A 69827-nucleotide genomic window follows, 5' to 3' on the forward strand; every position below is an offset into this window, starting at 1 on the left:
GTTGGTGAAGAACCTAAGGGTAGGACAACACTGTGAATATAATTAATGCCTCTGAACTGTACACTTAAAAGTGGCAAATATGCAAATTTTATGCTTATATATTTTAGCATAATTCGATTTTAAAAATGAAACACTAATCAGTTGTAAAGGGTTTATTAGTATTATTATAAATGTCTGTTCTCAACTAAGAGTCTTTGTTTTTGAAGTACGTGAACTACCATGAAAAGTCTTATGTTAAAAGGCAAGAAACTGAAAAGACAAGACCTCTTTCAGCCTTTCTTGTTTACAGATTTTTCAACTGTTCCCTACTTGCTTTAGAAATCCTTCTAACCTTCTTTCACTTGAAATTAACTCATCCACTGCGCCCCAGACCTTTTATTACTGTCCTACACAGGCTCCTGAGCCCTGGGACTCAAAGCACACAGTTGTCCTTGCCTTCTCTTGGCGTTTTTCCAGCGTGGTTTGCCCAGTGCCACTTCATCCTGAGCAGCCAAGCAAGGGACTATATATGCTTAGAAAATGTACCTAAGAGGAAAGGAAAGAACAGCTGCAAAGGAGCTTTTCAGCAGATTAATCTAAAATATTCTGGGCCCAACACACAACTTTCACCAAAAGAATTCAGTTAATACACCCTAGTACTTCTATTAATTGGAGAGAAGCTATTTCTGAAAGCACACTGTACTAGTGAAATTGTATGCTGCAACAAGATTAGTCAATAGGCAGGTTTATCTGCCTGTCACTATGTTTACAAAGCAAACGCCTACAGGAGATTGAATCTCAAATTATTGGATTTGCACTGAATTATATATTTGAATGTGGTAAGAAAGGAAAATTCAGGTTGCATCAGATCTCATTTTTTCATATGCGAAATAAGGAATTGAACTCTGCATGTTTCTGCTTTTCTCCCAACTGAAATCAGTTCATAGAAATGATCTCACAGATTCTTATAATCTTGCAAGAGCTGTAAGGAAGGAAACAGGAGCTAGTGAAACTGGAGAAGTAACTCAAGGTGAAAGAGGCAGGAACCCGAGGTTATCAGATTAAGTTGGTCTGTCTGGTTTCATGTGGGACACATGCAGACTGACATCCTGAAGCCTCAGGCTGGTCTAATGTAAATTCAGAAGAAAAACATCCCTGTATATCCCTTCCCTTCTGCATGGGAACCTCTAGAGTAAATGCTCAGGAGACACTGCCCTGCAGATCTTACCCTGTCCTTCCACCACCACTCCCATCTTCCACAAACTTGGACTGTGCAGGAAGGAGTTCACTGGTAGGACGAGCAGAGCTGGAGGTCTGCAGAGCAAGGGAAGGGGGTGCAAAGGCAAAAAAGGTAGGCACCATGACTCTTCACACTGGCTTGACTATCTTAAGATGAGGGTTTATTCAAGACATACATTCCATGTATGGTGGATTGCTAAGATCTGGGTTCTCTCTTCAGAAGTCCCCAAGAAATATTAAAATACCAACGGTAATGACATGTAGTAAATACAGACACTGTTATGTTCTAGGTATGCCAGCAGTTTGGGGGACCAGTAGGGAGGCCAATTGCTGATAACATTTCTGAAAGCTCCTATATGCCCTTGGAAAAGTAGTGAACTGGGGTAGAATTTAAATTGGTGACACTGGCTATAAACTTTTGAAGAAAAAGTGTCCTAAAATCAATGAAACAAGCCTTTGCTGTTATGAAATTCAGCAGATGTAATTATGACATTATTAATTATGGAGCTCCCAGATGTGGAGCTTTCAAAACAAAATAAAGTCCTGCCCCTAATTTCTCAAAGGTCACTTACCTTGCCTCCACTACCTGCTTCATCACACATTTTAAGAAATATGTGAGATATGAAAAATCTTAGAAGTAATATAGGTTTCAAATGTTGATTTGTGAATGACTACTTTGTAATTCTATACAGACTTTAAATCTTCCAGTGGATGGAGATGGCCCCTGAGCTTGGCACAATGAATCCTCTCCAAACACCCAGCCCCTGGCCTCCCTTGTAGCTGATGTTCAATAAATAACAGCTGAATTACTTTTTTTAAATGCTAGAAAGGATATACACAGCCACAAAGTAACAAAGAAAGTGCCCTGCCCATCAGCCTAATAAGTAGGTAAAGGACAATACTGTCCATACGAGCAATTTTAAACTGAAAGGAAAGAAAAAATCAAGTAACAGGGTTTTTTTTGCATCTTAAACTTTGGCACTTAAAGCACCATTAAGGTCTCTACCATGATCACACACAAGATCATTGTGTTCACTCTGGGTTGCCACATTTAGGAAGGACATCTATACTAATCAAATATTTGTTGAACGTCCACTGTGTATACAAAGTACAAAAAGTAAAAATAAAACAAATAGTTCAGCGTCACGCCTAAGAAATATGTGAGAGAAGAAAAATCGTAGAAGTAATTTAGGAGGTCAGCAGTTTTGCCCCTGACCGCCAGGTGGCACCCTAGGCAAGGACATCCTACCTGCTGAAAGGGGAAGACCCCGAAAGGGAGCGTTGCCGCCTGATCCCCCAACCCTGCCTCTCCAACACCCATCTGCGACCACCTCCTAAATCAGAGACCAACAGTGAGGCCGCGGCGCCCTTCACTGCCTACTTCTCTTTGCCATCAAAGTTAACAGAATGTGGAAACGTGACATCAATTAAGAATTCCCTTCTAATCATTCCGGCATATGAGTATATGCAGATATATGTATATTTTCCCGGGAATTATCCGAAGCGCAATTTTTCTTGAAACCAAGTAAGAAGCAAACAAACTTTATAACTAAATGGGATTAATATCTTAGTTGTCTATCTAGAAAATATGAAATACATGATATGCCAGGAGATAGCATTTTTTAAAAATTCTGCTAGTCTTTATGCAATATTATTGCGTACCTATTGTGGGTTTTTGCTCGTTTTTAAGAGGCACCGGAGATTGAACCCCAGACCTTGTACATGGCAAGCAGGCACTCAACCACTGCGCTACACCTGCTCCCCTGAACCTGAGAGTTTTAATGAACAGTTTTAAAGCATTACAATGTCGTGTTTCCATTTAACCCTTTGGGCAAGAGATTGCTAATCCTTAGAGACTAAACTCTAATAAAGGCAACCCGTGGAAGCTGCTCGGCGGAGATTTTAAAACAAGACTCTTGAACTTTGGCACACTCCCGCAATAAATCCATCGCTCCTGCCAGAAATTTTGCCATCCTCTTCAGTTTTTACCATGGTCCACGAAATTCAGAAACGAATATTAACCAGCCTCAACCCGCCATGCATCGTGCTAGGCACTGAAGATGCAAAAGCAAACCAGCGTCGTCCTCGTCGTTCCCACCCGCACACGCACTTCAAGGGGACACGAGGGGCCCCCGCGCCCCGCCTGGTGGAGGCGGTTCCTAGCAGGACGGAACGCCTCCCTCAGTTGTCCCTTCGGAGTAGACTTCCTTTTCCAGTGTGGGGGCTCTACCAACCCTGAGGAAACACATTTTTTAAAATGTGTTTAAAAGCTAACCGCGTGCTCCGCTCCCCGGGAAGGAGGTCAGCCGCGCCCCGCATCCCCGCACCGGGATCAAGGGGACGCGTGGCCCGCGGGGACACCATCCCCGTCGCCGCACGCCGGCCGGGTGTCCTAGGCGTCCCGACGAGTTGTGTGTGTGCGAGTGTGTTTAAAATAAAGCCCCTTTGGCGAAAAAGATAACTCAGCAAAGAGGCAGAGGGGAAAGGGCAGTGACGTCAGACGAATAACCAACAAACAAAAAAGAAGAGGTAGTGAATGAGAAACTAACTGATTTCAAGGAGGTGAGAATGACTGTCAAATGCCGCTGATGGAGTAAATTAGAAGAGGAATATTGGGGGGTTATGGAAATGTCCTAAACTTAGATCATGGTAAGGGTTGCATAACTTTCCATTTACAAAAATTGTATATTTAATTTTATGAATTTTACATCATGTCAATAATACCTCAATACCACACTAATGAAAGAAGTTGTTAATGTGGGACAGGGTGGGAGGTGTGGGGAGTGGGGCATATGGGAATCCCTTATTATTTTTATGTGTAACATATTGTGTAATCTCAGTATCTTTTTAAAAAATGAAAATATATATTTTTAAATTTTTAAATAAAATAAATAAAGCCCCAATGACGGACTCCCCGCTCAGTTGAGGGTGCTTGACAGAAGCCAGCCTCGGGCCGCTCTTGACAGCCGCTCGCGGCCCAACCCCCGAGAGGGCGCCCCCGCGGCGCGGGCCACAGGCCTCGCTGCGTGCTGGGCGAGGCGCCCCGGGCCTCCCCTCGCAGTGTGCGAGCGTCCCCGAGGGCACCGCCGTCAGGTCACTGCGGGGCCAGTCGGGGGGGACGTGTCCTGGCAGCAGGGCCGCGACCGGGGTCCAGGGAGGAGGCCGAAAGGAGACTGGGCCGCGACCGTGGGGCGCGCCGCGGGCAGTGTGGCCGCCAAGCGGGCGTTTCCCGCGGGGCGCAAGGGCGTTCGCACGCCGAGCGCTCGGGGCAGGCTAGAGGCCGGGGCGAGGCGGCGCGGCCGAGCCCCGCCACCACGGAGCGCCCCGCCAAAGCCCGCGCGGGGGCTGGCGGAGAGCCCTGCGCCGCGACACCCCCTCGGGCCGAGCACAGCGGGGCTCGGGGTCCTGGCGAGGCCGGCCGGCGCGGGGTGCGGGGCGCGGCGGCCGCAGCGCAGATGCGGGCGGCCGGGGCCCTCGAGCGGCCCCGCAGCCCTGGTGAAATATCCGTCCTGCCGGCGGCCGCCGCTCCTTCTCTTCCCGGGATGAGGCAGCGCCCGCGCTGAGGAGGAGCGCGCCTCGGGGGCCGGCGCGGGCGGGAGCGGGGCTCCTGGGCGGCCGGGGGAGCCGCGGCGGGGGGTACCTCGGCGGCGGGGTGGGGCCCTCGGCTCCAGGCCTGAGAGGGCGCCCGCGGCAGGGCGGGGCCGAGGCCGGCGCGTCCTTCCGCCCCAGGCGGTCCCCGCCGCGGCGAGAGCGAGCTGGCATGTGGCGGACCCCCGCCCGCCCAGAATTCTTCGGGGTTCTTCGGAAAAGTTGTGGGGTGCCTCGGGGCTAGAGAGCTAGGCCCTCGGAAACTCTGAGAAACTCTGGGAGCCCTGGCCCTCCCCGGCTACGGGAGGGCTCGGCCGCGCGCCGGTGCCGGCTTCCCTGGAGGGACGCCTGAAGGCTGGGCTGGAACTTTGTCGGGGTGTTTGCCCACGAGGGAGAAGGAGGGGTTGCTCCGGAGCTTCAGGTTCCAGGCCCCTCGCGGCTTAAATACTGGAATACTCTCCGCCTCCGTCCCCGCCGCCCGCAGCGGAGCACCGCGGTCTGCAGGCATTTCGTCAGCATCCCGTGCGCTTTAAAGGCTTGAGGTTGTTTCCAAACGATTGGGGCTCGCCTGCATTCTTTTAGGACGCGTTTTAGATGCCAGCACTTTAACTGATTGACCGATGTGCTTGTAATTGTGCGTTTAAGTTATTAAAAAAAAAAAGTTACAGAAGAGTGGAAAACTACTTGCCTACATTCTACGGTAATCCCTGCTTTTTAGGAGCCGGTCCTGACAGATTGCAGCGACAGCGATGCATTTGCTTTGCCGCCAGCGTCGCACTCTAGTGATCGTGGTTCCTCCTCCGAGGCACAGCACTTGAGTCGTGAATATTGGTGGCGGGGACTTTAGAGACAAGTGGAGTTTTCTAATTTTCCTTTTATCAAGATGTCGCCAAACGGTGCCGTTTAAAAATGGCCCTATAGGGACAGCTGGGGAGTGAGTTATGCGTTGTTGTCATTACCTGAGAATACAAAAGGATGGTGATTTATGAGCATCACTCCCCGGGCAGTCAGTCCATCGTGCTATGAAATGTATTGCAAAACAAACACTAAAAGAGGAAAGAGGAAAAGGGGAGGGGGGGTATTTTCCAAACGGCAGTGTGTTCCAAGAAAGCACCAGCTGATCTGGCACTTATTCCACTGGTTCAGCGGTTTGGTTCATGCTGAGCTAAGCATCTGATTTAGACAGCGCTGGTGTGCGTGTGTAAACTATTTCACAAAAACTTCACTATTAAGTTAGACAATGCTATGTTTATGTTAACCAGAAAATGTTAACTGGCTTAAAGCCATTTTATTTTATTTTGAGATTTATTTTTTATTTATTTCTCTCCCCTTCCCCCCTCCCAATAATCCTCCCAACCCCCCCCCCCCTCTGCTCTCTGTGTCCATTTGCTGTATGTTCTGTGACCGCTTCTATCCTTATCAGCGGCACCAGGAATCTGTGTTTCTTAAAGCCATTTTAAAATAATGACATGTAATGCAACAAAATTTCATTGTTTGCCAATAAGAAAATGAACTTTTGAGTTTCCCTGATTGTTGCCTACACTTTAGTTTATTGTATTTTCTTAACTAAAATAACTTTTATGCTCTGCATTTGAAACTTAAAATTAATTATATGAGTTTATCATAGCCATTCTATAAAGCTTCTTGCTTGTAAAGAATTTAAATTATTAGTTTTCAGGTTTGCCCCGACTTGAACATTAACACAGAAATATAGAAGATATATATATATATTTAGAATTTTACTTCAGTGTCACACATAATGAGGCAAACACATTAATAAGTGCATAGCTCTTGTAATGTCATAAAATATTATCAGAATGTTCCAGAACACAGAAAGGGCTTTGAGAAGCATTTTACCCTATATGCAAAACATGGTTCCCAGAATCTCTGTGTGAAGAAACTTAGCCTTCTTGGTTAAAATACAGTCTCCTCCTAGTGTATGTTAATTGGCCCCTTTCCTCTGTAGTCTTGTCCCAATTACCAATACTGTGTATTGCTTGTTGTGTTGTATTTTGACTAGTTTTTATAAGTCTGCCTATCCCATAGGTTGTGAATGAACCTCCGGAGGGCCAGGATCACCTCTTATTAATTATTCTGGTATCCTCCATGCATGGCACAGGGCCACACACAGAACAGGTGTTTGATAAGTGTTTTCTGTATTGAAGAGGGGAAAAAAAATCCAATATATGTGACCATAAACAGCATACATATGTCTGTAAAAACAGTAATTTTTGCAATTTCAATATAATGCTTAAAGGCAATAAAATAGTTTGAAAGTTTAGTCTTAATGTTTATTCTTACAGTGGTGGAAAATTTTTTATCATAATTAAGTCAGTACTCTACTATTGCATTAAAAAAAAATCCTCCATCTTTCCGAAGTATGACTTTATAGTGGTTGACATGAACAATTTCTTCACTCTTACATTTTTTTTCTTTAATTTGAATAATTGGTGGGTTGTTTTAAATTTACTGTTAATAGACCAAAGATACTAGAAATTTTTAAAAATCACTTTTTAAAATCAGAACCCTGGTCATCTCCATAAAGTATTGCTCATTTATTCATTAAATTTCTTTTCTTATTAGCTTTAAAATCAATCTTTTATTATAGAACTTTAGAGAGATTTCTGGTAATATACTAATAGAAGAAGAGTTGAGTGGAGAAGTGAAATTATATTTATAATACACAATGTATTGTTTCTGCAAAAAATAGGAAACATTTTGGCAGATGTGATTTGTGCCAGTAATGTAAACAGAATAGTATTAATAAAATAACTTAATTACAAGGTGTGGGGTTTTGTTCCCTGAGCAAAAATAAGAGTGATATTTGAATTTACTTTAAAATGATTATTCCAAGATGAAGCACTTGGACTGTTCTTAGCATATCTGTAATGCTTGGAAATTTTTATGAAAGGTAAACATGCCTCCTTTAGAAACTCCAAACTGGAAAAAAGAGTAAAAACTTAAAATGTACTCATGTTTCTGAACATATATTTTTAAGTGTTGGAGTACATTATAACTGTAAGGCAAGTTTATATTGCCAGTAGAACTATATTATAACTAAAAAGCCAACCATATAGAATGTATAACTATATTCTAGTTAAAAAGGTAAACAGAGCAAACTACCTTTGCCTAACCCCATGACATACTGTGTAAGAGGGAAGTTATGTTGGACTTGGTGCCAGACGTTGTGGCTTTCTGTGGCCATGTAACCCTCACAGTGCCCTCTCTGGACCTCCCATCTCCTGCTCCATAAAATGAGGACAAACTAGACCACTTCTATGGCTCTTCCAGCTCTAAAATCTAAATATAAAATGATTCCCTCTTTCTCTCATGGATAAGGGTGGGATTCCTAAATCCCACTTTGGGTTTATATAAAGAAATTACCTTTTAACTGACTACTGTATTGATGAGGTTGTGTTTTAGACAGACGAGAGCCTATTCTATGCTAAACCTGTGATTTTTCACTACTGTTGTTTACCCTTGCTCTGAGCCAAGCCTCACACAGTAAGATGCTAGTAGGTTCAATTTTACTTGAAGAGAAATGACAAAAATTTTTTTCCTTATTCAGTTATTAATACTTTCAGGACTAATGCTGAAGTGAGTCGATTAAAAGTAACCCATCCCTAAACTTTCTAATGGTATTCTTAGGTCTTCCCCAGAAATCAGTTAAAAATTGGTAAGGTCATATAATAATTGGCTGAAGAAGTAGAGGACTTTACCAGGGTAATGGACCAGGGAAGGTCTCTGGAGATTTAAGAGGGAACCCCAGAGTAACACGAATAGTCTTGGAAGAGAGTTAGGTTTCTAATTACGCTCAAGTCTATCTCCATTTTTCTGTCAATTGAACTGAAGCTAGACCAGCTGTTGATTTTCCACTTTTACCTTAGACCTCTAGTTGTGGAAACAGTGGTTTAACAGTGATTTCTGGTGGGAAATTTTATTTTAGTGAATTATTTCAAGAAGACTTACTGTGGATAAAAGGTGTATTTTTAATTTTGCCATTCTTAAACATAAAACACTGAAGACATTTGTTTTTAAATTAACATAGGTGTTTAAATTACTACTTAAAATTAATTTCACTAAGCTTTTAAGTTATAAAAGGTCAAAAACAAAGAAAACACTGGCTGGGTCTTCTCTCTGACTAGAGAGGAAAATGTGATCAAGTAAAGACTAATGAGCATACGACTTCAGATATTTATAAATGATTAAATCCCCACATAAAGAGAAAATATTAGCTGGCAAACACTGTTACAGGTGCTTACTATGCATTCTTATTTAACAAGTAAAATGCGTAGATTAAAAATATGATTTAAAAACGTATAATCCCAACAGGGCTTCGGAACTATGAATGAAGAAGCTGGAGGTTGCTGCTGCCTGGAGGGGGTCGTGCCGCCGGGTCCCGGGGCGTCCTCGGAGCCCCCGCGGGCCCCGCGCGCCTCGATGGTAAGCGCGCGGCCGCCTGGAGGCGGCGGGGAGGGCTCCGCGGGGGCCCGGGCCTCGCGGCCATCGCCCCGCGGCGCAGACGCCCTCCCCGCCGAGCCGGCCGAGCCGGCCGAGGTGGCTGCTCACAGGAACCCTAGCGGCGGAATTCTCCACTGGTTCATAAAGGTAGCGCGCCTGGGAATCTTCTCAGACGTAGGAAACCAAGTATTCAATGGGAGGAGAGTGAACACTGAGCCCTGCTCCCGGGCACGGTCCTTTTCCTAAATAAATCGGCCCTTTTCATCCTCACAATGGTCCTGTTAAGAATTAGCGCCATTTTACGGCGGCTTGCCCAAGTCTCCATTTATACACACGACTGGTATGGGAAGGAGAGAGAATTTCTGCACTTGGCCTTCTTTTAAATGACGTGGCCTTATATAGTTGTTACAAAAGTGTTTTTAAAATTCGCAGGTGACATCGAAGTAGTTGTGCATCTCCTTTTCCCGCTGAACACCTCCTCCAGTCCTAAGTGCTTAAAAATAGCAATTTTCCTCCCAATGACTTCATGGTCGTTTAGGATCCTGTCATGTAACTATTCCATAATTGAACTGTTTTGCTAATGATGAATATTTAGATTGTAAATTTTTAAAAGTATGTAATGTTTTTAATGCTAGACTAAATATCTTCACACATAAATCTTTGGGTCGCATTACTGTCTTAAGGTTGACTCTTAGAAGTGAATCATGGAATATAAATGATTTTAATGCTCCTGTTAATTTACCTTCCCCACCAAGACTCACCGAAAGAGTGACTTCCCTCATTTTACCCTCAGCACGGGTACTTTCAAACCTCTGATGGCAGAGTGGCATTTCCTTGTTTGAGTCACAGTTGTGTGATTACAAGTGAAATATAACAATATTAAAAGTTATAGATATTATATGATTCCATTTATAGAAAATGTAAATATAAATCAATTTATATAGAGAAAAATTGTGCAAGAATAGCCAGAAAAGGATTTTTTGTCCATTCCTGGATCAATACAAGTAAAACCTGGGCATTTATAATGGGGAATTACAATGGGAATTGTAATCTGTAAATCAGCCCACTTTATCACTTTTCAGCCCCTTCCTCTCCCTGGGACCCATAATGTTATTTTCTCCCATTTCTCTTCCCTCCCTACCTTAATAAATTACTGGCCTAACTGAGAAAAAATAAGCTGGGGGAAGCGGACTTGGCCCAGTGGTTAGGGCGTCCGTCTACCACATGGGAGGTCCGCGGTTCAAACCCAGGGCCTCCTTGACCAGTGTGGAGCTGGCCCATGCGCAGTGCTGATGCACGCAAGGAGTGCCCTGCCACATAGGGGTGTCCCCCGCGTAGGGGAGCCCCACGGGCAAGGAGTGCGCCCTGTAAGGAGAGCTGCCCAGCGCGAAAGAAAGTGCAGTCTGCCCAGGAATGGTACCGCCCACACAGAGAGCTGACATAAGATGACACAACAGAAAGAAACACAGATTCCCGGTGCCACTGATAAGAATAGAAGCGGTCACAGAAGAACACACAGCGAATGGACGCAGAGAGCAGATGAGGGGGAGGGGGAATAAAAAAAAAGAAGCTGGAAATTAGTGTTTTAAAATTTCATTAAATAAATTGGTTCTAGATGAGTGCGGTGTTTCCTGCCAGGGTATTAGATTTTTGAAAAGTTAAGTGAATTTTTTCCATTTAAAATTAAGGAAGGAAACCCCTGGAACTATACAATGATAAATTTTATATGAAAACAAGAGTTGCCCTTAGACTGTGTATCAGTCAGCCAAAAGAGTGGTGATGCAAAATACCAGAAATCTGTTGGCTTTTATAAAAGGTATTTATATAGGGTAGAAATTACAGTTAATAGGCGGTAAAGCGCAAGTTACCTCCCTCAACACAGTCTATTGCCATATGTTGGAACAAAATGGCTGCCAATGTCTATAAGGGTTCAGGCTTCCTGGGTTCCTCTCTTCCCAGGGTTTGCCTCTCTCTGGGATCAGCTGTTCTGTTAGCCCCACAAGGCCAGCTGTAGAATCTTAGGTGAATGGCTTGTTTCTCTTGGCAGGGTTCTTTCTTTCCTCATGACCAAGCTCCTCTGTGTGCTTACTTCCCCGGCCTCCAGCTCAAAACTCTACCTGTCTTCTCTGCGGTGTGGTTTTCTCTATAGTCCCCACCCTCTTGGGGGGACTACTGCCGTCCTACTGACATAGCCCAAGCAAAGCCTTAATCATTATTTAATGAAGTAAAAGCAAAACCTCTGAATCCAGTATACTCTAATCTGCCTCGAGGGACAGACCAGTTTACAAACATAATCCAGTAACTATTTTTGGAATTAATAAATCATATCAAACTGCTACAGATTGTATATTTATGTTTTATAGTAATACTAGCAAATACTAAAATCTACATTGTCTTCCTAATAGTCCACAGGAATTTTTTTTTGTAGATTTATTCTGTATGCTTTCTATGTAACATACACGATAAGACATTGGAAAACTAATTTCCCATTCTTTTTCAAGCATATCAAAATTGATTCTTTAAGAAAGGAAAAACTTTAAGTAAGAATGATTTTTAAAAGGTTCAGATAAACATTATTTGAAACTCAAAAAAGGAATCTAACTATAAATATCAGAAAGATTTGCAAAATCCTAAGAAATGTGGTGAATAATTGTGTGTGTGTGTGTGTGCGCACGTGTGTGTGTATGTGGTACCAGGACCAGGACTGAACCCTAGACATTGTATGTGGGAAGCTGGCACTCAACCACTGAATCACATAGGGTCCCCTGATTTGGCTGTTTCATTTGTTTGCTTGTTTTTTTGTTTTGCTTTGTTTTGTTTTTAGGAAGCACCAGGAACCGAACCTGAGACCTCCCATGTGTGAAGCAGGAACTCAACTGTTGAGCCACATCCTCTCCCTGTGGTGAATAATTTTATGCCAGTAAATTTGAAACTTAAATAGAACAATTTCTAAGAGATATAAATGACCAAAATTGACTAAGGAAATATAAAACCTAAATAAATCAATAACAATTCATGAAATTGAATTTGTAAGCAAGTCTTCCTTCCTACCCTCCCCTCGCAAAAAGAGATATTAGTCCCAAATTCTGTTATAGGGGATTTGTATACTAACTGATTCAGAGAATTTTTAATTTTTCAGGTTAAAATAACTTTCAAACCAAAATCCAAAGAGAGTACAAAAAAATTGAAACCTATCTCACTGAGACCCATCTGAGGTATGAAGAAAGATAAAAGAATCCAAAATAAAACAGAAGCAAACTGAGTGTGATGCTATATTAAAACTAAAGTCACGACCAATAGGACTTATCCCAGGGATACTAGAGTGATTTGATATCTAAAAATCATATTAACCAGTTAAGAATAAAACCCCTGTGATCATCGTAATAGATGCAGGTAAAAAGAAGTCCATTAAATCCAGTACTCGTTCATGGTTTAAAAGTCAAAAATAGAAAGCAAAACAGACAAACTCTTAGCGAAGACTAGCAAATAAAACAGACTAACAAATGAAGGCTGAAAAAAATTAAGATATCTTGTTTAATGATAAAACTTATATGTTCACATTTAAGTAAGAAACAAGAAAAGATGCCACTGTTACCACATTGTGCTACAGGTCCTGGCCAATGTAAGGAAGACAAGAAAGCGAAACAATAGGAATTAGAATTTGGAAAGGAAGAGGCAACTTTATCCTTAATAGCAGATAATATGACTGTGGGTCTACATAGAAAATCCAAAGAATTGCCAAACTATTAGAACTAACAAAAGCTTCCTACAGGTTTCTGTTAGGATATAAGATCAATATATAAAAATGTTCCTGGGGAGCAGATGTGGCTAAAGCAGTTGGGCACCCACCTTCCACATAGGAGGTCCCAGGTTCAGTTCCTGGTGCCTCCTAAAGAAGACAAGCAGACCCACTGAGTAGGGAGCAGATGTGGCTCAAGTGGTTGGGTACCTACCTCCTACATGGGAGGTCCTGGGTTCTGTTCCTGGTGCCTCCTAAAGGAGATGAGCAGACAGCAAAATGAGCAGACACAGCTAGAAGACAATGAGAGGAAACAACATGCAGACAGATGAGGGAGCCATGGGGGTTGGGGGGGGGAAATAAAGATGTTCCTGAGTACCAATAATAAATCAATCAGAAACTGTATGAAAAAATTCTATTTAGAACAGCAACAAAAGAAAAAAGTGTCTAAGAATAAATCAAACAAAAGTTGTGCATTACTTTTATGGACAACATAAAATACTATTGAAGGGCATAAAAGAAGCTCTGAATAAATGGAGCCTAGATTATAAAGATACACATTTGATTCATCTATAAACTTAATGCAATTCTAGTCAACATCCTATCTTGGATTTTTTTATTTTGGACTTCAACAGGCTGTACCTAAATTTGATATAGAAGAAATAAAAGGCCAAGAATAGTGAAAACAAGTTTGAAGAAGATATTGGAGACCTGTCCTGCGGTATCAAGTGATGTCTACACTGTTGCCATTTGGGTATCCTGTTTGTGTGAGTAACACAGGCACCTTTCAGCTGGTTATTAACTTTTTTTCTGGAGATGGAAAATAAATGTCATGTTACTCAGTCTAAAATTTCAGAGGTAAAATTTTTTACTCTTAAAAAAGAAAGGTCCTTTGTTTTTGTAATTTTAAGAAATTTAGTTTGAATTCTATTTCCTTTTTTAAAAAGTCAGACTAGAACTACGAGGAAGTTATGATAAGTATGTAACAGCATGGGCTAGATCTCATGGCATCTAGAAATTACTGTCTTAAGTATGAAAGCTTAAAATAAGTAAGGGATGAAAGAAGCTAATGGAAAATAGTCTTTCCACTGGCTAAAAAGAGAACTAGGTAAGCTTTTTTTTCACATTTTCATATTTGTGACTAGTACAGTCTACTGTGTCCTTTTAGATATATGCCAAATCAGGGATGGCAAAAACTGACATTTGGAGCTGCAGTACCCCATATCAAGCCCTCATGGGCATTACTGACTGAACGTAGAACTCTTTCTGGCTAAGCCTCCATGTGATCCTCAGAATCCTACTTGACACAGTGTTCTAGGCAATCACCACCAGTTAATGGAATAGTAACTTGCTTTGTCCTTCTCTTCATTATACGACCTCTAATTTACAAGCCAAGTAACAGAGAAAGAGTTTTTTTAATTTAATATATTGTTAGAAAAACAAATAAAGTATAATGCAAATTGAACCTTTTGGCTCTAATTCCAGCCCTAAGTCTTAACTAAAAATTGCATTTCCTAATAAGCAATTCCTTTGCAAATCCCTCCTTCTGTACTGAGCCTGTACTGAGCCTCCAGACACTGGAATGCCCCAAGCTCCATCCTTAGCCCACAGATGATCTCAATACAGCCTAAGGGTCTTATATACCATCTATAGGATGACAACTCCCAAATGTATGTCTCCTGGCTTGACACTGGGCTAATAGTTATTTCAAACTTAACATGTGCAAAATAGAACTCATGACCTCCATATCCTTCCCCAAATCTGTATCTTACTCTACTCTCCCCGCCTTGGTAAAGAGCAATTCCATTCCTTCTTGAGGTGAACCTTCACGCCTCTTCTTTCCTCCCCCATGTCCAGTCCATAAGCCCCTCAGGTTGGCGCTGCCTTCAGAAGATGCCCAGAATCCCACCATTTCTCACTGCTCCCACTACTGCCATCATCTCCTTTCTGGATTGCAGCACAGCCTCCTACCTGCTCTGCTTTCACCCTCACCGCCTAGACTTTTCAGTGCACGGCCACCAGAGTGATCCTGTTAAAATGGAGTGCGGATTATGTCACTCTTCTGTTCAAAACCCCTTGGGAGCTGCCCATCTCACTTAAAGCTCTCATTGCCTGTAGGCCTTATACAGTACGCCCACCTCCCTGCGGACTTCTCAGACCTGATAGTCTACCTCTCTCCTCCTCGCTTACCTTGCTCAAGCCCACCAGCTATGCCTCTCTTCAGTGCTCTGCTCTGCCGGGAACACCCCTCCCTCCAATATCCATGGCACCTGCCTTGCTTCCTTCAGTCTTCACTCAGATGCCACCTCGCAGTGAATCTTCCCACTTCCTGTCTAACCCAGGCACTTCCTGTTCTCCTTCCCTGCTTTATTGCCCTTACGGCATGCATCACTGTCTGATATATTTCCTTTATGTTTTGTTGTGTGTCTTCCCCCACTGGCGCCTATGTTCCACCAGAGCAGGAATTTCCTGTTTATTCAGCAGTAAGTCCTCATTGTCTTCAAGAGAACCTCACCCAGAGTCCAGCGTCCCTCCCGCTCTTGAAGGAATGTGTCTTGTGTATAGAGACCTTGCCTGGCTGTGGAGGGAACACAGGTTGAACCCAAGCTTGCTCTCCTCTTCCTTCCTTTCCTCTCAAGGGCCCAAGTCCTGCCCTTGCCCAGGAAGATGACCTCCTTGTGACCCCTCTGCAAAGGGGCTTGTCAGCACTTCAGAGACCCTTTAGTCCTGCACCTTTGCTCTCCCCTCCCCACTGCCCTTCCCTTCACGAGAGCCGTCATCCCATCCGGTGTCCTCTCAAGACTCCATCCTCTCTGAATTCAGATGCCCACAGCCTCCCCTATCTCCGAAAAGCCTCCCTTGGACCCTGTGCCCTACTCCTCCCCCACCCACCCCCGCATGTGTCTCCTTCCTTTAAATTCCAGATCTGCTGAGCAGTGCCTGCACCACAGCCTCCTTTCACTCCCACGTGCTGCCTCTTCGGCCCTCCCCTGGAGTTGCGTTTTGTCCCCACCCTCCACTAGACAGTTCACTTGAAGACCTTCGGTGGCCTCCTTACTGGGAGATCAAAGAGTCTTCCTGCTATTTCCACTTCTCTTGAACTCTCTAAAGAATGCTGACACTGAGTCACCTCCCCTTACTTCACAGTCCCCTGTCAGCTCTAACACTGTCCTACCCTCGACTCCAGTCTCCCCAGAACTCGCAGGGGATTGCGTCTTACGCAGCCTGGTTGCGTCCGCAGTTGTGCAAGGCCCTCCGGTCCCCCAGCTCCTCCCGGGGCCGTGCATCTGCTGGCCCCAGGTTGTCTGGTCTTTAGAAGCAAGCAGGAGTTTCTAAGTTTATAATTTTCTCAAGTAACTGCTGTAAGACTTAAGGGAAAGCAACAATAGCAAAAATAAAGTATGAAAGGATAGGGGAAACGGACTTTGGCCCAGTGGTTAGGGCGTCCGTCTACCATATGGGAGGTCTGCGGTTCAGGCCCCGGGCCTCCTTGACCCGTGTGGAGCTGGCCCATGCGCAGTGCTGATGCGCGCAAGGAGTGCCGTGCCACGCAAGGGTGTCCCCCGCGTGGGGGAGCCCCACGCGCAAGGAGTGCGCCCGTGAGGAAAGCCGCCCAGCGTGAAAAGAAAGAGCAGCCTGCCCAGGAATGGCGCCGCCCACACTTCCCATGCCGCTGATGACAACAGAAGCGGACAAAGAAACAGAAGCGGACAAAAGAAACAAGAAGCAGCAAATAGACACCAAGAACAGACAACCAGGGGAGGGGGGAAATTAAATAAATAAATAAATCTTTAAAAAAAAAAGTATGAAAGGATAAAACAAATGAATTTTCAGAGCACAAATTCCAAGAGTTGAATAAAGGCAGAACATCGTGGACTCCCTGTCTTAGCCCTTTAGGCTCATAACGAGGGAAGCCCCGCCCTTCCACACTGTCTTCAAAGCTCCCTGTGTTCAGTCTTTACTCCCTTCCCTACTATGGTGGTTTGAAGTTATTTTATGACTCTCCTAAAAGGCAAGACTATGTTTATAAACTAATCTGTTCCTCTGGGCATGATACCCTTGGATTGCAACAAATTCAGGAGGGACCTCTGATTAAATTACTTGATAAGATTACCTCAGGGCTTCCCATTCGCTGCCCCCCAGATGGCTCCCTTGTCTGTTTGCTCATCGTTTTTCCTCCCTGTTTATGCTCATTGTCTGTTTGTTTTTTCTTTAGGAGGCACCAGGAACTGAACCCAGGACCTCCCATGTGGGAGGCTGGGGTTCAACCCTTGAGCCACATCTGCTCCTTCAGGGATTTTGGATGGACTCACCAGTGAGGTGTTACTCTAGTTGAGTCTCTACCCCTTTGCTGAGTCTGATATAAAAGGAAACACAGAGAAAGATTCAGATAGACACAGGAAAAGAAAGTTCTGCCATTTTTTTATCCTGCCATGTGACAGGAAGGAGAGGCTCAAACATCTGAGGCCCTGGGGAGAGATGAGCCATTTTCCTGTTAGCTTGCATCTGAAATCCGGAAGAAAGCAGAGCAGCCAGCCTCAGAAAGGAGGACCCGTAAGTATGCCTGGTTGCCCTCAGCTGAGCTTTGGGAGGCCTTACAGCCCAGGGGGGAGGGCAGGGGCCAGGCAACGATCACCCGCCATCTTGCTTCAACACGTGGCAGCTGACTTGGGTGAGAAAGCACCTCTTAGGGTGCCTTGAGTTGGACTTTTCATGGCCTTGGAACTGTGAGCTTTTGCCCCAAATAAATACCCTTTATAAAAGCCAAAACATTTCTGGTACTTTGTATCGGCACCCCTTTGGCACTTTCCCAAATCATGTGCTCCTTCCCTGCAGCACCCAACCACACATCTGCCACCTTTACATACACACATGAAGAGTTCTGTTCACCCCCATGTATGGATCCTGTCTGTCTTGCCGGGTCTCCCACCAAGTCCATCCATAATTCTTTGTCCTTTGCTGGGAACCGCTCCTGGAGAGTGTGGGCAGCTCCCCCAGTGACGGCCGCACTGCAGATGCTGCTCACTGCTTCTGGTTCCCGATCCCCAGCGCCCTGTAAATCCCACCACTACTACTAACTGGGACAGTCTGAAAACGGAAGTCCCTATCTTTTCTTTCAGCTCCCACTCCCAAATGCTTTCTCTTTAAATGGCTCTGTCATTTCCCCAGGCCCCAGGCTTAACAAAAAGGTAAGGCCTGGCTTTCATTGGTAACTCTCTTTAATTTTCTGACACTAAGCCAAACACTAAGTTCTGCTTTATTTTTGTCTTCAAAACATGCCTCTGTTAGTCCTTATTTTTCTTCTGGCCGCCCCCTCAATGCCCCCTCCCAGCCATCAGCACTTACTCCCACTGTCAGAAGGCCCCTTTCCCTTCAACACCTCCATCATATCTGTCCCCTCTCAAAGTTGGCCATGCCTCTCTAACTCTTTTCCCTCCTTGTACCACAGACATTTACTGAATGTCTACCGTGTGCAAAGCATGACCACCATCCACCTCTGCCGTACAGAACCTCTTTCACCCCTGCTTTCTAATCCAAGACCCCTGTTCTCGTCCCGCCGGCTCACACCTCTCCCCTGCCCCTTGCCTTTGTTGATGCGATTCAGTGAAACACACTCCCTTCTCCTTCCCACCTTCTTATGAAAAGCTACGTCTCCTAACCTCAGCACGGAGTCCATCCTTCCATGAAGCCTCCCCTCACTACACATTTTAACATTAATATGCCTTTTCCCTGAAATCCCTGTGTACTTACAGATGACGTAGCTCCCTGCTTTACTGAATTTTCCCATCTCCATAACTAGATATTACAGTAGAGACTGTGTGATAAGCTTCTTCTGTGTCCAACATAACCTGGGGCCCAGGACCTCAGCACAAGGTAGTCACAGAGTCCATTGATCTGAGTGGAAAACGCAGTATGTCCCGAGAGTCATGAAGGGGGGAAGTATATAAAATTGTCTGAAGCAAAATACAATTGTCCGAAGAATATGAGAGCAGCCACATATACTTTGAAACATAAAATTCGTTCTGCAGTTAATGTAATAATCAAATTTTCCATCGAGATAATAGATCAAGTACCATCTCCTGGAGATAATTAAAGCCCCACATCCGAGTAATAAATAAATCTAAGTTAATCTTAGGTTCATTATCTAAAAAAGTGCCCAGTCATGTCGTCTGTGATATTCTGTAGTTAGACCGCCTGCCCCTTGCCAAGTTAAACAAGCACACATTGTTAACTTTTGTTGCTGCTCTCGTTTTGTCCTGAAGTGGTCCCATGGATGATGAGACATCATCTTCTTTCTTCTTTAATGCAGTCTTCAAAATATTCATCCACCCACCCCTCTTTGTTCATTTATTCATGTGCTTTTCAAAATAAAAAAAAGTAAAGTGTTGTAAATCTCAGTTGTAAGTAGCAGAGACACAAATATCCTTGCCCCAGCAGCACTTAGAGTCTGTTGGGGAAATCACTTCCTTAGAATACTGCTCCTTGTAATGATGGATCACCAAGGTGGGAAAAATAAAATCAAATTTAAGCTCAGGGTTATCAACAATAAACACTGGCTGGGTTAGCAATGCCCCTTAGTAGTTGGTCCCAGGATCATTATCCTCTGAAACTGGGCTAATTATGCAAAGTATATTTATTTGTCTTTTGTGTGCCTGTTATGGACCCGATTCAAGAGACCGAAGAGGTAGAAACCATAATGAAAGGATAATGAAAAAGGAATCAGCAGGGTTTTTTTTTAACAACTTTGAAAAATGAAAATCATGTCCACTTATTTTTTTTCTTTTTTAAATTTTTTATTTAATTGCCTTTTTTAAAAAAGATACATAGATCACAAAAAAAGTTACATTAAAAATTATAAGAAGTTCCCACATACCCCACCCCCCACCCCACCCTACTCCTCCCATATCAACAACCTCTTTCATCACTGTGGCACATTCATTGCATTTGGTGAATACACTTTGGAGCACTGCTGCACTGCATGGATAATAGTTTACATTGTAGTTTACACTCTCCCCCAGGACATTCAATGGGTTATGGCAGGATATATAATGTCCAGCATCTGTCCCTTCAATATCATTTAGGACAACTCCAAGTCCCAAAAATGCCCCCACATCACATCTTTTTTATTGTTATAAACCTGATGCCATTATGGGAAATGCAGAGAAGTACAGAAAGAAGACTCAGAGTTACTTTATCGGTGATTTCTTAAAATCCTGTTTTCTTTCAAGACCCAGGGAGCCTGTGTTTGTCTTAGGAGCGGCAGAGAGAATGGGTGCAGTGGAAACGACATCCCATTTGAAATTCGGCAGGTGGAGGTAGGATGGGCAGAACCTCCTGGGAGCAGAGAGGGGAAGCAACAGCTGTTAATTCAGAGCCCAGGACAAGAAGGGAGAGAGAGTGGAGGGCACCCTTGAAGAGAGAGTGGAGGTGAGCCATGGCTCAGGCCAGCCGTGTGCAAAGGCAGACGGTAGGGTTCCAGGGACGGTGGGTGTTGGAGCAGATAGCGATGCTTGCCTTCCGTCCCTCCCAGAGAAGACAGGGAGGAGCCGAGCTGAGAGCTGGGTGTTTGGGAGATCTCCTGGGCAGGCAGACTGGAGGGAGGCTAAGGGCAGAGGAGCCAGTCAGGACCCTTGGTGACCATTTGGGAGAGAGGGGAGTGTGGAAGTGAGGGCCCTTTACGAGTTGCAGTTGACAGCGTGGAGGAGCAGCGGGAAGTCTAGAGTGAGTCCCCGAACCAAGAGTATAGGACTCTCGGCCTTTGTGAGGAAACGGAGCTGTTTGGGAAAGCCCTAGTTCTGTAAGTAGTTTATGAAATTGAAACATTTTTCCATTCAAGAACAGGAAAAGTAAAATAGATAAGAGTCAAGGGGACGAGTAGATTCCTGAATATTTACATTTCTTTAGACAAATGCTCAAACAGAAAGTTGGAAGTTTCTTCTAAGAGGGTTGACAGATATCTATTTCTTTTTTTTTTTTTTTTAAAGATTTATTTATTTATTTAATTCCCCCCCCTCCCCCGGTTGTCTGTTCTTGGTGTCTATTTGCTGCGCCTTGTTTCTTTGTCCGCTTCTGTTGTTGTCAGCTGCACGGGAAGTGTGGGCGGCGCCATTCCTGGGCAGGCTGCTCTTTCTTTTCACGCTGGGCGGCTTTCCTCACGGGTGCACTCCTTGCGCGTGGGGCTCTCACGCGGGGGACACCCTTGCGTGGCACGGCACTCCTTGCGCGCATCAGCACTGCGCATGGCCAGCTCCACACGGGTCAAGGAGGCCCGGGGTTTGAACCGCGGACCTCCCATATGGTAGACGGACGCCCTAACCACTGGGCCAAAGTCCGTTTCCCGATATCTATTTCTTTATACTGCCAATGAGCAGAGTTCTGTTTTGTTTTGCTTTTAGATCAGTTCATAGAAATTAGTATTTTAAAACATTTTAAAAATTCAAAATAAAGAGTTCTACTAGACCCCGCAGGAGAAACATGTCCATACTTACCAGTTCAATTGCTTGCTTTTCTGAAAGGAGTGTCTGGGAGAAAGCAGGACCTGTGTCTTGGTTCCACTTCTCCCAGCGTGGGCCTGTTTGAGAAGACGCAGCGAAGCAGAGAAGGCTTCCTCGTGGCTGGTCCTGGCGCTTGATTTGCACCAGAGGACTTGCCGCCCTCCACTCCTGAAGCCTTCTAGGAATCCGAATGACCACCTCCCCTTTCGCAGGTGCAGAAACAGGCTGGGAGCAGAGTGCGCGGCCCAAGGCCCGGCAGCAGCTCGACCAGGTAGTGCAGCATCTGCCGAGGGGGTCTGGGGTCAGGCATGGCAGCCCCCTGCCCCACACTGGGACGGTCTGGCAGGACCTTTGCCTTGGACAGGTGTGGCCCTCGGGAGTGTCTGCTGATGGACCTGCTGCTCCCTGCCTGGCCTTGGCCGTGCAGGTGGGCACCATTCTCCAGGCGCTGCGGTAGCTCCACAGCCTGTCGGTACCGCCTCCCGCCATGTCTGATGGGAGCTTCGGGGGTAACCAAAAGATTGCGTTTGACCGGTGAGGTGACTTGGGCTGGTCCATTCACTAACGCTGGGCCACAGGGTGAGAAAAGCAGTTCCGTTCAAGACCCTTCCCCTCCTGACTGAGTTCTTAGATAAGGAAGGTCTCAGTTGCTACTATTAGATATTTCAGGCCGCTCTAATACTCCCAATTGCCTTTTTTGTTGTTGTTTCTTTTAGGAAGAGAGTGCTTATACTCACAGATTTTAGCAATCAAGAAGATCCAGTAGCATGTACCAGCTTTGACGTCATTAACATGTATGTTTAACAGCTACCATTCATTTTTGGCAAAAAGGCTGGTTTTCTGTTTGTAGGAGTGATGTAAAGTTTCCTGTTTAAAATAAATGCAGGGGGAAGCGGACTTGGCCCAGTGGTTAGGGCATCTGCCTACCACATGGGAGGTCCGCGGTTCAAACCCCGGGCCTCCTTGACCCGTGTGGAGCTGGCCCACACGCAGTGCTGGTGCGTGCAAGGAGTACCATGCCATGCAGGGGTGTTCCCCCATGTAGGGGAGCCCCACACACAAGGAGTGAGCCCTGTAAGAAGAGCCACCCAGCGCGAAAGAAAGTGCAGCCTGCCCAGGAATGGCGCTGCCCACATGGAGAGCTGACACAACAAGATGACGCAAGAAAAAGAGACAGATTTCTGTGCCGCTGACGACAACAGAAGCGGACAAAGAAGATGACGCAGAGAACAGACAACTGGGGCGGAGGGGAAAGGGAGAGAAATAAATAAAATAAATCTTAAAAAAAAATAAATAAATGTAGGCATAAAAGTAGAGTTGATGTAAACAAAAAGAAAGTAAATGATACTTGAGGTAAAAATTATGATGGCCGCGTTGGCCTGGGAGCAATTTGGGAAAAGCTTGCCCTCCTCTAGCATTAATCTCATAGGAAGGAGCTGAGGAATTGGCTGCAGGGCTGTGGGCAGAGCTTGGGGGGCCTGCCTTAGAGGCCGGCCCCTGCACCCGGGAGCAGGATCCCGAAGCAGGAGGCCAGGGCACAGGGACGTTTCCTGTGGGCGGGTGGGTTTTCTTTCTAGAACTAGTTTCCTCCTCTCTGAATGGGAGTTGCAGTAGCCTGTGAGGGTCTCATTTATGCCAGCACTTGTGTGGAATGACAGTTCCGTAGAAGAACAGGACCTAGAAAGGCATTTAATCCCGCTCTGGGAGATTCTGGGCTGTGGGTCTGTGTACACGCGCACGACCAGGCCAAGCCCCCAGGAGCGTTTCCGTCGCCCTGCCCGCGGATGGAGCGGGACCCCTAACTGCCCAGGAAAGCCACATTCTCGCGCCCACCAGTAGACGCAGCCTGGCCCTGGGGTCGGCTGGATCCTGCCGCTCACCTGTTCGCTGCGCGTTTGTGAGCAAGCGACCTGCTCTTGGCAGGCTAGGGAGTCTGAAGCATGGGGAACTGGAGCTCTCTGGGGAAACCGAGGGAGAACGCGCAGGAGCACTCCACGGCTGTGGGCAAAGTCTGGGTGACCGTGCCGTTTACCTTCCGGATCCTGAGGCTGGGGGCCGCCGCCGAGAAGGTCTGGAGCGATGAGCAGGTGGACTTCCCCTGTGACACGGAGCAGCCGGGCTGCGAGAACGTCTGCTACGCCCAAGCCTTCCCCATGTCCCACATCCGCTTCTGGGTGCTGCACATCATCTTCTTCTGCACGCCCACCCTGATCTACCTGCCACGCGCTGCACACCATGCGCAGGGAGGAACCGAAGGAGCGCAAGGAATTGCCGCTGCAGGGAGAGGGCGCAGCTCCGGTGTGGGCGTGGCCAGCCCGAGGGCAGCTGTGCAGGCCAGAAGGAGAAGCCGCGGGTCCGGGTGGACCAAGGCAAGGTCCCCAGGGCCTACTTCAACATCATCTTTAAGGCTCTGTTGGAGGTGGACTCCCTCGGGGGGCAGTACCTCCTGTACGGCTTCCAGCTGGAGCGCCTCTACCTCTGTCAGCGGTGGTCCTGCCCCACACCGCTGACTGCACACCGTTGTCTCCAGGCCCACGGAGAAGACCGTCTTCATCCTCTCCATGCCGGCAGTGGCCTGCGTGTCTCTGCTGCTCAACATGCTGGAGTTCTACCATCTGGGCCGGAAAAAAATTCCAAAAGGAAGGGACCAGCAATTATAGCCCAATTGTCACTGAGGCCAGGATGGTGGTGGGGAACTCAGGGCATGTTAATCCCCTGCTCCTCCCCTCCGGCTCGCTCCCACCCGCCACCTGTGGATTTCCACCTTACAACACGTACTCGGCTGCCCGCGGCCACCAGAAGAGCTCCAAATAGCAGCCCTGTCGGGAGAGTGCGAGACAGGCCGGCCCGGGCCAGCCTCCGCAGCGCCCAGCCCCTGGGGACCGCAGAGCAGCACGCTGCTGGGCTCCTTTGCGCCAGGCAGCCTGCAGCCACTCCCCCGGGAGCGTGCCCGGGCCAGCCAAGCTCCCCTTCTAGAACCTCCAGCCAGAACGCGGTTGGCATCAGCAGGGGGAGCAAGGCTGTCTGAGGGGGATCCCTGGAGGGAAGGGACCAACTAGAAGGTTTCTTTAGGTGCTGTTCGTAAGACCGTGGGGGCAGCGGGACTGAGATGCGTGGAGGGCGCAAAGAGGGGTCACAGCACCCGAGAGCCTGGAAACCTGGCCGGATGGGACGCTCTAAAATGATTGAAGTGATGAATGCACAACTATGTGATTATACCAAATACACTTGGGATGGATTTATGTTTTGTTAATATATATCAATAAAATTTGATTTCTTTAAAAAAGATAGGAATTGCTTTATGCAGTAGGCAAGAATCAAGATTTTTTTTCAAGCCTAATTACTTAAAAGAAACGTCATTGAAAGTATTTTTCTCTTGATTGAATAGAAACTTTTCTAAATCCCTAAGCTGATTCTAAATCTCAAATGCTATGTATTTATACATTATTTTTTCTCCTCTGTGTGCCTGTTTTTTTTTTAAGATTTATTTTATTTATTTCTCTCCCCTTCCTGCCCCCACCCCAGTTGTCTGTTCTCTGTGTCCATTTGCTGCATGTTCTTCTTTTTGTCCGCTTCTGTTGTTGTCAGTGGCACGGGAATCTGTGTTTCTTTTTTGTTGCGTCATCTTGTTGGGTCAGCTCTCCGTGTGTGCGGCACCATTCCTGGGCAGGCTGCACTTTCTTTCACACTGGGCGGTTCTCCTTACGGGGCACAGTCCTTGCGCATGGGGCTCCCCTACGCGGGGGACACCCCTGCGTGGCAGGGCACTCCTTGCGCGCATCAGCACTGCGCATGGGCCAGCTCCACACGGGTCAAGGAGGCCCTGGGTTTGAACTGCAGACCTCCCATGTGGTAGGCGGACGCCCTGTCCACTGGTTCAAGTCCATTTCCCTGTATGCCTGTTTCTAATAGCCCAGTCATCCATTTGGTCTTGAACACAATCTATAATGGTTATAAAATATTAAGCATTTTAACATTCACAGAACCCAAATTCATTTTTTAAAAAAAGCTAGTGGGGATTGAACCCAGTACCTCATATATGGGAAGCAGGCACTCACACACTGACCTACATCCATTCCCCAATGAGAGTTGGGTTTTTCATTTGTTTGTTTTTAGGAGGTACCAGGGATAGGACCTGGGACCTAATACTTGAGAAGCAGGTGCTCAACCACTTGAGCTACATCCACTCCCCCTAAATCATTTTTTAATTCTAAAATATTTGTTATGGAATCATTTGCTTTCTCCTTGTTAAAGTTTCTTTTACTATTTTTTTATTGCATAAAATCATCAAAAAGGATATCTTAATTTTAAAAAGAAAAGAAAAAGAGACAAAAAGGGGAAAAGAGCAAGTCAGAATTTTGTGGTATATCCTGATTTTCTTTTATCTTTAAGTTAGTGGATAGACCATAGAATTCTTGTACAAGAATGCCTACAATAAGAACTATGAATTAACATCCCTTTTAAAAATGAGGATGCAATTTAAGTCTCTTTTCAGTTAGATTGTTTTTCTATTAAATTGTCTTTAATTCTTTGGTATTATGAAATAAAGCCCTTTTTTCCTAAAAATTTTTCTTTTGAATTTTTCTTCTGATATTTGTAACATTGATTCTCAAATATCTACAAAAGTAAATACTTATAAAGAGTATTGTGCTGTTGAATAGGGTAAATGCTTTTGTAAAGGTCCATAGATTTTTTCACCCTGGAGTTCAGGATATTCTAAATCTTTAAATATAACATTTAGACATTATACAATTAAAGCCAGGGAATGTATTTCTCTTCCTAATTTTGTATTTCCATTACTGCAAAGCTTAAGTTGACTTACTCTAAGATTTCTTATTGCCAAAAGGATTTTCCCCCTTTACATTATAGAACACCAAAACAAGACTTTTTATGAAATAACACTAAAAATAATGAGCTGTTTCTAGTACTATATTTGTAGATGTTTGGTATGTAAATATTAACTTAGCTAAAATATATACAAAACTCTTACTAAAAAAATTTTTAGCGTAAGGGTATATTTCCTAGACTACTATAACTGAAAATGAGCATTTTATAATGAATAAAAAGTGGCCTTAAATTTAAATCACTGTTTCTGGAGTTGGTTAATTGTTTTTATCGGTAGAATCTCTGAACAGGTTTTTAGAGTAACAGTTTTTATTAGATATAATAAACCTTTTGCCTGCAAAAGAAGCTTGAAAAATTACTGCAGTGGATGTTCTGACATTTTACAGGTGCCACCAACAGTAGATTCTTCCAAGGGCTATAATTAGCTCTTACAGCGTGTTTTCCTGAAGAAATAATATTTTTTAAAGTGTCTGTCCCATTTCATCCATGATATGCCAGGTTCTCCCTGGGCTTAAAGATGGGAGTGATGTCTTTCCTTTAGCAAGCCTGGAGTACCTCATTCTGGGGAAAAACTTTTCTTGTATGTAAGTAAAATAATTTCGTAGTTGGAGCTCTGCTTTTATGACATTGTTGGTCAAACGTATAATGTATCTGATTTCAAGTCCTAAATTAGGAATGCAGTTTCTGCTTACACTGTTCCTGCTTTATAAATCCACTGTTTAGATAATTCAGAGACAACATTTTAATTAAAACACACACAAAGCCTGGGCGTTTCCAAGGCTTTAAGAAGGTTCAGCAGAGAAAATTCAATCCCACCACACACAAATTGGGTAAGAAATTTCCATATTTCAGATCATAAATGCAAAAAAAACTGTTCTGATGGATGGTTTGGGGGAAGATAGAATTGGATCTCTAAACAGAAATCCAAAACGCTAGTCCATCAGTCACAACTTTGCAGACCCTGTCACAGACTGTCAAATAGGGATCCCACCCGGAGGAGACAGGCAGCACTGCTGCGATGAGACGGAAATGACACAGGACGTGCCCAGCATTATCGGGAGGGGCGGCATGGGGGAGGAGAGTTGGGAACGTTTCCCAAGGGCAGCGTGGTAGAGAGGCAGGAAGTGGCCGCCCGGAGCAGCCCTGAGTGAAAACAGACGGGCACCCGTCAGGGGGCTCTTGACCTGCCACTTTCGCCCCTGCCCTGGGAACCAGCCCACACGCAAATGGAGTGTGTGCAGGCCCCGAGCAGGAGCGCCCGTGCCTCAGCACAGCGGGCGTTAGGGACCCAGCGTAAGAGCCTCTCGCAGCCCAGCGCAAGGCTGGCCCGGCCAGGACGACTGCCCTTTGGGGCCGCGAGCCTCAGGACCAAGGTGGGAAACCCCAAAGGCGTGCTTTTTGGGCTTTCTTGGTGAGATGAGATCCAGGCAAGAACATCGCAGGTTAAGTGAGTGATGATTTAAGGAAGCAGATGTGGCTCAAGTGATAGAGCTCCTGCCTATCACTCCATATGGGAGGACCTCGGTTCCATCCCTGAGGCCTCCTGGTGAAAGAGAAGAAGAGAAAGCGTGCCCGCAGCTAGCCAATACCCCGCAAGTGCCAGCGTGGTGAGCACAAGTTCCCACATGGCCCACCAGTGTCCACGCAAGTGAGTCACGCAACAAGATGATGACATCAAAAGAGAGACAAGGGGAGAGTCAAGGTGAAGCGCAGCAGAAACCAGGAACTGAGGTGGAGCAATTGACAGGGAACCTCTCTCCACATCAGAGGTCTCCAGGATCCAATCCTGGTGAATTCTAGAGGAGAGAAGATGAGAAGACAACACAGATAGCAAAAAAGAGCAGGGCAGGAAGAGGGGAAGGAGGGGAAGGAGGGAAATAAATTAATTAATTAATCTTTAAAAAAAAATAGTGATGCTTTATAGTCTATGTGGTGCTCTCTCACTTGGGGGCTGTGCCCCGCTGAAGGGTGGAATCCAGGCGTGGCCTCTGAGTGGCTCAGGCCAGCATCTGCTCCTTCCCAGCTACATGACTTGGCAAGGTCACTTAACCTCTTTGACTTTGTGAATAAGTTTCCTCATTTGGAAAATAAAAATAAAGTATAGGAGAATAAAGTAGAGGAGTACAGGAGAATGTGTGTGAAACGCTCTGCCTAGTGTCTGACAGTGAAAAGGTTTAAAAAGCCGGGGTCCAGTATTATGGCAAATAAATTAAAATAACGCACAGGCCCACCCAGATGTTCACATGTCTACACATTTTACTTTGAACTCTTATTTTAAAATAAAACATTTTTTATTAAACTTAAAAATACATAAAAGAGGGATTGGGTGTAGCTAGAGGGTTGAGAGCCTACTTCCCATGTACAAGAACCCAGGTTCAATACTCTTTACTTGGCGGCGGACTTGGCCCAGTGGTTAGGGCGTCCGTCTACCACATGGGAGGTCCGCAGTTCAAACCCCGCACCTCCTTGACCCGTGTGGAGCTGGCCCACGCGCAGTGCTGATGCGCGCAAGGAGTGCCTTGCCACGCAGGGGTGTCCCCCGCGTAGGGGAGCCCCACGTGCAAGGAGTGCACCCCGTAAGGACAGCCGCCCAGCACGAAAGAAAGTGCAGCCTGCCCAGGAATTGCGCCACACACACGGAGAGCTGACACAACAAGATGACGCAACAAAAAGAAACACAGATTCCCGTGTCGCTGACAACAGAAGTGGACAAAAGACGCAGCAAATAGACACAGAGAACAGACAGCCAGGGTGGGGAGGAAGGGGAGAGAAATAAGTATTTTTTTTTAAATACCCCTTACCTCCTTAAAAAAAACAGAACATAAAGGACAGAAAGCGTAAGTGTACAGCTTGACAAATTTTCACAAATCGAGCACATCTATGCAACCAACACCCAGGTCAAGAAAAAGAATATTTCTTCATCCCAGAAGTCTCTCTCCCTGTTTTGTTTTGTTTTGGGTTTTTGTTTGTTTCTTTTTTATGTCACACTGTCCAGTCTTCTTTTTTCAGTCATTTACTCTAAAATTATTTCCTATGGAAGCCAAGCAAACCATTGGGAGGTCTGGAAGGGAAAGTGTGGGAGAAATCAGGCCTGGGATACATGACTAATACAGCTATTTACATCATGATACAGGTGGTTGATTAGAAGTCATTCAGTTGAGTGCTGGTGCTACAAAGAAGTCAACTCGGCAAGCTGTGAACTTACTGCAGGAAAACTATTATCCCTGATTTGGAGTCTTCTCTGGGCCATCTTATGAGTTTTCATTACCTTTATAGTAAAACAAAACAGGATTATATTGTTAAAAATTTACCCCAGCTCTACCCCGAAGGCAGTATATTGTCCCACCCAGGGATTTTTCAAAAGAAATTGCATTGGTTTCAGAAGTTCCGGGAATGTTCTGAGCCACAGCAGGTCCAGGGGACAGTAGGCAGCCAGCCTCCTGCATGCCTGCTCTGAAAGACCCTGCACTCGTTTGCCTGTCCACATCCTGGTATATTTGCTAAGAAAAGCACAGGCTCCACTCCTTAGAAAAAGCAGGAGACCATCCCACTAAAGTTCTAGACTCAACAGATTGCTGGTCTGTGGGCCATATTGGTGGTGGCCAATTGATAGGGCCAGGACCCCCTGCCTGCCCATCTTGACCACTGCCGCCTGCCATGCACTGTCCTGATGGACATGCAAAATGTGTCACGGTGGTTGGCCTCTCAGGAGGGAGGTGGGTAGCAAATGCATTCCCAGCATTCTCACACCTTGGAGGTCTATCCACTCATTAAAATAAGAAGCATGTGTCACTTTCTAACACACTATATCATTTACTTATGTTGCCTTGTTGGCTCACTAGAGGCTTGTAGACAACAAAATCCCAGGTCTTTTACTGATAAAACATCTAACACCTGTTAATTTACAGTTTACAAAGCGCTTTTGCATGCTGACCTCATTTGATTTACTCCCATGAATTCTGCATTCCTGGGCCCCTGCTGAGTCTGTCACGTACTGCATGTACTTGGTGTCATTTGCAAATGAAGTAAACAAGCTTCCTCGGTCATCATTCAAGTCATTGGTAAAAATATTGAACAGAACAGAGCCTTAAATTTTCATTTTCAGTAGCATATTTATCATTAATCAGACTACCTAAAGATGTAAAGAAAATAAGTAGCATAATGAATTCTCTTAGAGGTATCCTTTCAAGCTATTAGTCAACTTTAGAAATTCTGAAGTCTATATTGAGCTGGACCACACGCTCTGCAATGGATGATACTTTCCCAACCACGGGAGAATTGTATGTCTTCAGAGCTTTCCTCTGGCACCTGTAATAGCCACCATGTGATGAATGAAACAAAAATCTCATTGAAAATAGGTACGCATCACTTTCCTCGATATAGCAAATATGTACAAAAACCGGCTGTATCATTTTACCACGTCAGATTAATTGGTGGCCCACTATCTGCTGACAAACAGTAAGTGCTCAATAAATATCTGTTGGAATTCACAAATGGGTGGGTGGCTGGATGGATGCATATGAGAATGTAGAAGATGAGAATTTTTAAAGTTCAGGTTTCTTTTTATTCCTTTTAAGGCAACATATACTGGAATGACAATTAAATTTATGTTTTATTGCTTCACATTGCCCAGACAGTAAATACACTATAAGGTTTAAAAGAATGTTCTGGCAAGTAGAAAAAGCAATACTAGCCTCCCAGGCCATCTCCATCGTGGGCAGGAGTGTGTCCTCGGCTTCGGGGTCCTGGCCCCTCCTTGTGAGCTCCATCGTGAACCCCTTGATCTGAGTCGCCAGCATCACTCACCTAGATTATTGCAGTCAGGCCCCAACTGTGCTGCCCACTCCATCCTTGTCTCCTGAGACTGTTGCAGCAGAGGATTGATTGTGATAGGACACGAGCCAGTCCATGCCTCTCTTCTGATGAAAGCTCTCCTGGAGCTTCCACCTCACTCAGGGTAAAACCGAGAGCCCTTGCCAAGGCCAGTAAGGCCCTCGGTCTGGTGCCCCCTTACCTCGGACTCATTTCCTCCTCCCCTGCGTTCCACCCACCGTTCCCTGACTGGAACATTCTTCCCAGAGAGCTCTGGCTCTCCTTCGGGTCTCTGCTCAAGTGATACTTCTCAACGGGCCTCCCCTGACCACCCAATTTTAAATTGCAACCCCTTCTCCCCATCTCATGCTCTCTCTTACGGATTGAATTATATCCCTCAAAAAGACATTATGGAGACATGTTCAAGTCCTAATCCCCAGTCCTGTGAACAAGACCTTCTTTGGAAATAGGATCTTTGTTATTAGTTACAATGAGGTCAAACTGGATTGGGGTGGGTCCTTAATCCAATATGACTGGTGTCCATACAAAGAGAGGAAATTTGGGCACAGTAAGAGAGAGACAGAATCAGAGACATGGCCATGTGACAGAGGCAGAGGTTGAGTTTTGCCATAAACCAAGGAGCACCATGGATCGCCCCAACCCATCAGATGCCAGGAGAAAGGTAAGGAATGAATCTTCCCCTTTAAAGGAAGGATAGTCCTGCCAACACCTTGATTTCGTACCTCTAACCTCCACAACTGTGAAATGATAAATTGCTGTGGTTTAAGGCACTGTGGTACTTTGTTACAGCAGCCCTGGCAAACTCCATTTTAGTTTCCTAGGCTGCTTAGAGCAAATACCATGAAGTGGGGCCTGTTTAAACAGTGGGAGTTTATTAGCTAACAGTTTCAGGCCGAGAAAATGTCCATATCAAGAGATCATCAAGGTGCTGCTTTCTTCCCAAAGACTGGCTGCCAGCCATCCTTGGCTCCGCTGCCACAGGACAAGGCATGTGGTCGTGCCTGCTGGTCTCTCCCTTCTTTTCTGGGTTTCGTTGCTTTCAGCATCTTGCTTCTGTGGTTTTCTCTCTCTCTATCTCTCCCCCCTCCCTCCCCTTTCCCCCACAATCCTCCACCTCCTCCAGAAACTGGGAAAGTAGGTAGATTGGAGAGGGAGCTAGAAGGGGGACCCAGTTGGCCGGGGGGAGGGACGGGGGCACCCATAGGAGATAGGGTGCTCAAGCCGGCTTGGAGGGCGAGGGAAGCCAGGGAAGTGACCTGCTGGAGGACCAGCACCCAGCCAGCTCCTGGAGTGAGGTAACCCTCCCGCCCCCGGGCGACCAGGGGAGCGACCCAGTACCCAGTAGGCTCTAGGTGGGGAAGCTACATGGTAAACAAGCGTGGGGGACCAGCACCCAGCCAACGCAGGGAGGGGGGGGGAGCTAGGGCAGGCGGACCAGAAAAAAAATAATAGTGAAAGGACATCGACCAGTGCCCAAGCATCTCCAGGAGGAGGAGGGGGATCTGATGAGGTGGGCTTCCACCCCCAAACACCTGGGAGAGAGGAGAACTACTTCAGTGAGGGGGTGGGCCGACAGTCGCCTAAAGACCTGGGAGAGTGCAAAGCCTGGAGAGGCAACTAGCAAAACATCAGAAGCCACACTGGCCTGAGGCGAAAAAGGGCGGCAGAGGCAGACGACAAACCTTCAGAAGCCTTCAGAAGCTTAACCTAACTGTGGCGCAGGTATGGCTCAGTGGTTAAACTCCTGCTTCACGTATATAAATATACGAGGGTCCCCGTACCTCTTAAAAACAAAACAACAATAACAACAAATGCCTACAGGCCTGATAAGGCGGGGAGGAGTGGGGAGAGGTACCCCAAGAGTTGCAAGGAGGAGTCCAAGGACAAACAGCCTTGGGACAGGGAAGTTAGACTGAGTCTCTTTTTTAAGTTGTTTTTCAAATTCCATACTCTTTTCTCTACACCCAGGTACCCCACTTGGGGAGGACAGGCTGCGGGGTGATTGGTCGGTGAGCACTGACAGTCTAAGATGGTTGCTAGTGGCCTGAGAGGGAAGCCTGTTTTTTTCTGAGTTTTTTTTCCTTTCTTTTTTTCTCTCATTTCTCCTTAGTTTATGTCTTTTCTTTCTTTCATTTTTCTCTGTTCTGTTGCTTTTCTTTCATTCTGCCTTCTCTTGTTTGGTCCTCATTTTCTTTCTTCTCATCTCATCTTTCTGGTTTTTTATTTTATTCTATTTTTTCCCTGTTTCATTCTTTTTTTATGTGTAATTCTTTTATTTTTCATGATTTTCACTCTATTTTTTTCTTTTCTTCCTGTTTTTTTAAGGTTCCTTTTCCATTTTTTTCTTTCATTTCTTTATTCTTTTTGTCTATTCCTTTCTTGTCTTTTCTATGGTCTTAATATTTTTTCCAGGAGAACACAGATACAGAACAAGGATATAGAATAAGTAGAACCAAGTATCAAAGAGGAAACTTAACACAAAACAAAACAAAACAAAACGCTAGTGTAGAAAGAGAAGCTAACAATCTGAATATCTGATATCAAGATACACAGATATCTAGACACCAACAAAAAACTATAAGCCACACTAAGAAACAGGAAAACATGGCCCATTTAATGATCAAACTAAAAGTCAGGATGAGATGCAAAACATGGAACTACTAATCAAGGATGTCCAAAGAAATGCATGAATCAATTAATGAAGTAAAGGAAGAAATAAAAGATATTGTGAAGACATTGGGGGAATATACAGAAGAAATCATAAACATATATAAAAAGGTAACAGATGCTCAGAATGGAGGAATAAAATATGGATTAGAGTGGACTGACTGGTATTCTACTATAGAATTTTTGTGACTCTAGCACTGGAAGAAACTGTACCATTGGTGTGGGGACAGTGGCCACAGGAGTTGCTGGGGGCAGGGAGAGGGAAGAAGAGGTGTGATATGGGGCATTTTCAGGACTTGGAGTTGTCCTGAATGATATTGCAGGGACAGATGCAAGACATCATAGATCCTGCTATACCCACTGAGTGGAATGGGAGAGAGTGTAAACTACAAGGTAAACTATAATCCATGTAGCAGTGCTCCAAAATGTATTCATCAAATGCAATGAATGTGCCACACTGATGAATGAACTTGGTGATGTGGGAGAAGTGTGTGTGGGGGGTGGGGAGTGGGAGTATATGGGATCCTCTTATATTTTTTAAGGTAATATTTTGTATGATCTATTTGTCTTTAAAAATATATTTAAAATCTATTTTAAAAAGGTAACACATCTGATGGTGATGAATGGCACAAAACAAGAAATTAAAAATACAATAGAAGCACATAACAGCAAATTTGAACAGGCAGAGGAAAGAATTAGTGACATCAAAGAGTGACATCTGAAATCTCACAGATGATAAAACAGATAGATAAAAAGGTAGGAAAAAAATCAGAAGGGACTCAGGAAATTGAATGACAGCACAAAATACACAAACATACTCATTACAGGCATCCCAGAGGGAGAAGAGAAGGGAAAGTGGGCAGAAGGAGTATTGGAGGAGATAATGGCTGAAATTTTCTCAACTCTTTTGAGGGACATGGATGCACATGTCCAGGAATTGCAGCACATTCCAACAGTATAAATCCTAACAGGCTTACTGCAAGACATATACTTATCAAATTGTCAAATGCACAAAATAAGAATACTGAAAGCAGCAAGAGAAAAGAGATCTATCATATACAAGGAAGCTTGGTAAGATTAAGCACTGATTTCTCATCTGAAACCATGGAGGTAAGAAGGCAGTGGTATGACATTGTTAAGGTGCTAAAAGAAAAATAATGCCAGCCAAGATTTCTGTTTCCAGCAAAGCTGGCATTCAAAAATGAGAGAGAGTTCAAAATATTCACAGATAAACAGAAATTGAGTTTGTCAACAAGAAACTTGCCCTTCAAGAAATACTAAAGGGAATTCTGCAGGTTGAAAGGAAAAAACAGGAGAGAGAGGGTTGGAGAAGAGTGTAGAAAGGAGGATTATTAGTAAGAATAACTAAAAAGATAAAAGAAATAAAAATAAAATATGATATATATAAACCTAAATAAAAAGTGGCTAGTGTAAGTACTACCTTGACGATAGTAACATTGAATGTTAATGGATTAAACTCTCCAATCAAAAAGCACAGATTGGCAGAATGGATAAGGAAATATGACCCATCTATATGCTGTCTACAAGAAACTCATCTTAGACCCAGGGATGCAAGGAGGTTGCAAGTGCATGGTTGGAAAACAATTTTACATGCAAACAATTACCAAAAATGGTCAGGAGTAGCCATACTAATGTTGGATGAATAGACTTTAAATACAAAACTATTGCAAGAGACAAAGAAGGAAACTGTATATTAATAAAAGGGGTAATCTATCAAGAAGAAAGAACAATCATATATTTATGTACCTAACCAGGGTGACCCAAAATACATGAGGCAAACTGGAAAAAATAAGGGGAGAAATAGATGCCTCTACAAGTATAGAGGGGGACTTTATTTTTTTTAGCACTGGTCAATATTAAATACTTAATACTAAATATTAAAATACTTTAATTATATTCATGAGCTTTAAATGTTTAGCACATTATGTAGAAGTTTAAAAAGTCTCCTCTAACCCTCAGTCAGAGGATTCAAATAGGCTACAGACAAGAAGAATTTCTCAGTTACATTCCATATATACACTGTTTTTACTGTACAATGATGAAGTTTCACTTGACATTTCTGTATATAATCTAAGCATTATACAAATATATACAAAGACATCACATTCAGATTCATTGTGTAAAGCTACTCAATTTACAGCTAAAGGCAAACACGAACCAGTGTAAGGCAATTTCTTTTCATATACTACATATAATCCTTGAAGAAAAAAGGTAGAGTCCATGAAGAACTATCCATTTCAGGTCTGATCATCTATTTCAGTGACATTCTTTGTGAAGAAGCTATTTCAGGAGGCAAGATATCTGTTTCCCTGACAAAAAGCAGTGAGTAACTTTAAAAAGCATTGCTTTTGAATACATAAATCATAGTTATCCATGACTGTAAGCAGTGGACTGCTCCAAGATACCAGTGCTCAGAAAGCTGCTGGCCTAGGAAGGATACGCCTTAATGAGGCTACTACCTGGGAACAAGACATCAGAGGTGACCGATTGCTCTGAGAATCAACTTGGATGCATTATTCATCCATTTGAATGTCTCCCCAAAAACTTAATACATGAATTCATACATTAATACATTAATACATGAGTAGTCAGTTACTCATGTCAAGTGATTCTTCACTTTGCTAAAGAGGATTTTCTTCTTCATCAGTGTATTTGAGAGGCTTCCTTTCAGATGAAGAGGTCCCTACATCTTCAGATACTTCGTTACTTGTGTTATCCTGCCCCACTTCACATAAACAAACATCAGTAGGTGCTTTGGTGCTCCTTATATGGACTGTTATAGAGTCTTCTCTGGGAGCTGGAACATCCGATTTTGTTTCTGCTGGAGCTTTACCTACAATAACAATCTGTTCATGGAAGGCTCAAATGCTATGAATATCTTGATAAGTCACATATGCTAGTCTTTGATTTTCTTTGTCATTTGTTAATTCAAACACATGCTAAGCACAATCCTTAATTAACTCATCCAAAGCATCTTCCATTGCTGATAAGTCAGAAAGTTCCTCCTGTGGCTACGTTTGCTGGGGTATTGCTCCAAAATCGCTAAGATCAGCTCCTATCCACTGAATACAGTTCTTAGGTTTTTTTTAACTAGGCCAATTCCGTCTAAGTCATTGGTGATATACTCTTCACATTCATACTCCTAGCATTGTTGCAACCTTGTTTAATCAAGAATACCTCCAGGAGCAGATCTGACAAGATCCATAAATTTTCCAGTTAAATAAATCAATGATACATCAAAGCAAGGCCTCTTCACTTTTAGAGCTCTTCTCATAGACACATATTGCATATTATCTTCTAAACTAATCCTTATTTTTGATGGCAACAGGCCATCCACAGTGATGGGGTCTTGGCACCAGTGACTCACAGCCTCCTCCTCCAGGCCCACCCAAAGGGCCCCTGCTGACACACTGCCCAGCCTGGCTGCCATGGCCCTCACAGCTCCCACCTTCCCCCTCTCAGCTCCAAGCTGGTCCAGGCCGGGCAGAGGCACCTTGGGCGAGGCTGCTGGTGGACAAACACACTTCCGCCCCACAAGCCTGGAAGCAGCACAGAGGAGCAAGGCGACCCACGGCTCCCCAGGCCCCAAGCCAGCACCCTCTGCAGTGGAGAACTTTAATTCATCATTATCACCATTAGACAGAATATCTCAACAGAGGGTTAATAAAGAAACAGAGACCTTGAGTAATACCTTAGAGGATCTAGACCTAATAGACATATGCAGTATATTAGACCCCATTACAGCAGGACACACGTTCTTATGCAGCTCACATAGATCATTCTCCAGGATAGACCACATGGTAGGTCACAGAACAAGTCTCAAAGAATTCAGAAGGATCGAAATTATACAAGGTAGTTTCTCTGACCACAACAGAATGAAGCTGGAAATTAATTAGGGACAGTGAACCAGAATAGGCACAAAGATATGAAAGTTAAACAAACTTTTAGACAATCAGTATGTCAAGGAGGAAATTGAAAAAGAAATCCGTAACTACCTTGAAAAGAATGAAAAGGAGAACACAACATATCAAAACCTATAGGATGCAGCAAAAGCAGTGCTGAGAGGGAAATTTGTACTATAAATGTCTATATTTAAAAAGAAGATAGGAAGCGGACTTGGCCCAATGGATAGGGCGTCCGCCTACCACATGGGAGGTCCGCGGTTCAAATCCCGGGCCTTCTTGATCCATGTGGAGCTGGCCCATGCGCAGTGCTGATGTGTGCAAGGAGTGCCGTGCCACGCAGGAGCGTCCCCAGCGTAGGGGAGCCCCACACGCAAGGAGTGCGCCCCGTAAGGAGAGCCGCCCAGCGTGAAAGAAAGTGCAGCCTGCCCAGGAATGGTGCCGCACACATGGAGAGCTGACACAACAAGATGACGCAACAAAAAGAGACACAGATTCCTGGTGCCACTGATAAGGATAGAAGCAGTCACAGAAGAACACACAGCGAATGGACACAGAGAGCAGACAACCGGGGCGCGGGGAAGAGAAATAAATAAAAAATGAATCTTTAAAAAAAAAAAAAAGAAGAAATGCCATGTAGTATTTGCCCTTCAATGCCTGGCTTGCTTCACTCAACGTAAGGTCCTCAAGATTCATCCATGTTATCCCATGTACTGTATTCTTTCTTACAGCTGAGTAATATCCCATTGTACGTATGTACCACATTTTGTTTATCTATTCATCTGTTGATGGGCATTTGGGTGGATTCCAACTTTTGGCATTAGTGAATAATGCCACTGTGAATACTGGTGTGCATATATTGGTTTGTGTCCTTGTTTTCAGTTCTTTTGGATATATACCCAGCAGTGGAATTGCTGGGTCATATGGCAAATCTATAGCTACTTTTTTGAGGAACTGCCAAACTGTTCTCCAGAATGGCTGGCTCCTTCTACTACGATGTAAACTATAATCCATGTGGTGTAGCAGTGCTCCAAAATATATTCATCAAATGCAATGAATGTGTCACACATGTTGATGTGGGAGGAGTGGGGGGGGAGGGGGGCATTTGGGAACCTCATATTTTTTAATGTAACATTTTGTGTGATCTATGTATCTTTTTTTAAAAAAGACAATTTAAAAAAGACGATAAAAAGAAGAAAGAGTTAAAATCAAAGACCTAATTGCACACCCAGAGGAACTAGAAAAAGAACAACAAACTAATCCCAAAGCAAGGAAATAATAAAGATTAGAGCAGCTGGTCCATGCACAGTGCTGCCGCGCAAGGAATACCATGCCACACAGGGGCACCCCCGCATAGGCGAGCCCCATGTGCAAGGTGTGCGCCCCACAAGGAAAGCCACCCTGCGTGAAAAAAGAAAGCGCAGTCTGCCCAGGAGTGGCATGCACACACGGAGAGCTGACGCAGCAAGATGACACAACAAAAAAGAGACGCAGATTCCCAGTGCCGCCTGATAATGCAAGCGGATGCAGAACACACAGTGAATGAACACAGAGAGCAGACAACAAGCAACCTGCGGGGGGGGGGGGTAAAAAAAGTTTAAAAAAACAAAATGAGAGACAGGATAAGCCACTACTCCCATAGAAATAAAGAGTGTCATAAGAAGATACTTTGAAAAATTCTGTGCCAACAAAATGAATAACCTAGATGAAAGGAACACATTTCTAGAAATACACAAGCAACTACATTGATGAAAGAAGAAATTGATGAACTCAACAGATTATTCACAAGTAACAAGATTGACTTAGTCCTCAAAAACCTCTCCAATTAAAAAAGCCCAGGACCAGGGAAACAGATTTGGCCCATTGGTTAGGGCGTCCGCTTACCATGGGAGATCTGTGGTTCAAACCCGGGGCCTCCTTGACCCGTGTGGAGCTGGCCCACGCACAGTGCTGATGCGCGCAAGGAGTGCAGCCCCATGCAGGGGTGTCCCGGCGCAGGGGAGCCCCACACGCAAGGAGTGCGCCCCGTAAGGAGAGCCGCCCAGCGCAAAAGAAAGTGCAGCCTGCCCAGGAATGGCGCCACCCACACTTCCCGTGCTGCTGACGACAACAGAAGCGGACAAAGAAACAAGACGCAGCAAATAGACACAGAGAACAGACAACCGGGGTGGGGGGGGGGGGGCGGGGGGGGCGGGGGCGGAATTAAATAAATAAATAAAAATCTTAAAAAAAAAAAAAAGCCCAGGACCAGATGGTTTCACAGGTGAATTCTACCAATCATTCAGGAAAGAACTAACACCAATCCTGCTTAAATTCTTCCAAAAAATAGAATTGGAGGGGACATTGCCAAACTCATTCTTTGATGTCCACATCATCCTAATACCAAAGCAACAAAAAGACATCACAAGAAAACTACAGACCAATTTTCTAATGAAACAGAATGTTTAAATCCTTAACAAAATACTTGCTAATCGTATTCAACAACACATCAAACAAATTATACACTATGATCGATTGAGATTCATCCCTGGTATGCAAGGATGGTTCAACATAAGAAAATCTATCAATATAATATACCACCTTAAGAAACTGAAAGAAAAAAATCACATGATCATCTCTTGATGCAGAAAAAGCCTTTGACAAAAATACTACACCCTTTCCTGATAAAAACATTGCAAAGATAGGAATAGAAGGCAACCTCCCATGATAAAGGGTATATATGGAAACCCCATAGCTAACATCATACTCAATGGTGAAATGCTAAAGGCTTTCCCTCTAAGATCTGGAAAAAAGACAAGGATGCCCACTGTTACTGCTCTTATTTAACATTGTGTTAAAAGTACTTGCTTGAGCACTTAGGCAAGAAAAAGATATAAAAGGCATCCAAATTGGAAAGGAAAAAGTAAAAATTTCACTATTTGCAGATGACCTGATCCTATATGTAGAAATCCCTGAAAAATCTACAACAAAGCTTCTAGAGCTGATAAATGAGTTCAGTAAAGTGGCAGGATATAAAATCAATGCACAAAAATCAGCAGCATTTCTGTACACTAATAATGAGCAATCTGAGGCTGAAATCAAGAAAAAAAATTCCATGTACACCAGCAACCAAAAGTATCAAATATCTAGGAATAAACTTAACGGAAGATGTAAAGGACTTGTACAAAGAAAACTTCACAACATTGTTAAAGGAAATTAAAGATTACCTAAATAAATGGAAGAATATCCCTGTTCATGGATTGAAAGACTAAACATCATTAAGATGTCTGTCCTGGGGGAGTGGCTGTGGCTCAAGTGGTTGGGCACCTGCTTCTCACATGGAAGTTCCCAGATTTGGTCTCCGGTACCTCTTTTTTTTTCCCCCTCTTTATTTTTTTTTTTTTTTAAGGTTACATTAAAAAAAGATGCGGTCCTCATATACCCCCCACCCTCCTTACCCCACTCCTCCCACATCAACAACCTCTTTCATCATCGTGGGACATTCATTGCATTTGGTGAATACATCTTGGAGCACTGCTGCCCCACATGGATAGTGATTTACATTGTAGTTTACACTCTCGCCCAGTCCACCCAGTGGGTTGTGGCAGGACGTACAATGTCCAGCATCTGTCCCTGCAGTCCCGGTACCTCTTAAAAGCAAAAGAACAAGCAACAAGCAAACAAGCAAAAAGATCAACTCAGGGGGGCTGATGGGGCTCAGTGGTTGAACTCTGGCTTCCCACATGTGAGGTCCCAGTTTTGATCCCTTGTCCCAGTACCTCAAAAAAAAGAAATCTGTCCTACCCAAAATTGATTTACAGATTTAACACAATCCCAATAGAAATTACAACAGCGTTTTTAAAAAATATTTTATTTATTTACCTACTCCTCCTTGTTATTTGTGCTGTCTGTTCTCTGTGCCCATTCACTGTGTACTCTCTGCATCTGCTCTTCTTCTCCCTAGGAGGCACCGGGAACCGAACCCAGGACCTCCCATGTGGGAAAGAGGCACACAATCACCCAAGCCATATCCACTCCTTGCTTTGTTGTCTATTTCATTGTGTTTCCTCTTTGTTTCTCCCTGCTGCATCATCCTGTTGCACCAACTTGCTGTGCCAGCCTGTCATGCCAGCTCACTGTCCTGCTCGTTCTCTCCAGGAAGCACCAGGAACCAAAACCAGGACCTCCCCTGTGGTAGGCAGCAGCCCAATCACTTGAGCCACATCTGCTTCCCAACAGCATTTTTCACTGAATTGGAAAAGCCAATTATGAAACTTATTTGGAAGGGTAAGGAGCTCTGAATAGCCAAAAATATACTGAAAAAGAAAAATAAAGGGAAGCAGCTGTGGCTCAATCAGTTGGGCTCCCATCTACCATATGGGAGGCCCTGAGTTCACATCAGGCCTCCTTGTGAAGGCAAGCTGGCCTGTGTGCTGCAGAGAGCTGATGGCCCATGCGCCGCAGAGGGCTGACACAGCAAGATGACACAACAAAGGGAGACAAGCAGACACAGAAAAAATGAGCAGCAAATAGACACAGAAAACAGACAGCAAAAAAATAAGCTGCAAGGGTGGTGGTGGGGAATAAATAAATAAATAAAATAAGTCTTTAAAAAAAAAAGATTGGAAAAATCACACTTTCTGTCTTTAAAGTATACCACAAAGCTACAGTGGTGAAAACTGCATGGTATTGGCACAAGGATAGACATACTGACTAATGGAACTGAATTGAGAGTTCTGAGATAGACCCTTACATGTATGGTCAACTGATGATCAACAAGGCCACCAATCCCACTCAACTGGAACAGAATGGCCTCATCAACAAACGGTGCTAGGAGAACTGTCTATCCATGTCCAAAAGAATGAGAGAGGATCACCATCTCACACTCCATACGAAAATTGACTCAAGATGGATCAAAGACATAAATATAAGAGCCAAGACCATAAAACTTCTAGAACATAATGTCGGAAATCACCTATGAGATCTTGTAGTAGAAAATGATTTCATAAATTTTACATCTAAAGCATGAGCAACAAAAGAATGAGACCTCCTCAAAATTAAAAACCTTTGTACTTCAAAGGAGTTTGTCAAGAAACTGAAAAGGTAGCCTACTCAATGGGAGAAAATATTTGGGAACCACGTATCCAATAAGGGCCTAATATTCAGTGTATATAAAGAAATGCCATATCTCAAAAATAAAAAGACAAACAACCCATTCAAAAATGGGCAAGAGCTTTGAATAGACACTTTTCCAAAGAGGAAATAAAAATGGCTAAAAATGACGCTCAAAATCACTAGCTATTAGAGAAATGCAGGTCAAAACTACAATGAAATATCATTTTACACCTATCAAACTGGTCGCTATTAAAAAAACAGAGAACTACAAGTGTTGGAGAGGATGTGGAGGAAGGTGGGAATGTAGAATGGAGCAGCCATTGTGGAAGATGGTTTGACAGTTCCTCAGGATTGATCCAGCTATAGAATTGATCCAGCATATACCTAGAAGAATTGAAAAGTATATACCCAGAAGACTTGAAAGCAGGGACATGAACAGATATGTGCACACTAATGTGCATAGCAGCATTATTCACTATTGCCAAAAGTTGGAAGCAACCCAAGTGTCCATCAACAGATGAACTGATAAGGAAAATGTGGTATATACATACAAGGAATATTACTCAGTGGTAAGAGGGAATGAAGTGTTGACACATGCAGCAACATGGATGAATATTGAAGACCTTATGTTGAGTGAAGTAAGCCAGTCACTAAAGGACAAAGTAAAAAGACCAGTATGTCAAGCGCTCAATATTAATACATGTAACTTTGAACCTTATTTTTTAAAAATTGAAATTTTTGGTTGCCATAGGTTCCAAGGGGAGGGGAAGGAAAGAATGAGTGGAACATAGGCATTTTGTGGACCTTGAAATTGTTCTGCATGATCTTGCAATGATGGAACAGGCCATTATACATTTTGTCAGAACCTATAAAAATATATGGTGCAAAAGGTAAGCCATAATGTAAACCACTGACCATGGTTAGTAGCAATTCTTCAATATTTGTTCATCAGTTGTAACAAATGCACCATACTCATGTGAGATGTTATTGGTAGGGGAGGATGTGTAGTGGGGTATGTGGGAATCCCCTATACTTTCTATGTGACTTTTCTGTAATCTAAATCTTTTTGGATAATAAAGTAAAAAAAAAATAAGACCCTGGGGGAAAATACAGAGAAATTGTCAATATACACAAAAGATAATAGATCTTACAGTGATGAAAGACAAAACACACACAAAAAGGTTAATTTTTTATATTTATATTTTAAATTTTTATTTTATTATTATTTTGTTGTCTTTGTTGTGGGGGAGGTTTGGGATTGCAGAAGGGTTGTAACTGTGGCAAAGGAGGATCACTGATGTAGGGTATCACTGGTGGGGGCATGTGTGGTGAGGGCTGAACTTGGAGCATGCTTCTATAGAATATGGTAATGGGGTGTCATCTTGGTGGGTGGAGATCCACAGAATAACCTATGGAATATTGAAGTCCCATCCTGGGAAGTCCTGCTACATTCTCTCATAGAGTGGCAAGAATCTCTAGAGTACTTGGGCAGTGTCTAGCATAGGAGGATAGACCAATTCGTCAGGCTCTTGATATTGATGCTTGTACTTATGAACTTTGTTCTTATGAAATTCAAACTTACCCTAGTAATAGATATTGCCTAAAAGTTACCCTCTGAAAACATCCTTCTTGCTGAAATGTGGCCTCTCTCAAAGCCAAACTCAGCAAATAAATGTATTTACCTTCTCCCTGACATGGGACATGACTCCCAAGGATGAACCTCCTTGGCACCAGGGGATTATTACCAAGCACCAAGTGGCAATGCTTTTGGAAAAAGACCTAGACCAAAAAGAGGAAATATTAAATACAAGTGAGTTTTTTTGGCTAAGAGGTTTCAAAGTGAGTCAGAAGGTCATTCCAGAGGTTACACTTAAGCACCTCTCTGGAGGATCTCACTGACTGCCACAGTAAACAGTGCCTTAAGCAGGAGTGCTCCTGAGGGCTGTGGAGATATCTGGACACTATAGACAGGGCAGACAACTCCAGGAAATCAGCACCCCATCAGTGGGCCTTATATGGAATATATGATAACCTATATCCCCAATGTATCAGGGCTAGACTCACTTATAATTTTCCTACATGTGGTTCTTCTGTCTCATTTATTTGAACCTATAACTAGCCCTATACCCATTAAATATATGTCCCTTAAATCTTCCAGCTGTTCATATGCCGGTTGAGCCGTGAATCTCAGCAGAACTGCAGCCAACACCGACTCTCCAGTTCATTTTATTTAGCCACAACAACTAACAAAAGGATGATGATGGACAATGCCCATTCCAAAAAAACAGTAACCACAACTGCAAGCAAGACAGTTCCATCCATCTGCCCCATGGGATCTAAGCCCCCTCTCAATCAGAAGCAGCGTGAGCATCACCATCCCAAAATCCTCAAGATTAAGGAACCAGTAAACATAAGGGGGGAAGGCAACTCTGGACTAAAGTAGATTTATTATTATTCTAGTAATAGGAGAACTTGTCACACTGATATAAAGACAGTGGTCACCAGTGGTTCTGAGGGAAGAGGGAAGAATAGGTGTAACACAGGGCATTTTGGGGACATTGGAATTGTTCTGCATGATACTGCAAAGATGAATACAAGCCATTATACATTTAGTCAAAACCTATAAAACTGTAATTGTATGCAGTGTAAACCATAATGTAAACTATGGACCATGCTTAGTAGCAATGCTTCAATATGTGTACATCAATTGTAACAAATGTACGACACTGATGAAAGATGTTGTTAATAGGGGAACGTGTGGGAGGGGGAGGGGAGAGGAGTAGGGTATATGGGACTCATTATATTTGCAATGTAACATTTATGTAATTTAAAGCTCCTTCAAAAATAAAGGGGAAAAAAAAGACTCATCCTGAATGAGGCAGGTCACATTTTAACTGAAGTAGCCTCATCAAAAGATCCTATTTACAATGGGTCCACACCCACAGGAAAGGATTAAATTTAAGAACATATTTTTCTGGGATACATTCATCTTCAAATCACCACACTCCCCTTCCTAATTTTTTCTTCACAGCATTTGTCACGTCTAAAATAGTGTATATGCTATTTATTTTGATTATTGCCTTTATTTTCTCTATAGAACATAAGCTCCATGAGGTAGGAATTTAGAGCTGTCTTAGTCACTGCTCTCTCCAGCATCTAACACATACATTGGTTTGATGTATAGTAAGCACTCAATAAACATTTGTTGAATAAATGAACTAGTGAATCATGTCTTTTCCTATTTATCATATATTTTTGAGATCCTTGGATTGGAAACACTAAAAAGTTATTATGGGGAAGCGGACTTGGCCCAATGGATAGGGTGTCTGCCTACCACATGGTAGGTCCGCGGTTCAAACCCCGGCCTTCTTGACTCGTGTGGCCCTGGCCCATGCGCAGTGCTGATGCGCACAAGGAGTGCCCTGACACGCCGGGGTGTCCCCCGCGTAGGGGAGCCCCACACGCAAGGAGTGCGCCCCTTAAGAAGAGCCGTCCAGCGCGAAAGAAAGTGCAGCCTGCCCAGGAATGGTGCCGCACACACAGAGAGCTGACATAATAAGATGACACAACAAAACAAAATATAGAATCCCAGTGCCGCTGATAAGGACAGAAGCAGTCACAGAAGAACACACAGCGAATGGACAGACAGAACAGACAACTGGGGCAGGGAAGGGGAGAGAAATAAATAAAATCTTAAAAAAAAAAAAGTTATTATGTCCATTTTGGGGGATGGCCAACATAAATTAAACATCTACTTGGAAACAAGGGATTTCTATTTTTCCCTGTGGGGTGAGGGGATTACCAGCAGTCAGACTGCAAACTTTTTTTCCTCTCTGATAGAAACAGCAACAAGAAGACCAGTGCTGCTAAGGAAAAAAGCAAACTAATATTTTCTGAGCATCATGCATCATGTTATGTGCCAAGCACCATGCTAAAGACTTTCAAGTCCCTGAGTTCAGTTCATCACACATTTCCTACAATATTGGTGTCTTACTCCCCACTTGGCAGATGTGGAAGGTGAAACACAGAGACATAAAGTAGACTTCTGAATACCAGAGAGCTAGTAAAAGCAGCGCTGGGATCAAGCCCACTCATTCATTCGAAGCCCTTTTTCACTGAGAATCTAAGTGCCAGACTGTGTGCTGAGCATGGGGATGTGAAGCTGAGCAAAGTCAGACATCCCTGGTCTTACCGAGTTTACAATCCAGGAAAGGAGTAGACATTAATCCAATCACTATATTTACATAGTTATGTATGTATGTGTGTATATACCTGAAGGATGAGTAGGAGTTTGCCAGTTACAGGGGGGTTAAGCTCTTTCCAGCAGAAAGAAAGAGCTGCCTGTCTAGTTCGGAAATTTTTCTCCTTTCCACTATGTCAAGTTATCCCCCTAGTAAACTCAACTGCGTCTGAACCTATCACAAGAGAAAGGTCGCTACATCCTCGGGTTTATTTGTATCCAAATGCACACAGTCTCAGCCGTGAATTGCTGTCCAGAGAAGCGAGGGAAGTGTCAAGTCACCCCGTTTTCCTGCATCCCCTGGCCCCTAGGATTTTGTCCCTTTCTCCTCCACCCCTGCCCCTGCAGCCGAAGCAGCACCCGCGCTTCTCAGGAGCCGCACCTGCGGGGGCTGCCGACTCCCAGCCGTGGAGCGGACGGGCCTGCGCAGGGGCCCGGTGCGGGACTGGGTCAGGCCGTGGAGCGGACGGGCCTGCGCAGGGGCCCGGTGCGGGACTGGGTCAGGCCGGCACGACGCGCGCCCTGGCCCAGGAGGAGGTGCCCGCACTCCCGCGCCCTCCCGGCGCCCGGTGCGAGGCTCCGCGGTCCTCGCGCTCCCGCACCCTTTCCCCGGCAGGAGCAGAGCCTGGGGACCCGGGGAGGCCAGGTCTTCTGACCCTGCCTGTCTCCAGGGCTCTCTAGCAGAGGTGGCAAGAACCACCCCGAAGCCCCCACGATTGACAGCAGACGTGTGACTCAGGAGAGGTTTACAAGGTTCCCTGTTAGCCGCAGGGAAGGGAGCGGCCAAGCGCGGAGCACGCGGAAGCAGAACGAGTCTAGGAGGCAAAAGGGCAGCACTGCGCGGAGGGGTCTGGGGCGATGCCTTGCAGAGTCCCTGAGCCCTGCGGACCGGTGGGCGACAGGGAACCCAACCCAAGACCCTCGGAGTCACCGAGCAGCGCCGCTGGGGGCCGGGCCTGGCGGAGCAGCGGCTGCCCCTGCTCCATAGCCCAGGCCCGGCAGCCCCCGCGGTGCGCCCCTCGGGAACGCGCGGCCAGGTGCCCCGGCGTGAGCACAGCGGTGCGGGAAGCCTCCCGCCAGGCTGGACGGAAGGACGGCAGAGGGGCGGGAGTGACCCCCCAGCAGAGCTGTAAGACAGCCCCCTCTCCCCGCTTGACTCAACAAAGCCACTTGCATTCGCAGTTCTAAAGAGGGGGGCTCAAAACCCCGTGCTCTGTGGCCCTCCTGCAAAGCGGATTATCCGTGCCTGCTTAGGAAGAGGGAAAACAGGCGGAACTGCCCCGAGCGCTTCTTCCTGAAATGCTAACAGCACTGAGAGGAGGCGACACTTTCTCTTAAGGCACTCTCCCGGCGCCTGGGACCCTACTGGTGCTGCTTTACGTATTCGAAAGCGCCTGCCCACTTCTCTCCGTTCCGGCCTTCGGGTTTCCCCACTTAAAGGGCGCTCTGAGGTCCACCCTCTTCCTTACACCCGCCTATGTTTTCTGATTTCTCTAAAATGAGTTTTTAGGAGAACTGGGCGGGGAGGCTGTCGTGCCTGCGGGAGCCCTGGCCGCTCTCCAAGCCAGGGGCTCACTCGGACCTCCGGCTCTGTCCTTGCCCTGGGTTCCTGGCCGGCATCTCGTTACTGAACTCCTCTTAGGTTATCCGAATTGAGAGTGCCGTGTGTTTCTTGCCAGGACCCCGACGACCCAGAATTCCCAGGAAGTTGAGGATGTCGCCCTTTCCTTGAAGAAGGGAAAGCCCCGGCCACGCGGGGCTGCAGGCCCACGGCCCCGTTAGCGGCCCTGGAGCTACCGCGTGGGACTCGGGCGCCGCTTCGGGCAGGCGGGCGCCGGCCTCTGGGTGAAATCCTCCTCCGATGTCTGGAGTCTAGACCTGCCTGCAGCCCCGCTCAGAGCACCCTCGCCTCCTGAAGCCGTGCCAAGCCTGCGCCTGGACTGTCGGTCTGTCTGTCTGCTGGACGAGTTCTCCTGCACCTGAAGGCTGGGCCTCTTGCCCCACGACTTTGCATGGAGTCCAGGCAGGTCTGAATGAAATGGTTTTGTCTATTTGTCTATGAAGTACATATCACATTAAAAAAAGGGGTGGGGGACACAGATGTGACTCGGTTGGTTGGGCGCTTGCCTACCACACGGGAGTGCTGAGATCAGCTCTGTGATAGGTTGACTTGAAGGGAAGGCAATGCAGAACTTTACAAAATGAAGGAGAGAGAGAGACACACACAAGAGAGGAGATAAAGGTGGGACCAGGAGACTCACAGCTTCTGGAACTTGAGAGCCTCGACCCTTGTTTCCACCTCGTGTTTATTGGAAACTACCAAGCAGCTGGTTGCTGTTAGAACTGCCACATCATCTACAATAATAGGGAACAAGTGCAACATCTACAATAGAACAGGTGTAACATTTACAATAAGGAACAGGTAAGCCAGTTTCCCACAACACGGCAGGTCCCAAGGTTCGGTTCTGGTGCCTTCTAAAAAAGAGGAGCAAGACAGGGGGTGAGGCAAGATGAGGAAATGGGGAAACTGCATGAGAGGCATGACAGGCAGGGACCAGAGGTGGTCAAGCGATTGGGTGCCCCCTCCCACAGGAAGACGAGCAGACAGTGAGCAAACAAGGAAGGGAGGAGAAATAAATGTTTTTAAAAAAGTAAACTGGAATAATAGTTATCTCTAGGATTACAGATGAATTTTATTTTACTTTTCTAGTTTCTAAGTAGACCAAGTATTTTAAAAATCGGATATAAAATGTCAGATACTAGCAGGAATATTTAAGTTATATTCAATGGCCAGAAGTAGCCCTTGAGGATGTGGTTTGATCTCATGGACTTTGTGACCTCAGTCTTATGGCAGATCCCAGGAACGATAACCTAAATGGGACCCTAAACCCCTAGCACCCTCATGTGATGATTTTCCCCTTTTCAGGAGAAGTAGGTCTGGTTAACAGACCAAATGCATGTATTATTTTGTTTTGTTTTTTAAAGATTTGTTGATTTATCCGTCCCCCCCATCTGCTCTCTGTGTCCATTCGTTGTGTGTTCTGTGTCTGCTTGTCTTCTCTTTAGGTGGCACCAGAAACCAATCGTGGGACCTTCTGGAGTGGGAGAGAGGTGCTCAATCTCTTGCTACAGCTCAGCAACCTGCTCTATTGTTTTTAAGCAAGTCAACTACAGGGCTTTGGGCTCCATTAAAATATATAAATAAATACATGTGTGTTGCATTATCTGCATTGTCACAGAACTTTCCTTTTCAGATCACTTGCTTTAACAAAAACATGCTTTCTTGCTCCATATATTTAAAGATAAAGTGGGTAGAATTTAGATATATATATAAAATATAATGGGGAGAATTTTTATGTATTTTATATTTTATATTTATATATATAGGGGATTATATGGAAGAATTTTCTTTTGTACCTTCAAAAAAATACAAAGAGACATTGAAATTGGCAGTGTCCATGGAATCTCGAGGTAATAAAAGGCGTGAGAACACCAGTCCTTTCCCTGCTCCTAACCCACCCCCTTTCTGCCCCCTCACAGGATTTACTCGAAGCTCAAAAAGCTTAAACCTCAGGCCTCTCGCCAACCGATAGAGCATCTGCCTACCATAGAGGAGGTCCAGGGTTCAAACCCCAGGCCTCCTGACCCGTGTGGTGAGCTGGCCCACGCGCAGTGCTGATGCGCACAAGATGTGCCATGCCATGCAGGGATGTTCCCCACGTAGGGAAGCCCCATGCGCAAGGAGTGCACCCTGCAAGGAGAGCCGCCCACACAATAAAAAGCACAGCCTGCCCAGGAGTGGTGCCGCACACATGGAGAGCTGATGCAGCAGGATGATGCAACAAAAAGAGACACCAAATTCCAGTGCCACTGACAAGAATGCAAGCAGACACAGAAGAACACACAGCAAGTGGACAGAGAGCAGACAATGGGGGGGGGGGGCAGAGAAAAATTAAAAAATAAAAAATCTGTAAAAAAAAGACCAACAAACCTGAATCTTCCATAGCAATTAAAGAAATGAATTTCTCAGGAGAAAATGAAACAAAGATCCTTGCCCTCATTCTAGTGCGATGAGACAGTAAAAAGTAAACATGAAAAATATGAAAACGGCAATACTTAGAATCTGATAAGTACATGGGGAAAAAAAAGTAGAGCAGAAGAAGGGGAATTTGGGCATCTAGTGACGTGGGAGGGTCTGAAGGAGGTGAGGAATCTGAGTGAAGGGTGTCCCTTGCATGTTCAAGGAAATACCGAGGAGGCCATACGTCTTGAGCAATATGAGTGAAAAATAGTCGAGTTCAAAGAGTACGAGAGGTACAGGGTCCGGGAGGCCCAGGCCATGGCAAGTCTAAAAAATCATCATAAAAACTTTGGTTTTTGCTCTGAATGAAATGGGGACATTCCTACCAGGTTCCCATCTTCATTGAGAATATTGCATATTGATGCTTTTAAGAAGATTTTTTTTAAAAATGAGGTGCAATGGATGGATTTAACAGAATGCTGGAGACAGATTTAATGAACTTAAAGACATAGTTGAAGAAATTATTCAAAATGAACCATGGAAAGTCAAAGAGATGGAAAGTATGAAAAAAAGAGGTAAAAAGACGAGAATAGTATAGAGAGAAGGTTCACACATGTCTCATCAATATACTAGATGAAAAGGAGACAAAGAGGGGGCAGAGGCAATATCTGAAGAGGTGGCAGCCAGAACTCTTGCAGAATTAATGAAAGATCCTATCCACAGATTTTAAAAGCCGAAGTTAGTCAGCCAAAGGGGTGCTGATGCAAAGCACCAGAAATCTGTTGGCTTTTATAAAGGGTGTATATGTGGGGTATAAGCTTACAGGTACCAGCCCTAAAGAGCCCAGTTCAGGGTTCCTTCCTCTCCAAAGATGGCTGCTGCTCTCTGCGAGGGCTCAGCCTGCCTTCTTCCTCCTAAGCCTCGGTGGTTCCCGCCTCTTCCAAGCTCAGCTGTAGGCTGGCGTAGGGCTCCTCTCTTTCTGGGCTCAGCTGCTCTGCTCTCTCACAAGGTCAGCGTTAAGCTGTCAGGCGAATGGCTCATCTCTCTCTGCGGCCTCAGGATCGAAGCTCTCTCCTCTTCTGTGTCCATGGAGCTCTGGTGTCTTCTTCTGTGTTCTCCCGTGTGTCTTCTTGAGCGAGTGTTCATTTATGTAGCCCACCAAGGGGGCAGGGACTCAACCCCGAGGCACCCTAATGACATGGTCAAATCAAAGCCCTAATCTTGATTTAATCAAGTAAATGTAAAACCTTTGAATTTATTATAATCAAAGGGTATCATGCCCAGAGGAGCAGACCAATTTACAAACATAATCCTTATCTTTTTTGGGGGTTCATAAATAATCTCAAACTGCCACACCCAATAAATCACAAGCTCTCCCCCCAAAAATACACACCAAGACACTTTAGAGTGAAAATATAAATGCCAAAGCATGAAAAAAAAACATGAAAGACATGTAAAATCTCACCACCCGTAGACAGATTCTGCTAACATGTTGATTTATTTTCTTTGAGCTACTTTATAAGTGCATACTTACACAAAATCAGTTTCAACATAGCAGTACATTTTTCCTGATATCGTTTACCTAACAATATCTTATGAACATTTCTTTATCTTAAATTTTCTTCCAAATCATAATGTGGTGGTTCGAAGATGTGTGAACCCCGGAATATAATATGTTCTTTAATCCATTGCTGTGAGCATGAACCAGTTGTAATTAGGACCTTTTGATGAGGTTGCTTCACTTAAGAAAGCACAACCCACCTCAATCAGGATGTGTCTTAAACCTATTACTGGAGTCCTTTTATAAGCAGAAGGGGTTCAGACATGAGGAAGAGAAAGCCACAGAAGGCAAGGAATTGAACCCGTAAGAGAAGGGAGAGACCAGGAGACGCCACCAGGGGCCTTGCCGTGTGACAAGCCAAGAACCCCAGTGTCACAGACAGCAAGTCCCCGAATGCCACAGCCTTCAGGAAGAAAGCATTTTCTTGATGACACCTTGATTTGGACTTTATTTTTCCCAGCCTCAAAATTGTAAGCAAATGAAGTCCCACTGTTTATGCTGAACTATTTAATGGTATTTTCTTGAGCAGCCCAGGAGCTTAAAACCCATAATTTTATAGATTTAAAAATATTCCACCACATAAATGTTTGACAATTTGCCTAAACATGTTCCAATTGCTGGATATTTAAGTTATTTCCAATTTGGGGCTGTTATAAATAAGTGATGCTTATTGTATGTACATCTTTTCCACATCAATAACAATGATAATTTCTTTAGGACAGATTCTTAAAGTGGGCTCACTATGTTTGTCTGGTAAACCCTTTTTTTTTTTAGGTATCAGGACCAGGGATTGAACCTGGGACCTCGTATCTGGGAAGCTGCACTGAGCTCCGCCAGCCCCACCGAGTTGGTTTATCATGTTTTTGTTTTTTTAGGAGGTACCGGGGATCAAACCCAGTACCTCATACGAGGAAAGCAGGCACTCAACTACTCGAGCTGTATCTACTCCCGCAGTAAGTCTTCTTTTTTTCTTTAAAGATTTACTTTACTTATTTATTGCCCGCCGCCTTGTTGTTTGAAGTCGCTGTCTGCTCTCTCCATTTGCTGTATTCTCTCTGTGTCTGCTTGTCTTCTCTTGAGGAGGCACTGGGAACCAAACCCGGGCCTCCCATGTGGAAGAGAGGTGCTCAATCACCTGAGCTACCTCAGCTCCCTGGTTTGTTGTGTCTCTCGTTGTCTTTCCTCTTTGTGTCTCTTTTGTTGCATCATCTTGTTGTGCCAGCTCACCTTCTCCAGGGAGGTGAACCGAACCTGGAAACTCCCATGGCTCAAGCACAATCGTTTGAGCCATGTCCACGTCCCTGGTAAGCCTTCTTGAAGCATATTGCCAAACTGCTTTCCAAAAAGATTGTCCTGATGTCCTCCCACCAGCAGGTCACGAAAGCACCTGTTTGACTACATGGGAGGACACATCTTCACACGTTAGTTTATCCAAGTAAATTCAATTTCGTTTGGTGAACTTCCTTCCTAAATGTGAACTGACTTCCATTTATGCATTGATCCAAAAACAAAATATCCTAATGCTTATGAACTAGAAAAAAAAGTCTTGCTTTACATCCCTCTTAAGAACTATTGTAACCAGTCTCTCAGGAACAAAGAAATACGAAAATTTGAAAACTCTTTCATCTATTTTTAAATATTGCTTCGCTGTTTTCTGAAATGACTCTGTTTCATCTACTTGCACAAAACACTTTAAAGTGCAGTTATAATCTATTCTATGCCTCTACAAGCCCAAAGTTTGTTTCATAATAAATGATCACCTTTAGTTCATGTCACATAATTAAAGAAAATCACCATGTTAGAGCCTCTAATCACAGCCTATAGTCTCATTTTCACATTTATTTCTGGTCTGTCCTACTTGACCCTGCTTACTGAAGCACTTTTATTGTGCCAGTTAAAACCACAAGGGATTGAGCAAAAACAAAAGAGAGGTCTCAAAATGGTTTTTATACCATGTGTCTGTCCTGCTCTAAGAAACGATCTGGAAGCCAGCCAAAGCCACTGAGTGGAAAACTCTGCTTTCAAAGAGTTGTTCTGGTATTTTTCTTTAAATACATCCACTGCTAGTGTGATTCTCTGTGATTGATTCCAACCTCTTCTGGCATTTCCCTAGAGCTTCAGTGTTCCGCCAGGATCTGAAGGTCCACATCCCCAAAGCTGGATTTAGGATCAGACTCAAGCTGGCTACTCCTCTGGACTTTTCCATTTCAGTTTGTGGCATCTTTCATCTCTCCAAACTGGAACCTTCAGAACTGCCTTCAACCCCTCCCTCTCCTTCAAGTCATATCTCTTCTTCTGTCCCAATTCCTCCTTCGCTGACTTTGCTTCCGTGCATCCCTTTCTGTTCCTCAAATTCCAATTTAAAATCTAACCGTTCTCTGAGAACTTCCCATTTGCTGTGGTCCCTCAACCCTCTGCAAGCCCCAGGGCTGGGTGTGTACCACTTCCACCACATGTGTCATGTCACACGCAGTGCTGTAGCTGCCTTTCCTGGTAGATGCTGAGCTCCTGGGGCAAGAGGCAGGAACTGTGTATCCTAGAGTGATGTATTTCACACAGTGTCTTACCCAATGTCGGTATTCAATCAGTACCAACAAATGAACAAGCATGAATAAGAGAAGGATATTGTTTTATCCATTCCTGGTAAAACATCCATAAAAGGCTTTTTGTTTGGTGGTTCTTTTTTTTTTTTTTTTGTACTTTGTAGTCCATATACACATAGGCATATATTTCACTGGTGGTTCTTAAAGAATATAAAATTAGTCATGACAATAAATACAAAAGGAAAAAAAAAAAACCCAGAAAGACAGCCTCTTCCCAATAACCATATGTTTAGAAAAAAAAATTTAAGGTTGCCTTAGTAAACTACAAAAATATTTTAATTAAAAATCCTCAAAGGATATAAATGATTGAATTTATATACAAATAATATGAGCATAAGGATAAGGACTAGATCAGGAAATATTGATATGCTAAGGTAGTGACAGATCAGCTATATTTGCTATATTAAAATGTTTCCCATTTCTGCTTACAATTTTATATCCTTTACTGCTTTTACAAACTAATCCAAACATTTTTTTAATCTATAGAAGAATATTTCACTGAAAAGAATGAGAAGTTTTTCCAAAAAAGATAAGCAAATGGCCAATGAACACATGAAAAGATGCTCAACATCGGTGGCCATCAGGGAAATGCAAATCAAAACTACAATGAGACACCACTTCACACCCACAAGGATGGCCATTATTTTAAAAAAAACAAAAAACAAACTAACAAGTGTTGCTGAGGATGTGGATAAATTAGTAATCCCACTACATTTTTAGTGGGATTGTAAAATGGTGAAGCCACTATGGAAATCAGTTTGACAGTTCCGCGGGATGTTTAACATACAATTACCATATGTCCTGGCAATCCCACTTCTGAGTAAATACCCAAAATAATTGAAAGCAGTAACTCAAATAGGTATTTGTACACCAGTGTCCATCACAGCATTATTCTCCATAGCCAAAAGGTAGAAGCAACCCAAGTATCTATCAACAGATGAATGGATAAACAAAATGTGGCAAATACACACAATGAGATATTATTCAACTGTAGAAAGGAATGAAGTTCTACTACATGTGACAATATGGACGAACCTTGAAGATATCATGTTGAGTATAATAAGCCAGACACAAAAAGACAAATATTGTATAATCTTGCATATATGAAATACCTAGAAGAAACAAATTCGTAAAGACAGAAAGTAGATTACAGATTACCAGAGGGTGGGGAGGGATGGAGAGTTATTGCTTAACAAATGCAGAGTTCCCATCTGAGGTGATGAAAAAGTTGGGGTAACAGATATTGGTAATGGTAGCACAGTACTGTGAATGTAATTAATACCACTGAATTGTACACTTGAAAGTGGTTAAAATAGGAAAATGTTAGTTGCATAAATGTACTGCAATAAAATTTTTTTAAAAAAGAGAAAGGCCTGGAAAGCCATTATTTGGGAATCCTAACTCCAATAAGTGATTAATCACTTTCTACTATCTCTGATACAAAATTCTTTAGTATCTTCTTTGCTTCATGCCCCTAATTTCCTATAGTTCCCCAAATGTGTTTCCATTAGCCTTTCATCGTACAGTGTCATTATGTGACTGCAGTTCTTTGTGTGTATGAACTGAAAACCGGACCACATGATTGTCTCAGACATTCAATTCAATAGAACAGAGAAGCTTCTGGTCAACATTATCAGACTCGGGGGAGAGAACAAGAAAGAAGAGTAAGGTTTTAAACAATAGCCTCTCGTTTCAGAATAGGTTCTTCATAGAAAAGTCATTGAAGCAAAGCTCAGCTAGATTCTGAGGGTCTCTAGAACTTGCTGAGATTTCAGTTAGAAAATAAACCCACTTCTTTCTTGATCAACAGTCCTTGTGTTTTTGGCTAGCTGGCAAAGTCACTCAAAGGAATCCTTCACGCACTATCAAAGAGAAAAATCTTTTCCTTCATTCGTTAGGAAAAACATAGTTGTAAATGATGCCTGATAAATACATCAGAGGCTTTCAGTGTGCGGATATGAAGCTGCCTGAATTACTCACCAACTGAAGTCAAGTTTTCTTATTTAAAGGGTATAGAGTTTCTGTTTGGGGTGATGAAAATGTTTTGGTAATGGATGGTGATGACGGTAGCACAATATTGTGCATGAAATTAATGCCATTGAATTTTATACTTTAAAATCGTTAAAACTGGGAGAACTTCCAGGGAAGATGGCAGAGTAGGGAGCTCCAGGACTTAGTCTCCAGCAAAACAACTACAACACAGGCAGGAACTGTCTGAAACAACTATTTTGAAATTCCAGAGACCAGAAGAACACTATACAACATCCAGGTAAGAGTGGGCGGAAGAGGCTGATAAATTACGGTTAAAAACTGTAAGTTGCTCTTTCCATGCTGCAGGCACCTGCACCCATGCCTCACTCTCGCAGAGAGCCTTCACAGGGTCCAGTCCCTGGCCAGCCGCTGGTGACAAGAACAGGAGTGTGTATGTGATTATGATCATGGTTTTTGATTAGCAAATTTGGATCTTGAGTCCTGGCTCTGAGAGCAGCTGTTGTTTCAACCTGCCCCAGAGAGGGGGGAAAGCAGTGGAGATATAAAGATGCAGTGCTTCCCTGGGGCTGTGGGGGTAAGTTAGTTGAAGGGCTGCATTTGCCGGGTCAAGTAGGCTCAGCTTTGGGGATCTATCAGGGAAGATTTTGGCACCTTCCTGGCCCCTTCCACAGGGCACTTTGGAGCCGTTCTGTACTCCCTTTGTGGGTCCCTGGCCCTGTTTTGGCTGGGAAAGGCCAAATTTGGAAAGCCCTCCTCCCAAAATTTGCAACTCCAGGCAGAAGCAGCATGAGAAAATGAAGGGAATGAAAAAAGTTATGGAGGCAGACAGGCTGGAACAAAGGCCTGCCAACTTCAGTACTGAAACAGAGGAGACAACCAAAGTCCTGTTAAGAGGAGAACTCCAAATAGCCAACAAGCAAAAGCCAGGACAAGACAGCCCCGGCGGGACAGGGAACACCCTGCACATGCATTTCCTCAGGAGCTTCCTAATAGAAGGGTGAAGTGCAAGAAAACCTCTCTCTATCACTAGGAAACAAAACCAAACAGGAAACAGACATCCTAGGAAGTAAGTCCCAGAGTTAACTTTTTAAATTTTAAAAAGTACAGTGTGCAACAAAAGAATACAAGATATACAAAGAAACAGGAAATAATGGCCTATTCAAAGGAAAAGGGTAAAATTATAGAAAACACCAACGAAGAGAATGTGGATATACCAAATAAAGCCTTTAAGTAATGATCTTAAAAATGCTTAAGGAGATGAAGGAAAGTACAGAGAAAGAACTACAGGATATCTGGAAAACAATGAATAAACAATATGGAAGTCTAAGCACAGAGATAGAAAGCTTAAAAAGAAAGCACACTGAAGTTGAAGGCCACAATAACTGAAATGAAAAATGCCCAGGAGGGTTTCAAGAGCAGATTGGAGCTGGCAGAAGAAAAATGCAGTGAACTTGAAGACAAACACTTGAAATGAGTCAGGATGAGGAAGAGAAAGAAAAAATGTTTCAAAAGTGAAAATGAGTCTATGACAGCTATGGGACACCATCAAGCAAACCAATATACATGTCATGGAAGTTCCAGAAGGAGAAGAAAGAGAGAAAGGGGCAGAAGGAATAGTCCCTGAAATAATGACAGAGAACTTTCCAAAATCAGCAAAATACATGAATATGCACATCCAAGAAGCTCAGAGAACACCAACCAGGATAAACATGAAGAAAAATACACCCTGTCATATACTGATTACACTATCAAATGCAAAAGGCAAGCAAGACCTCTAAACACTGCAAAAGAAAAGCAATGTGTTACATACAAGGAAGTAACAGTAGAGGTAAGAGGTAAGAAGGCAGTGAGTTGAGATACTTAAAGTACTGAAGGAAAACACCTTCCAACCGTGAGTTTTATATCTGAGAAGATTCTCTTTAAGAAATGAGGGGAAGATTAAGACATTCTCAGATAAACACAAGTTGAGGGAATATATCTCTATTAGATCTGCCCTACAAACAATGCTAAAGTGAGTTCTTCAGTCTGAAATGAAAGGACTCTAGACGATGAGTGGTTCAAAGCAGCATAAAGAAATAAATACCTGCAGTAAAGGTAATCATTTGAGTAATTATGAATGCAGTAATAATATATTGTATTGTTTGGTACGTGACTCCACTTCTTATCTCCTACGGTTGCTAAAATGCAAATGCCTAAAAAGTAATGATAAATCTAGGTTTTTGGACATCCATTGTATAAAATGCCCTCAAAATATAAGAGGTAATAAGTATACAAAATGGTGGGATTACAAAGGGGTATAGGAAAAGTATATGGGCGTGCTACTGAAGTTAAGTTGGTATCACACCAAATATAATAGTTATATATTTAGGTTGTTAACTTTTAACCCTATGGTAACTGCAAGGAAAAACAGATGAAAAATATATCTAGATAAAAATGAGAAGACACTAAATACGGTAGAAGACAAGAAAGCAAATAAATATAAAAGTTGACTTTAACAGAAGTGAGGAAGCAAAAAGGTATAAGACTTACAAAAGCTAAATAGTAAAATGGCAAAAGAAAGACCTGAATTATCAGTAGTGACTTTTTTTTCCTAAAGGCTACTCGACCTTGACGTCTTTTTTTTTTAAGATTTATTTTTATTTATTTCTCTCCCCTTCACCCTGTTGTCTGCTCTGTGTCCATTTGCTGTGTGTTCTTCTAAATAAAAAACAAATCTTAAAAAAAAAAGAAAGAAATCCTTTGACAACAACAGAAAGACAAACAACCTAATTAAAAAATGAGCAGGGAGCAGCTATGGCTTAAGCTGTTGAGCTCCCACCTCCCAAATGGGAGGTCCCAGGTTTGTTCCAGTGCCTCCTGAAAAACAAAAACAAACAACAAGCAATACAAATGATAAAACTCAGGGAAGCCGATGTGGCTCAGTGTTTGTCTGCTGCTTCCCAATATGAGGTCTCAGGTTTGGTTCCCAGCACCCAGTACCGCAAAAAAAAAGGCAAAAGACTTGAACAGACAAAGAAGATATACAAATGGCCAGAAAGCACATGAAAAGATGCTGAGCTTCATTACTATCAGGGAAATGCAAATCAAAACCACAATGAGATAAAATTTCAAACCCCATAAAATGATTGCTATAAAAAAAAAAAAAAAGAGGAAAATAACAAGTGTTGGAGAAGTTACAGAGAAATAGGAACACTCATTCCTTGTTGGTGGCTAGGTAAAATGGTGCAGCCACTGTGAAAACAGTTTGGCAGTTCCTCAGAAAGTAAAATATAGAACTACCATATGACCCAGGAATCCCACTACTAGGTATATATCCAAAAGAATTGAAAGCAGGGCCTTGAAGAGATATTTCACACTCATGTTCACTGTAGCATTTTTCACAGTTGCCAAAAGATGGAAGCAACCCAAGTGTCCATTAGCTGATGAATGGCTAAATAAAATGGGTTATATACATACGATGGAATTTTTTAAAAAAGATTTTTGCTTTATTTATTTCTCTCCCCTTTCCCCCCATTGTGTCCACTCTCTGCGTCCATTTGCTGTGTGTTCTGCATCCGCTTACATTATTGGGCAGCACTGGGAATCTGTGTTTCTTTTTATTGTGTCATCTTGTTTTGTCAGCGCTCCGTGTGTGCGGCGCCACTCCTGGCAGGCTGCACCTTTTTCACACAGGGCAGGTCTCCTTGGGGGGCACACTCCTTGCATGTGGGGCTCCCCTATGCAAGGGCGCCCCTGCATGGCATGGCACTCCTTGCACGCGGTAGCACTGCACGTGGGCCAGCTTACCACACGGGTCAGCTGTTAGGCAGATGCTCTATCAGTTGAGCCATGTCCACTTCCCACAATGGAATATTATTCAGCCATAAAAAGTATTGAAGTTCTGAAGAAAAATTAATAAAGGACCTGAGATTTACAAAGAAAAAAAAAGTAGTGAGGGAAGTGGATGTGGTTCAACTGATAGAGCATCCGCCTACCATATGGAGGGTCCAGGGTTCGACGCCCAGGGCCTCCTGACCCATGTGGTGAGCTGGCCCATGCGCAGTGCTACCACACACAAGGTAGTGCTGTGCCACGCAGGGGTGCCCCTGTGTAGGAGTGCCCCATGTGCAAGGTGTGTGCCCTGCAAGGAGAGCCATCCCGTGTGAAAAAAGCACAGCCTGCCCAGGAGTGGTGCTGCATACACGGAGAGCTGATGCAGCAAGATGACACAACAAAAAGAGACACAGATCCCCAGTGCTGCCAGATAATGCAAGCCTACGCAGAAGAACACACGGCAAATGGACACAAGAGAACAGACAATGAGGGTAAAGAGGAGAGAAATAAATAAAATCTTAAAAAAAAAAGTAATGAAGTCATGATATATACGATAACATGGAAGAACCTTGAAAACATTATCTTGAATGAAATAAGCTGGACATGAAAGGACATTTGAAACAATTAGAATAAGCAAACTCATAGAGCATCTAGAATACAGGTTACCAGGGGGTGGGGTAGGACTAGGGAGTGGAAGTTAAGGCTTAAAATGTCCAGGTTTCCTATTTGGAATGATGGAAATGTTTCGGTAATGGATGATGGTGAGGGAGCACCACATTGTGAACAGCACTGAAATATATATCTGACTATGGTTACAAGCAGAAATGTTAGATTGTATATAAGGTAACAGAATTTAAAAATTGTTAAATCCATGGAACTGCACTACACAGTGAGCCCTAATGAAGCAGGCTAGTAAGTTAGGGAATCAGTAGATGGATCTGGAACCTGGCAAGAAGTCCACGTGGACGTCAATAACCCCCAAGATGGCACCGGAAGACCCCCCCATTCACACACACAATCCTGCCATCCAGAGCAAAGGCTTCTTCTGGAAACTAGGAGAAGCCCGGATATTCCCCAAGGACTTTATTGTTGGGCCCTCTCGGGAAACTGATGGGTGGGATAATCAGTCAAAACAGCAAACAGCTGGAACCCCTCCCCTGCCATTAGCAAAGGGCTGGAATAATTAACAGTTCAAAAAGCCAAGTGGGACCTGAACGAGCGCTCTCGCTCTCAGCTCTCTTGCCTCTGGACCTGTTCCTGCCCTCTGCGCACTGCTCTTGCCATTTTTCCTCTACCATGTGGCCATGCAAGTACACCTGGGGATTTATAACCTATAAAGGGGAATGTAGTCTGTAAATCAGCCCACTTTATCACTTTTCAGCCCCTTCCTCTCTACCTGGGACCGCTGATCTGTTATTTTCTCTTATTTCTCTTCCCTCTCTACCTGAATAAATTACTGGCCTAACTCACCCAGTGTGCTCTTGACTTACATTTCTGCAGCATAGCCAAGAACCTAAATAAAATCCAGTAACACTAAGTTAAACCATGGACTTTAATTAATAGTACAATCATTAAAATGCCCTATCATCAATTGCAACAAATGTTGTACACCAATGCAAGGTATTGGTGGTAGCGTGATATACAGGAATCCTATCTTTTATGCACTATTCTGTAAACCCACAACTTCTCTAATCAAAGTGGGACAAATGGTAAAAATAAACAACAAAAAAGAAATGGGAAAAGAGGCAGCCCCAGGCCAGCGCTGCAACAGCCCTGCAGGACAGACTGGCTGCGTGAGGGTGGGTTCAGGGAGAAGCTTGTGGGAGTCAAGGCCACCGGACACACCTGGGTCAGCTGCAGAGACCCCCATAGTCCTGTGCACACATCAGCAGGCTGGGACAAGATGACTGCTGTAGCAGAATTGAGTCTTTTGTGGACTCCAGAAAATCCTATTCTTAAAAGCTAATACAGGGAAGCGGACTTGGCCCAGTGGTTAGGGCATCCGTCTACCACATGGGAGGTCCGCGGTTCAAACCCCGGGCCTCCTTGACCCGTGTGGAGCTGGCCCATGCGCAGTGCTGATGTGCGCAAGGAGTGCCGTGCCACGTAGGGGAGCCGCATGCGCAGGGAGTGTGCCCCGTAAGGAGAGCCGCCCAGCACGAAAGAAAGTGCAGCCTGCCCAGGAATGGCGCCGCACACACGGAGAGCTGACGCAGCAAGATGGTGAACAAAAAGAAACACAGGGGAAACGGACTTTGGCCCAGTGGTTAGGGCGTCCGTCTACCACATGGGAGGTCCACGGTTCAAACCCCGGGCCTCCTTGACTCGTGTGGAGCTGGCCCATGCGCAGTGCTGATGCGCGCAAGGAGTGCCCTGCCACACAGGGGTGTCCCCCGTGTAGGGGAGCCCCACGCGCAAGGAGTGCACCCATAAGGAGAGCCGCCCAGCGCGAAGGAGGGAACAGCCTGCCCAGGAATGGCACCGCCCACACTTCCATGCCGCTGACGACAACAGAAGCGGACAGAGAAACAAGACGCAGCAAAAAGACACAGAAAACAGACAACCGGGGGAGGGGAGGGTAATTAAATAAATAAAAATAAATCTTTAAAAAAAAGAAACACAGATTCCTGGTGCCGCTGATAAGGATAGAAGCGGTCAGAGAAGAACACGCAGCGAATGGACATAGAGAGCAGACAACTTGGGGGGGTGGGGAAGGGGAGATAACTAAATAAAAAATAAATCTTTAAATTAAAAAAAAAAAGCTAATACATTCCTGTGCATGTAAACCTATTGTAGGTGGGAACTTTTGATTAAATTACTTCAGTTAACGTCTTTGATTGGATTGTGTGATCCTAGGTTGGCCTTGATCCTCTTACTGGAGTCCTTTATAAACAGAGGAATAAGAAGTCACAGATAACATAAAAAGCTGCAGAGATGGACAGGAACCCAGAAGCTGAGAAAGAAGGCTCTGGGAGCTGGAAGCTGAAATCAATGGCACACAGAACCTGAGAGGAAGCCACTTTAGCCAGAAGCTGAAAGCAAGGAGGCCTCGAGGAGAGGGGAGAGACACCGTGCGCCTGATTGCCCACAGCTGCAGCTCAGGAAGAAAGGCTCTCCTGATGACGTCTTGATTTGGACACGTCCACAGCATCAGAATTCTAAGCTTTTAACTTAATACATCTTGATTGGAAAAGCCAACACATTTCTGGTATATTGCTCCCAGCAGCTTTGAGCAAACTCAAACAACTGCTCTCCCAAGCTCCAGGACCTGTGCCCTGCTTTGTCCAGGGCCCTGCCATGTTGCAGAGGTCCTTTCAGTGGGGACCTGGCCTGCCACTGGGAATGGACCTGCACAGGCAGGGACAGGCTGTTGCCACCCTGCCTAAGCAGGTAAGGGCCCTGCTGAAGTCAGGCAGGAGGCGCCCAGAGGCTGGCCAGAGGGAGGCCCACACTCTCACCATTTCACTGCATTGCCTCCATCTTTTTGTCAAATACAACTGCAGCCATCAACTGTATAAACAACCAAATGCACCCGTGCCATTTCACCTCCCAGCTTCTCTGAACTCCACTCCACACCCCCCAGACTCTCAACCACCTGTCGGGAAACCTCGTCCTTCTTGGGTAAGCTTTAACTCCTGGGTGAAACAGTGATCTTGGAGTGGAAGCTTCCTGAAGGCCTGTTTGTCAGCACTGTCATAAGCCTCAGTGAGAGCATTATGCCCTACTTGCTCAATGGCATGAAATATCCCAGCTTAGAAATGCACCGTAGAGGTGGACTAATCTGCAGTTATAACAGATAAGGAAGCCCAAATATAGAAAGGGTATTGCAAAGATGCTGGGCAGACTCAGATATGACAAGTGTCCACTCCACCACTTCACACCTGTTCCTGGGAAAGAAGGCAAGCTCTTACTAATCTTTGAAGACCCATTTCCAGCTCTCTGCAACCCCCCTAACCTCCTCCTACCAAGCTGACCGGCTGAGGCCCTCCTTGTTCCACCACTCAGCCCTGACCTCATGTTTTTACATCCCAGGTCTTTTTATGTACTTTTTATCTGTTTATCCCATTAAATTGTATGTTGTTGTTTTTAAAGAAACTTTAAAAAAAAACCAAACTTATAGGATAGTTGTAAAAATAATACAAAATCAATACAGAGAACTCCAATATATCCCCTATACAGATACCCAAATTTACCAACCTTTACAGTTTTGATGCATTTGTTATATCATTTTATCTATCTTTCTCTACTTTCTAAACATTGAGAGTAAGATGCATACATATAGCTCCTTAAACACATAATACTTCCACAATAGATTGTGTGCTTTTTTGAGGGAATATTATTCATCTTTGTTTACCCAGTGCCTAGCAGGACTGATCCTAGTAGGTTCTCAAATGCTCCTTGAGTGAAGTCTAAGTTCCTTTCAGCAAGTTAGGAATGCTATGGCATATATGTATGGCTTTCAGCTCTTTCAGCCTCCACAAACTGCAGGAGGGTTCCTGAGTAGTTAAAAAGACAAGCCTCAGGAACTGGTTATGAACTGGTCACTGATCGGTATCTTGTAACACTGTATTTTGTAGAAGTCCTGCTGCTTCCCCATCTGCGTGCGGACATGAGTTATAAGACTCCTCTCATTTTGCCGCCAGTGCTGAAGTTGAGCTCAGAAAATGCTGTCTCTCCTCCTTCTGCCAAGGATGAGGACCCCACTCAAGCCCCCTAAGTAAATGCTCATTACTCGCCAAGCTGGACTTGTCCAAAGCTTTTTTGGTCTAACTTGTCCACCTCAGTTCGGTGGGAAACTGTCATTTTTACACAGCACGGGAAGCGGATGTGCCTCAATGGATAGAACATCTGCCTACCTCATGGGAGGTCCTTGGTTCAAACCCCGGGCCTCCTTGACCAGTGTGGAGCTGGCCCATGCACAGTGCTGATGCGCGCAAGGAGTGCCCTGCCACGCAGGGGTGTCCCCGTGTAGGGGAGCCCCACGCGCAAGGAGTGCACCCTGTAAGGAGAGCCGCCCCGTGTGAAAGAAAGTGCAGCCTGCCCAGGAATGGCGCCGCACACATGGAGAGCTGAGCTGACACAACAAGATGACACAACAAAAAGAGACAGATCCCTGGTGCCGCCGAGAATGCAAGCGGACACAGAAGAACACACAGGGAATGGACACAAGAGAACAGACAACGGGGGCAGAGGGGAAAAATAAGTAAAAATAAAATAAATCTTAAAAAAAAAATTTTTTTTACACAGCTCCTTGTCAGACTCGGGACAAATGCTATATGGAAAATTGCTCTTTGATAGTACATTCCCACTCTCCCCCCACCCCTGCCCCAAGTATAAAATAATGACTGAAATAAAGGAAGCAAGGTAGTGGCCATTTAATAAGGAAAAGTTAGAGCCTAGATAATATTGGCATAGGAATTCATAAATAAAATTAAATTCCCCAAATATCTCATTCTCAAGTCAATGCCTGATTTACTCACAGATCGTGCCATTGCAAATCATCAGGCATGAATTCATGTTTTCTTGCAGAGACCTATATTTTGAATGCACCAATTTTACTACATTTAAATTTAAATAATACATTTACATAATTGAAAACTAAAGTAGTACTAAAGGCATGTAATAAAAAACAGTTCCTTGTCCCACTCCTGGTTCTTCTGCTGATATTCCCCAAGGCAATTCCTTTCTTCTCATTTAGCTTTTACTTCTGGTCCCACAGCCATATTTGTAAACACACTTGTAGTGTACTTTCTTGAGTTTTAAAATTTTTACATAATTTGTTGACTTCTGACCATAGAAGAAATCTCTCTCCTACATACACACATCATTCATACATCAGTCCATATTTTCCCTCTGCCATCATCCCAATATAACTAGAGAATGTATTTTGATAAAATATTGTTTCCACATTTATATTACTATGTGTATCAGTCAGGGTCCAATTGGGAGACAGAAACTACACCAGTAATATCAACAGAGAAAATTTAATATGAAGAATTATTAACTAGTAATTAGGGAATAGACTAATTAACTAGTAATTAGGGAATAAAGAATACAGGAGTAGCAGATGTAGAAAGCAGCCACCACCTTTAGGATGAAGGGAGAGTACCCTAGGAAGGAACAAACTCAGAAGAGACCCTTCCCAGGGCTAAGAGTTTGGCTGTGGCCTGCCCTTGATGAGATGCTGACGACTGAGCTGCTGGGCAGGAAGCCGCCACAAGGTGCCAGTGAAACTCACTGGGAAGTTGGTCACTGGGGTCCCGCCGGTAGCTTTACCATGAAAACAAGAAGTCATCTCTGATGTGAAACCCAAAAGAAGCTCCCTCCTCTTGCAGTGTTCTCTACTGACAAGGCCTAACATTGCATCTGTTGGCAAAGAAGAAATGTTGACTGTTCAGCTGCAATATCACAAAGCAGGGCATAGAGGGGTTGATTTGGAACTAATAAATGATAAATGACAATAAAATGATAAATGTCGTACTATGATTATGTAAGTATTTTTCAAGGCTGAGTTGTAGTTCTTTTCTTATACAATGTCTTGTTTCTTTTGGAGTTAAAAAGTGTCTTTTTCCTTTTTGTTTTGCTAATGGTTTCCTATATATTTTCGCAGATTCCTCTTCCAAACACTCTAAAAGAACATTAAAATTCTCATTATAATCAACCATATTAGGTAATCTATTGATTTCATCTTTTTATTTAAGGCCTCCCTAATGTAGTTCTTTATCTGCACTGATCTCTCAATAGGAGCGCTACACAGTTGTCCTGAAAATCCCCTCCACCAACCTTCAATACCTCGCATCTGGGTTGGAGCTCTTATTTCTTATATCCATGCTTTAGTCTTTCCTGGTTTATAGTCCCATTTTGGTGGAGTAGCTTTTTCTAAAAAAAAATGTGGTAACATACATAACATAAAATATCCCATTTTAACCATTTTTTAAGTGTACATGTTAATGATATTAATTATATTCACAATGTTGTGCTACCATCACTACCACAGAGTAGCCTCTTGATAAAAGGTATCTAAGTTTGCATACCTGAAAATGTCTTTACCCTACCCTCATTCTTGATTTGATAGTTTGGCTAGATATATTATTCTAGGATGGAAATTTATCTTCCCTCAGAATTTTAAATGTGTTGTACCTTATTTTCGAACACCAGCACTTCTATTAAAGAGCCTGACAATGTTCTGATTCTTGGTCCTTTGTATGTGATTTTTTGTAGAAACTCTTTAGGATATTTCCTTCATACCCAGGTTTTAAAATTCCACAATCATGTGACTTGGTCTGGGTCTTTTACCATTAATTAGGGCACTCCTGAGACTTTTAAATGTGGATAATCAGGTTCAACAGTGCTGGGAGCTCTTTCTATTTCACTTCCTTGCTATTTTCCTGCCCTGCACTTTCTCTCTTCTCTTTTGAAACTTCTTGTTTGATGTTGAAGCTCCTGGGTGGGTCTCTAATTTTATTTTCTCTTATATTTTTCCTTTTTATCATCTTTTTCATCTACTTTCAGCAAGATTTGATCAACTTTGTCATTCAGTCCTATGTTTAAATTTATTTACTTTTCAAGAGCTCTTTTTAAAATATTCCTTTTCATAACCTATGATTCTTGCTTCCTAGATGTTTATCTTTCAACATTTTCTTTTGCCGCCTATAGTGAATCTTTCTCCCACCTTCCTTTTTGTTTTCATTCCCATCTTTCACGTTGAAAGCTTTCCTCAAATGTTTAGTCCACTTTTACGAGTGAGAAAACAACTGAATAAAAGCTCCATGGGCATCAATAGGGTTTTCTGACTGCTGGAATTCACCATAAGTTATTATAATTATGTAAGCTTGAGGTGCTAGTAACTGTATTTATGTCTTTTATCTTGGCCTGGTCTTTTTCCCCAGCAAAGAATCCTCAAATATTCTGCCAGATGAGATACAAGCCTGACCTCTAGCATCATGGGAACCACAAGCTGAAGATCTTACTCTCAGTATGCAAACTGTCATTCAATCCTGTTTCCAGAATAGCATTTCATTCCTGTCATCAACTGTGCCAGGTATGAGTCCAGTCCTCTCTGCTTGACTCTCAGCAGAGAATAAGTGTCCAGACTTTTATGGAGTGGGGAAAGCCTCCATAGGCTGGAAGAGGGGATCTTGGAAAGGGCTAAATGGCTCCTCTTGCAGCTTTTAAAACCATCTTCGTACATGCCCCTCTTCAGAGTATGTGGTACCTCCAATTCCTGAGACTTGGAGGTTCTGGAGCATCGATCACTAGTGTCATATATACAGATTATGGTAACATATACATATCATAAGATTTGCCATATTAACTACAATTACAATGTAACATTTATTACATTTACAATGTTGGGCTATCACCCCAAACAGAAACTCTGTACCCATTAATCAGTAACTCCCCATAGCCATGTCCCCTCGCCCTGGCATTCTCTAATCTACTTTATGTCTCTATTAATTTGCTGATCCTAGACATTCTGAATAAGCGGAATCATGTAATATTTGTCCTTTTGTTTCTGGCTTATTTCACTTACCACATTTTTATTTATCCATTCATCTGTTGATGGACACTTACGGTGCTTCTACCCTTTGGCTACTGTGAATAATGCCGCTATGAACTTTGGTGCACGAATGTGTTTGAGTCCCTGCTTCCAATTTTTTGGAGTGTATACTTAAGATTGCTGGGCCATATGGTAATTCTATCTTTAACATTTTGAGGTGACTCCAAACTGTTT

The 69827-nt window shown here is 44.0% G+C and overlaps 1 protein-coding gene, 1 long non-coding RNA gene and 1 pseudogene across 3 annotated transcripts; 2 read left to right on the forward strand and 1 right to left on the reverse strand.

The window, feature by feature from the left end:
- The first annotated feature begins 23441 nt into the window (after positions 1-23441).
- GJA3 (gap junction protein alpha 3) lies at positions 23442-24315 on the forward strand. The gene is given in 5 exon segments (XM_071208356.1): positions 23442-23719; positions 23721-23778; positions 23780-24016; positions 24018-24143; positions 24145-24315. Coding segments are annotated over 5 exon segments (870 nt in total).
- Positions 24316-36455: 12140 nt separating this feature from the next.
- Positions 36456-37087, reverse strand: LOC101431991 (transcription factor E2F6 pseudogene; annotated as a pseudogene).
- An 11344-nt stretch (positions 37088-48431) lies between these two features.
- Positions 48432-56652, forward strand: LOC111759451 (uncharacterized). Of its 2 annotated transcripts, XR_002793431.3 has the most exons (3): positions 48432-49130; positions 53460-53638; positions 55775-56652. It is a non-coding gene; the product is annotated as an uncharacterized lncRNA (long non-coding RNA). The 2 variants fall into 2 exon arrangements; XR_002793436.2 differs by lacking the exons at positions 53460-53638; positions 55775-56652 and adding an exon at positions 50170-50327.
- The last annotated feature ends 13175 nt before the right edge of the window (positions 56653-69827 follow it).

This window comes from Dasypus novemcinctus, chromosome 15 (assembly GCF_030445035.2).
Source record: "Dasypus novemcinctus isolate mDasNov1 chromosome 15, mDasNov1.1.hap2, whole genome shotgun sequence".
Classification (NCBI taxonomy): Eukaryota; Metazoa; Chordata; class Mammalia; order Cingulata; family Dasypodidae; genus Dasypus; species Dasypus novemcinctus.